Here is a 72,089-nt window from a genome sequence, read left to right as displayed (position 1 = left end):
TGAGCTTTTCAAATATTGTCAAGCATAAGTATTTTTGGGTTTTAAATAGAATAAGATGTGTGTATTAGGTTCATAGGGTCGGTTTTGGACTTAGCTAAATAATGATAATAAAATCGGATAAAATATGAGTTTTTGGGCTTTTTGTGATAGTTTATATCATAACCCAATTTAGACAATGAGATATGAAATGTTTGTGATTAACATAATTGTGCGCACCGGAAATGAGGCTGTTGGGCTTGACCTCACTTGGGCTTAGGATTTCCTACTTTGGGTCATTCTTGGCAAAGAGACTCAACGTGGTTTCTCCTCTCTCTTTCTGAATCACTCTTTTTCTCTACTCTCTATTTTTTGTGAACCTTTCAAAAACCCCTTTTTCCCTTTCCATCTTCTCATATTTATAGCTCTGGATTAGTGAAGAGACCATGATTACAACCATAGTTAGTGCAATTGGGGGTCCAATATCATCAGTTGTAAGTGGGTGGTTAGGTGGGGGTGGGATGTGGCGAATGTGGCCTTGGAACTTGGTTCCAACTCAAGTAGGAATGCTTGGTAGTGATGTTTCCTGGGAACTGCCGAGCATTCTCTGGTATGTTTGGGCGTTAGTCTTTCTTTATTATTCGGGAACGTTTTGCCAAGCAAAGGTTAGGTGATGAAACTTGGGCTTGTAGTTTGTGAGGGTTGAGTAGAAAGGGATTGGAGATGTGGGCCATGCTGCTAGGCCTGAATCCAAGGCCCAATTGGATCTGGGTACCTCGGTGCCGTACAATAGCCCCCCCTTGATTCATGCTCAGCTACTGGGAAGAATCAAGGAACCTAAAAGGCATTCTCATTTGAGGAGATTAACAGGTAGAGAATTGGGCAGTTACGGAAACCCATTAATGCACTCTCAAAAGATGTGCTATTCCGGGGTGTTAGGTTCGGTTTTCATTATTACCTGACGGTTCGTGAACTGAGGCGGCGCATATGTCGGTTGTCATTGGCATCCGTAGAGTTTTTCGTTAATCGTGCCTCTTTATTGCTGATTAAACATCTCTCTATCCTCTTTGTCCTCTGTAAATAGTTCACCACAAAATGTTCTTTCACTTTTTCACTCCCTATTTCCTGTGTTTACTCTTTGTCGAGCATTCATCTATGCGCTACTCACCAGTCTAAAGACCCTTTCTTCACTAGAGCCCAAAGTAAGTTTTCTACCCCTTCCTCTTACTTCCGCTTCTTTCTTTGAATTTCTTCCTTCAGTATTAGACTTTAAAATGGGTTTTGCCTTTCTTCTAGACACTGCGGCAACTTTAGCCACCTTTAGGTAAAAGTTTGATATCCCCGATGATGTGGAAGTGGCGTACTGCCATGAGAGCGAAATTGCTCTCCACAGAGGTCATGGTACTACTTTCTTCCTCATAATGGCAATTCTAGAGGGCAGGGTTAGATTTCCCGTGGACCCCCTCTTAGTTAGCACACTTAGGTATTATGGGTCGTGCCCCGACCAACTCCCCCCCAATTTTTACCGGATAGTTAGTTGTGTCAATAGGTTGAACCATACATTTGATTTACAATTGGACCACCATGATATAAATCACATGTACAGTCTTTGTGGGAATTAGAATACCAATTATTACTTAAAAGTTAGAGATACACGAGTACAGCTGATATCATGCCTACCTGATTCAAATAGGAATTCAGCCAGGGAGTTCATCCAGGTGCGCGGCAATTGGTTTGCTAGAGAAATCCCCCCTCCTCTCACGGTGTGAAGTGGGTTCACACTGATCCCTAACTTAACTGTTTTCTACTTGTGGTAGTTTTATCTATTTGGACACTACCATTGTATCTCATTTTCTTGTACGAATGTACATATATATATATATATATATATTCTTTTTGCAGAGGGTAAAGTGTTTGTCTCAGATATCAAGATAGTTCATGTCAGGGACCTGAATTTTGTACTCCGGTCCAAGATTTACGTTCATTGGGACGGACAACTCCAAGCATCACATCTAATTCTCGGAGTTGAACCGGTCTATTCCACCTGGCAGTCCTTCAAACAAGTGCTTTTGGTTGACAACCCCTTTTTGTCATACATTGACGTTTGGCATGCGAATTTCCTTTTACTGAAATTTATAGTCGGTGAAGCTCTAGAACTTTAGGATTTTTTTTTTGGCATAAGGTTTCTACCTGGTCGGTGATTTTGATCGAACTGAGAATGAGGTTTCTGTCCTTAGGATTTTTTTTGGCATAAGATTTCCACATGGTCGATGATATTGATCGAACCGAGAATGAGGTTTCTGTCCTTAGGATTTTTTTTTAACATAAGGTTTCCACTTACTCGGTGATATTGATCGAACCAAGAATGAGATTTCTGTCCTTGACGTTATCCATTAATACTAAATATGCAATAAATTAATACTAAATGTGCAATAATGAAATTGAATATAACTGCAACAAGGAACCTCATCATCATATTGACTAAATCGGTGTACAGAGTTTAGACTTACATTTCCGCACACGAATGGTCAGTGGTAAAACTTCTTAAGTTTGTGGACATTCCATGGCCGGGGAAGTGGCCTCTCGTCAAGGTCTTCTAAATAGTACTGTTAGGTTCTAAAGACTTAGGATTTTATGTATTTAGAACTCTAATGTGTATTGTTGACAAACCATGATCAAAGCAAGATGTTTAATAGTGTTTAGACTTGCTCAAAATTGGTTCATTTATGTAAAGTTGGAATAAGCTGATGCAGAAATCATTTATGCTTCTTGGCCTGGTTCGATCGATCGAAGCTTAGGCTCGATCAATCGAAAATCGGGTTAGATGTGTTTTCTGCAGAATTCTAACTTAGCCCTAGTTTGTTTTAAAACGTTTAGGGTTTTCTAATTTGCCCTAGGTATATAAGGCAAACCCTAGCCACGTTTTAGTATTGCTCATATTGCTGTTTGTGTAAATCTTTTATGAGATCTGTGAGGAGCTTTCCTTTACACAAGCTTAGGATTATCAAGAAGGAGATTTCTTCAAGAGCTTGATGATCATTCAATTGCTGCCATAAGAACTTAAAGAGACACAAGCAGGTGTGCTTATACTTGCTGGAGAATCCAAGAAAGAAGGAGTCCATGGTTTCGGAGCTTACACGTGGTCATGTCAGTAAGTTTCTACTGGTGGGTAGCAATAGGATGTTAATGGTTAGCAATAGGATGTTAGTGGTCTAAGTTCTATTGAACAACTTCGATTTTTTCATAGTGGATTCATGTTTATTTTGAGGATAGTTAGGTTAAATCTTCCCCAGGTTTTTACCGGTTTGGTTTCCTAGGTGTTCATATCATTATTTAACTTTCCGCTGCTTAGCATGATATGATTGTTTTGATTTTGATAACCTAGATTTGTTAATTTGGACTAAGTAACAACTTGACTAATTACCTAGGTTAATCCAATTGTATTTTTAAGGGGTGTAAAAAATATCAAGTACGCTTCTACACCTACAATGGCGGTAACTTTATATGGTCCCTCCCAAGTTTGAGCTAACTTCCCAGCACTTGCGTCTTGCATGTTCCCCATAACTTTTCTCAGCACCAAGTCTCCGGCACTGAATTCCCTAGCTTTTACATCTTGGCTGTATCGTTGGGCAAGTCTTTGCTGGTATTCTGCTAGCCGTATTGTTGTTGCTTCTCAGCACTCTTCCAATCAATCCAAGTGTTCCAACATTAAACCATCGTTCTGGACAGGGTCAAATCCTGTAACCCGTGCACTGCATAAGTTCACCTCAGTCGGTATCATGGCTTCTGCTCTATACGTTAAGGAGAACGGAGTCTCCCCTGTGGACCTTCTGGGGTTGTACGGTAAGCCCACAAAACGTTAGGTAGTTTCTCGACCCACCTTCCCTTTGCCCCATCCAACCTTCTCTTCAACCCGTTCAAAATTGTCTTGTTAGTCGCCTCAACTTGGTCGTTGCTTTGGAGATACGCCAGAGTCGAATACCTGTTCTTGATGCCAAGATCACTGCAAAAGGTTTGAAAAGCTTTGCTATCAAACTATAGCTCGTTGTCTGATATCAATGAGTTTAGCACCCCGATTCTCGTGACTATTTTCTTCCACATAAACTTCTTGACGTCTACATCCTGGATATTTGCTAGGGCCTTGGCTTCCGCCCATTTCATGAAGTAATCAACTGCCACTAACACGAACTAGCGGTTACTTGTTGCTTGGGGGGAATGAGCCGAGAATATCTAGCCCCCATTGTGCAAACGACCATGGACTATTGACGGGATTTAAATGACCTGCTAGCTAGTGGATTAGGGGAGCTTGTTTTTGGCATTGTTCATATTTCTGCACATATTCCGCTGCATCTTTCTACATCTGCAACCACCAAAATCCTTGATTCATCACTCTGTGTGCTAACGAGCGCCCCCCTACATGACTACCACACACTCCGTTAAGCAACTCGGACAGAAGCTCATTTACTTTCTCGGGGTGTAAGCATGAAAGGTACGGTCCTCCAAAAGACCTCCAGTATAACTTGCGATTTGCTGACAACCAATACTGAGAAGCCACTCGACGAATCTTTTTGGCCTCTTTTTTGTCATCCGGAACTTGATCCTCATCCAAGAAGTCAATGATCGGGTTCATCCAGCACGGCCTGGTTATTGAAATTCTGGCAATGCCGGCCCCGGCCGTGATGTAGTTATCTGTCATACAAATACTTGGCTCCCTTATAAGCTCTACTTTGATCAGCCGAGGAACCTCCTCGGTCATTAACGAGGCTAATGTGGCTAGTGAGTCAGCGTGTCTATTTTGTGCCTGGCCGACTTGGGCCACCTTCACCGTTCCGAACTTGTTAATGATTTGCTTTGCTGCACTCAAATAGGCTTTCATTCGAGAATCCTGAGCTTCAAAGCTGTCCTGGATTTGATACACAACCAGCCGAAAATTAGAATAAATCTCCACATCTCGTGCACCTAGGCATAAAACGGTCCTCAATCTGGCAAGAAAGGCCTCATACTCGGTCTCATTATTAGAGGCTTTAAATCCCATTCTGAAGAAATGCTCCAATCGTATCCCCTTTGGAGTAATTACTACAATTTCGGCTCTAGCCCCCATAGCACTCAAAGCACCGCCCACAAACACTTTCCACGAGCGATTCTCTACAATACAGATCATATTCCCATCATCCTTAAGAGAGAACTCCGCAACGAAATCAACAAAGACCTGCCCCTTTATTGAGTTTCGCGGCCTGTACCGTATGTCAAAGGAACCTAGCCGAGTCCCCCACTTAGCTATTCGGTTTGTGAAGTCTGACCTTTTTAACAATAATAGTAAAGGATATTCGGTTAGGACGTGAGAGTTCAAATAGTATAAAAACAGCCTTGAACGTTTAGACCCCCAATTTACAAATTAATCAATTCAAGCTTTATGTCAAACAACTAGCGTGCGGAAAATGAACAAAAACTATAATATAGAATTGGAAAAACTATCTAAGCCAAATTAAAATCATAATCCACAGCAGATAATAAAAGGCAAAGATAAAAAAGAAGGAAGATGCAAACACAAAGACAACACATGATGTGTTATCGAAGAGGAAACCGAAGTCCTCAGCGTAAAACCTCTTCGCTGCCCTCTAAGCGGTCAATAATCCACTAGAAAATGTAGTTGGGATACATGAATAGCAATAGACCCTCCAAGCCTAATCTACCCGATGTACCTAAGCCCTCCAAGCTTCTTACTGAGGTTGCGCCGAACCTTTTTCTTTTCTAGCTTACCAGATTCCACTATAATCCATAGCATCTGCCATCCTTGGCATCTTCCAATGCTTCCCAAAGCTCCAAAAACACTTAACACTCTAAATGGGTGTGGGTAGTGTTTGAATAGAAATTTCCTCTCAATAGGTATTACAATGAGAGAGGGAATAAGAAGAGACTACAAAGATTTCTCTCTAAGAATGAGTAGCTCTCTCTAATTGAGTGGGTGTTTTAAAGAAACCTCTCTTAAGGTTTTTCTTTCTGAATAGCCACCCATATTTTGTAGGAATGAGGGGTATTTATACTGGTGTGAGAATGGAATGCAAAGAGTCAGTTTTTCCAAAATAGGGTTGGCTAGCGACTTGACCTCGCGACTTGACTGAGTCGCGAGTTTAAGCCGCGAGCTAACTGAGTGGCCAGTCTGGATTTTTGTTCTGTAGTGCTTCAGCTGGCATGACTATTCAGCTCCCCTGCATGCTCTACGCGTGTGCAACTTTTGGCGGCTTGCAAGTCGCGAGCCTCCCGTGAGATCCAGCCGCGAGTCTCTGCTTCACTGCGCAGTGTTAAGCATTTCTTCACACTCTTTCACACACTACCCTTACATGATTCCCTCCTAAATACAGGGTTTCAAAGTACTGTATTACAAGCAAATTTGTCATGGAATAAAGCCAATAAGATGGTTGATTAAATTCAACCTTACAATCTCCCTATTTGGCTATTCTGTGACAAAACACCATAAAACAGACTCTAGACTTAAATGTGAGTTTGGGAACAATGGCAAAACCCACTCACACCTAAATCTAGAAGTTATGAAGCACTTGAATCATAAGAACATGAAACTCCTGAAACACAACAATATACCATGATCATTGTATGCAGAAAAGCATGAAATGCATATGAAACAGGCTTAAAGTGATCAAGCAAAGATGAAGAGAAGAACCAACTCATGGCTTGATCAAACAGGTAACCACTACAAAATAGTGATCACAGTGCTCATTCACACCTGGAATGAACACTTGAGCATACAGGTTAACAAGAACAGTGCAAGTTACTTGTATGCCCAACACTCAACCAATGCATAATACACTAAGTATATGCATCTAGGAACAATCGTACAAGGGCACAAGAGTGACAGTATTTAATTAGAAAATGCATGACATTTGGATAGAAGTACTGATTTAACAAAAACATAGAGGCTACATAAAGCATGGTACAAACCATAAAGCCTACAAGACAATGAAAACAAACTCTAAAAGCTTACAAAAGCAACATGGGTACAAATCACAAAATACTGAATATAAACTTAAACAATATAAACTAAAAATGCTTAAAGTTTCTCCCCTTCAAAGTGATGAGAAGCTGTGATGTATTTGGAACATATATACTTGTAACCTGAAATACTTGCACAAAACACATTAGACCCTCAAGGTAAAGCAAGTAATAAAAGGGCAAGTATAATGTAACAAGTAAATTGTGATCAAGTAAACATGATGTGAAACATGTGAGCAACTTGATCAAACACCAAAACAGTCATATTAGAAATGACTACAATGATCACATAGTAAAGCAAATGATCATCCGAACATGCATTAAATGGAGCACAATAGCATAGGGATATATGCATGTCCAAAACAAAAAAACATGATGCGATGAGAACCACAAAGCATAACTCAAAGCCCCATAAAGCCAACAAGAAAACAAACAGAACAAAGTTTTCTTCTTATCTCAATGTCTTCTCCCCTTTAGTATATGCATCCCCCCTATGGAATATCTCTCCCCCTACAAATGTGCATGAGAAATAGAATTTCTCCCCCTAAGGATGTGCATAAGAGTCATATAGAAATGACAAAACACTCCGGTATACTCTCTAGAGTATACTCTCCCCCTTTTTGTCAGGAATAGACAAAGGGTCAAGGAGAAACGAGGGCAAGAGATGAAGGAACGAACAATAATAATAATGCATGAGGGGTGTGAGATGAATGAAAAAATGAAGCTTAAAACAAAGACAAAGTAAAATGCTACAGAGCATAAGGTAGACATGACATGCTAGGATGAAGAAGCAAGGCCTAGACCAATGCATGACAAGGGTAGCGAAGGTGTGTGCAAGAGGTGGCTGTATGCAATGCATGACCAATGCATGAAAAATGCACATGTGGGGTAAGGTGTGTTAAATACACAACCAATGAACTAAACATGTTCCTAATGAGGAAATATAAGAAACCCCAAAGTTTGGTACTCATCGGAGTCCAAACAAGTGAGAAAATGTCTAAGAGGCATTTAATCAAACACCTAACATGCACACTATGAACAATAATGTGAAACAATACATTATGAAATCCACCCTTAATACATGTTCTTTCTGTCACAATGGGCCAATATCCAATGCAAATCAGCAAAAGAAACCAAACCCATGAAGAAATTTGACAAAAATTAAGTTTTTCCCCTATGATAAAAATCCCAACTAAGAGCACAAAACTCGCCAAAACATAATCTAAGGATCAAAATTAATGAAAAGAGTTTGTAATTACCTTAGAAATGTTAATGGAATGAAAAATCATTCAAATTGATTGGGTTTTGATGTAAAAATAGTGAAATAGGGACTTAAGAGAGGATGGGAGAGGTTTAAAACAGGTTTCCCACAAAGAGCCCTTTAAAAAACAATTTTTGGGCGTTTCGCGACTGGGCGAGTCCCGAGGTTCAGTCGCGAAAATTTTTGCGAGTCGCGAGTGAGTCATGAGTAAGCTGCGAGTGAGTCACCAAAAGCTTCTGGATGAACTGGCGATTGGCGAGTCGCCAGCTGAACTGCGAAAAACTCTAACACCTGTTTTTTCAATACAGAGCATGTTTAAATAATGAAAAACAAAGTAAACACTAAACATGAACACAAAGAGTGATAAAAATCACTTCCAAAAACATATAAAATGATCAAAAATCTTTTTGGATTGAACCATATATGATTGAGCACACACACATCACATTTAGACAAGTACAATCTAACAAACGAATAAGACATTTATTGAACATTAGGCATGTGTATTGTGTGTGTGTATCAAATGTGGAATAGTCCTTAGTCTAGAGTGAAACTTCAATGATTAATTCAATCAAGTCATACACAACTAGTACTAAGTCAAGTGGTCTATCTCAATTATAGAAATGAACATATATGACTTCCCACAAGAAAATGATTACATAAGATTGAAGCTTTCATTTAGCTTCTAACAATTCAATACAACTCATTTTGAGCAATACATCTCATTTTTGAGATTGATGCTTGAAATTTTTGATATTTCAATTTGATGAACAAGCCTTTGGCTTTTGGGCATCAAACATTTTCAATACAAGTCGCTTTCCCTTTTTTCTAGTCGAATACTAGTATGTGCAACGGCTTTTGCAGCTCATTATCTCTTTTCATTTTGAGATTTACATTTATTGAGCTCTAAAAGTAATAAAAATAAAAGAGTGGGAAGAGATATAAGCACAAGTCTACGCAAATATCAAAACCAACATGAATATTGACTAATCATTCATGACAAGCTTAAAGATTGATTTACAACAATCACACAAAGATGTCAAGATTTTCCCATAAAGATATAAGTGCAAAAATAACAAACTAAACTTGAAAATGCACAAAGCCATTTGTACAAAGGTACAAGGCCAAACTCACATGTGATATGTGCTCAAACAAATACGATCAAACTTTTAGAATTTTTCACTTTTTATGTGGTTTTGGATTTTTACTCACACAAAACAGAAAAATAAAAGTAAGATCAAAAACGAAACAATGCATACAAATAAATGCAAGATGCACAAAATGCATGAAGATATGACATTTAATGCATGAAGAGTCCTACAAAGATCGAAAGAATTAGATCAAGGACCAAAAGAGTAAAAGCTCAACCATAGGAACCCTTCCTCATCCAAACGGAATGATTGTTTGGAACGAGTGTCTCAAGAGAAGTGAGACGAGGGTTGGAAGAATGAGAACCGGAGTTGCACATAGTTAAGGAGTGAAGAGCATTAAACACTTTCTTTAACAACATGTTGTTTTCACTCAAAACCGGTTTACTCTTTTTAGCACAACTTCCATGAAGTTCAAGTTTCTCTTTTCTTTAAATTCTTTTAAAAGCATGAAACTTAGAGCATTGAGGTCTTAGATGACCAAAGGCACCACAATGGTGACAAACAATGCGTTTAGGTCTACTAGGCTTTTTAGGAAGAGATCTAGTAACATTGTTTTGTTCCCTTTTCAACTTGGAGCATTGAGGTCTTATATGACCGATCACACCGCAATGGTGGCAAGTTGGAACAAACTTAGACCCATTCAAAACCTTAGGTTGAGACCTAAACAGAGGCTTTGACTTAACAGCCTTTCTCTCCACCATTTGATTTCTTTTATGTGGAGGAATGTACACCGATTTGTCGAACACACACTAGGCATAAAATCGGGTACCACAACATGATTGCAACAAATATTTTCATCCTTTTTAACAATAGGTTCAGTAATCAAACACTTGGCATGCATCTTAAGAGATTCATTTTCACATTTAAGATCATCAACAAGTTTGTTGGACAAAACAAGTTTAGCATCCAAGTCAATATTCAAACATTCAAACTCTTTCAACTTTTCAAGAGAAATTTCAGCAAGTTTTTTATATCTCTCAACCAATTTGTTGAATTCATTGAGCTTAGCAATCAAATCATCCTTTTCACAAAATAACTTGCTCAAATTCTTTTGAAACTTCATAGCATTTTTCTTCAAGAGTTTGTCAACACCACCCATAGATTCAAATGACATGTCATCACACTTATGAGGATTAACACTCATAGAGGCATTTTCACAAACACGTGGCATGTTACATTCATCACCAATCAAATCATACAAAGAGGCATACAAAGTACAATCCATGACAAATAAACACAAGGGGTCAAGGATCACACTTAGGTATTTAAACCATAACAAGTGTACCCGCTCTGATACCAAATGAGAGTTCAAATAGTGTAAAAACACCCTTGAACGTTTAGACTCCCAATTTACAAATTAACCAATTCAAGTTTTATGTCAAACAACTAGTGTGCGAAAAATGAACAAAAGCTATAATATAGAATTGGAAAAACTATCTAAGCCAAATTAAAATCACAACCCACAACAGATAATAAAAGGCAAAGATAAAAGGGAAGTAAGATGCAAACACAAAGACAACACGCGATGTATTATCGAAGAGGAAACCGAAGCCCTCGGCGTAAAACCTCTCCACCGCCCTCCAAGCGGTCAATAATCCACTAGAAAATGTAGTTGGGATACATGAACAGCAATAGAGCCTCCAAGCCTAATCTACCCGATGTACCTAAGCCCTCCAAACTTCTTGCTCCAACAAGGTTGCGCCGAACCTTTTTCTTTTCTAGCTTACCGGATTCCGCTATAATCCATAACATCCACCATCCTTGGCATCTTCCAATGCTTCCCAAAGCTCCAAAACACTCAACACTCTAAAAATGGGTGTGGGTAGTGTTTGGATAGAAATCTCCTCTCAATATGTATTACAATGAGAGAGGGAATGAGAAGAGACTACAAAGATTTCTCTCTAAGAATGAGTAGCTCTCTCTAATTGGGTGAGTGTTTTAAAGAAACCTCTCTTAGGGTTTTTCTTTCTGAATAGCCACCCATATTTTGTGGGAATGAGGGATATTTATACTGGTGTGAGAATGGAATGCAAAGAGTCAGTTTTTCCAAAACAGGATTGTCTAGCGGCTTGACCTCACGACTTAACTGAGTCGCGAGTTCAAGCCGCGAGCTAACTGAGTGGCCAGTCTGGATTTTTGTCCTGTATTGCTCTAGCTGGCATGACTGTTCAGCTCCCCTGCATGCTTTGCACGTGTGCAACTTTTGGCGGCTTGCAAGTCGCGAACCTCCCACGAGATCTAGCTGCGAGTCCCTGCTTCACTGCACAGTCTTGAACAGTTCTTCACACTCTCTCACACACTACCCTTACATGATTCCCACCTAAATACAGGGTTTATAAGTACTGTATTACAAGCAAATTTGTCACGGAATAAAGCCAACAAGATGGTTGATTAAATTCAACCTTACAGGACGAACACAGTATGAGCCTGAAAATAATGCGACAACTTCCTCATGGTGTGCACCAGGGCTAACACCAACTTCTCCAAAGGTAGGTATCTTGTCTCGACATCAACTAAGGTATTGCTTATGTAATACACTGGTTGTTGTATTCCTCGGACTCTGCACTCATGGCATGATCGAATACCGAGAGGTACATGAATAAATCTTCCCTGGAATCTGGGGCCGTTAACATGGGCGCTTGCGTCAGATACTCCTTCAAATCTTGAAAGGCTTTGTGACACTCCTCATCCCATTGAAATCCCTTCCACTTCCTCAAAAGTTGATAGAACGGTTTATAGTGATCAGCAAATTTGGAAATGAACCGGTTAAGTGCGACTAACATCCCGGTCAATACTTGCACTTCTTTTGGATTGCTCGGTGGCCTAAGGCGATTTACGGCTTTGATCTGATCGGGGTTGGCCTCTATTCCCCGATTAGTGATTAGATACCCCAAGAACTTACCAGCCCCACACTGAAAGTGCACTTCTCAGCATTTAGGCACAACTTATGTTGCTGGAGCACCTCAAATGCTCCCCGAAGATCTTCTACATGCCGTGCTTCCTGTTTACTCTTCACTACCATATCGTCGATATATAATTCTACCGTGCACCCAATTTTATCTCAAAACATCCTTGTCATCATCCGTTGATATGTGGCTCCGGCGTTCTTCAATTCGAATGGCATCATGTTATAGGGATAGTTTGCATCCGAGGATGTTTTTTCTCGGTTCTCGGGTGCTAGGGCAATCTGATGAAACCCCTAAAAAGTGACCAAGAAGCTCATCCTCGAGTGTCCGTATGTGGCATCTACCAATTGGTCAATTTTCGGCATAGGGAACGGGCTTTTCGAGCATACCCAGTTTAAGTCTGTGAAGTCCACATAAACCCTCCACTTACCGTTCTTCCTCTTCACTACCACGGTATTTGCTAGCCATTCCAGGAAGAAGATCTCTCTTATCACCCTAACTTCCTTCAGCCCTCGGACTTCCAACTTTACTGCATCAACATGCTCTTTGGCTGCTCTTCTTGGCTTTTGCTTCTTCGGGAGGAATGACGGGTCTACATTGAGCTTATGGACAATGAACTCAGGGTCTACCCCAGGCACTTCGTACGGACTCCATGCAAAGACATCCACATTCTATAAAAGGAATAACAACACTTTGACCCTGTCTTGGTTCTTCATGCTTGTCCCTATTTGAAAATACCTGTCAGTGTCTAGAAAGATTTTAAACTTCATTAGTTTCTCAACACCACTTGCCCCCACTTCTTCTCGGGGCTTCTGTAATTGCTATAAAGATGCTTTCTAAGTGGTTTCCTTTTGTTCAACCTGCTTGCCCTTCCATCTGACTGTGGTAACTAGGCACTGCCTAGCCATTTGCTGGTTTCCTCGTACTACGGCAACTCTATGCTTGGTAGGAAATTTGACCTTCACATTCGAGGTGGACGGAATGGCCCTTATCGCATGAATCCATGGCCTTCTTAGAATTTCCATGTATGGGGAGAATGATTTGACCACTATGAAGGTTACCATCACTTCCTTACCCTCTATATTTACCGGAAGGGAAATTTGACCCTCGAGAATCACCACTCTTCTATCAAATGAGACCAACGACGTATCATACTTCGTCAAGTCCTAATTTTTTAATCCAAGCCCTTTGAACAGATCTGGGTATATTATGTCGACTCCGCTCCCTTGGTCTATCATCACCCTTTTCACTAAGAAACCGCTTATCCACACTGTTACTACCAACGCATCATCGTGTGGTTGAATCGTTCCCTCAAGATCTTTCTCGTCAAAAGAGATTGTCAGCCGGCCAACTTTCATCCTCTTTTTGGGTGGTTGTTTTTCCGTGCAAGTTTCCTTGGATGCCACTGTTAATACTCCTCTTCTGGTTATAGTCGCACCCTTCGGAGTAGCATGGATGACATCGATCACCCCCAATGGCGACGGGAAAGGGTTCCCTTTTTGCTGAGCGCCATGACCGGCATCCCGGTTTCTAGAATCCACTACGAACTCTTTCAAATATCCTACCTTCACTAGTTGTCCCAAATGATCTTTTAATACCCGACACTGCTTGGTGGTGTGCCCTTTATCCCGATGGTATGTGCAATACAAGTTTTGGTTCCTCCGAGACAGGTCACCCCCTATCTTGTTCGGACATTTGAAGAATGGTTCGCTCTTGATCCGGTCTAAAATCTTGTGTACTGGCTCTTTGAATGCTACATTCACCCTTCCTATTTACGCTTCTAATTCCTGTATCATGAAATCCTTTCTCGGTCTCGTGGGAAAAAAAGCCCAGTCGGGAACGATTCAGCAACGGGGCCTTACCTTTATTCTACAGTCGATTATCCTTGAGACGTTTATACTCCTCAATACACCTCATAATTTGCCTCATATTCTCAGGAGGTCTTTTCATCAATGACTCCCGTAATTCAGAGTCCTTGGGTAACCCCATCTTGAAAGTGCTCGCCGTAATCTTCTCGTTACCCCCACCGATTTCATTGTATAGCTCCTAATACTGACTGGCATAACTCTGAAGGGTTTCTCCAACCCTCATCTTTATGGATAGCAATGCATCCATCGGTTGTGGCACCCTGCTGCACGTCACAAGTCGAGTGCCAAACTCCTGGATCAGCTCAGTAAAACTGTGAATGGAACCTTTTCGTAACTCATTAAACCATCTCAAAGCCGTGGAGCCAAAACTTGAGGGAAACACCTTACACATCAACACATCGTTGTGTGTATGCAAAGACATCATATGGATATAATAACTAACGTGCTCCACCGGGTTTGTTTTCCCATCGTAGTAGTTAAACGGTGGCTGTGTAAATCGGCTCGGCATAAGGGCTCGTTCAATTTCATTTGAGAATGGCGACTGAGCAGCTTTCTGTAAGGCCTGGCTCATTGCATCCATGGCAACGTTGTAGGGCTACTGTTCCTCCAGAGAATCCGAACCATGGTCGGCATATCTGCGCGAGCACAAACAGTCCCGACGTTGACGTGACTCTCAAGAATGTGAGCGGTTCTTGCGTCAATGTGATTCTCGGGAAAAGGAACGATCCCGACGTTGATTGGAACCGAACTAGCTGGACCTTTCCTCGCCTCGATTTCCCACACTACCATCCCTCCCTTCTCTAGCGCCAACCCCTTGCCTCCAACTCCAAATCCCTCACCAGTCTGTGCAACCGCTCTAGCTCTTGGTCTCTCTCGTCACGTTGCCCGTGCCCCGAGGCACTTGACATTGTTTGGTGAGTTTGGTCTGACCCCTCCCTAAGGCCAAATTCTTCCTCTCTACGCTTGTGCTTCCTATCCTAAAGCCTTTTCTGTCTTCTCTTCCACCATGTGGAGTCCCGAGAAGATCCTACAGATCCGCTCTTGGCTTGGCCTCCCGAATGCCCTTCGAACATTTCCCGTGTGTGAGCCTCAGTCGAACCACAGCTTTGTAGGATAGCCCCACGGTAGGCACCAATTGTGCGCACTGGAAATGAGGTTGTTGGGCTTGACCTCACTTGAGCTCACAACTTCCTTATAAGGTGGGCTTAGGATTTCCTACTTTGGGTCATTCTCGGTATAGAGACTCAACGTGGTTTCTCCTCTCTCTTTCTGAATCACTCTTTTTCTCTACTCTCTATTTTTTGTGAACCTTTCAAAAACCCCTTTTTCCTTTTCCATCTTCTCATATTTATAGCTCTAGATTAGTGGAGAGACCATGATTACAACCATAGTTAGTGCAATTGGGGGTCCAATATCATCAGCTGTAAGTTGGTGGTTAGGTAGGGGTAGGATGTGGCGAATGTGGCCTTAAAACTTTGTTCCAACTCAAGTAGGAATGCTCGATAGTGATGTTTCCTAGGAACTGCCGAGCATTCTCTGGTGTGTTTGGGCATTAGTCTTTCTTTATTATTCGGGAACGTTTTTCCGAGCAAAGGTCAAGTGATGAAACTTGGGCTTGTAGTTTGTGAGGGTTGAGTAGAAAGAGATTGGAGATGTGGGCCATGCTGCTGGGCCTGAATCCAAGGCCCAATTGGATCTGGGTACCTCGGTGCCGTACAATAATAATAGAGCAAAAAATATTTGGGAAAACTCAATAACTTATTAGTGGTATAAATAGGTGGTACTCAAATAAAATTAGATGTAAAAAAAAAAAAAAAAAGTACCCTAACACATAGTCATAAAACTTAACATTTCATAAAGAACAGATATCTGATAACTTTTTAACATAAACTTGTACTTTCATCAGAAACTTTATCTTTATAGAACACTAAAAATTTTTCATCAGATTCTTTATCTTTAAAGCACAACAAAACCTTAGAAATTTTTATCTTGAAAGAACAACTTTTCTTTTCATAAGAGCTTTCAATTTTTCATAATGCATTTAAATAGAATCATTCTCTCATGATTAATAACATAATATAGCTATTCATAAGATATTAATTAGTCCATATCCGATAAGTCTGTACTTGGTGCAGTATAAGACAAAGAAGGCCTTATCACATTTGGGTGCTCTCATGTGTATGATATTGTCCTTTTTGGGAGGCCTGATGGCACATCCCCTCAAGGTTTTGTACCTCCCCACTGTTCGTACACATTGGGGAAGCCTTGTTCATATTAGAGTTATGGGCAGCCCCATTTCCTCCAACTTTCAATGGCCAAACAGATAATATTTTCCATGGAAAGCCAATAATTTAACCCCTACTAACTTAGTTCAGATCACCAGAGGACATAACCAGAAAACATTTCATGCTTATACATCATACTAAAATTCATAGTTTGCATAACATTTCACAATAATAGCATTTCCATTATTTTCTATAAACATCATGTTTGTGGAAATTAGTAATAGCATTGATATGCTTAAATCATATACATAAGGTTTCAGAAGCTCATGAACGTATCTTTGTTTGAAATATGATTATATGCCATATCTCTAATTAAAAACCTTTTAATATATAATACACTTTAAAATAACCTCATGACTTACCAAATGCTCATATAACTTATACTTTACCTGAAAGCAGAGGAACCGAGAGCCTAAAGTCGAAGGAGCTTAGACCTAGGGTTGGTAACATCTAAACCAAATATCAAAACTTATTACTATCAATTATTCTTTATCATAAATTTACACGTTCATCTTAAAGCCTATCTCTTAGAATCAAGGAAATCCTAACCCCTACTCAACGAGGTTCCCTAAACACAAAATACATTCATCATACAACATGATGTACTAAATCATAGAGAAACCAACATTCTTACATTAATCTCATATTTCTAGAAGAGCCAATTTCATTTCAAAATGTTCTTTGAGATTAGGGCAATAATGCATGCATAAACATAAAATCTTTTAAACATGGTCATATAACCATATATGCTCATATGGCAACATAAAACACGTGGAACAAGACAACAACATGAAAAAGCAGTAGAATGGTTTAGAACCTCTCCTTTGAGTACTAAACCTTGAATCAAGTTATAAAAAATTAATATATGATCTAGACATACCAAAAGATAAGCATATTAAATTAGGACAAAGTTTAGCTACAAAATTGGTTGTAGCCTTAGGCTACAAACTCACTCAATAAAATAAATATTATTGCATATTTTGAAAATCTAACCGTTGAATTACATGTTCTTTACGCTTTTAATACACATGTCAATTTTTGTGTCAATCGGATATTATTTACTATATAATCTATAATCTTATATTTCATGTATAATTTTAAATTACAAAAACTTGCAATTTAAAAATTTATTGATGACATAGTTATTGATCTTTAATTTTCTTGAAATTTTGCAAACATGGAGGATACAAGAAGAAGATGTAATCCAATGGTAGATTTGTCAAAATTCACCTTCAATAAAAAGATATTGAGTGAGTTTGTAGCCTAAGGCTACAATCAATTTTGTAGCTAAACTTTGTCCATTAAATTATAGCTCAAAAAATTTACCCTAACTTTAAAATTAAATTTTCAAAGTCAGAGTTATCATTTACAGTTTACTGCTCATTTCAGCAGTATATACCTCATTTGTAAAATACAAATGGGTTATCTAAACACATTCAATCTTCATACAATTTTACAGAGAAACTCCACTAGATGTCTAGTAGATACCATATCAATTTCAAGGCCAAATCATAAAACCATGATTTACTAAAAATCATACAAGACAACATAATTAAATCTGTCCTGACAAAATTTCATACAACTTAGAAATTAAACTATTATTTTATATTGATCAAAATGTTGTGAGACCACTTCCAATACAACCATATGTGTCTTAGAATTTGTAAGAATTACTCCTAGAATCCTAATTCACTGTATACAATTTAATACATAAACAGAATCTGTCACAGTGGCAGCTTTGAAACATTTTCTTGTAAAATTATAAAATGATTGCAAATACTCTTATTATCATATGGGGATTTTAATAAACTCATTATATATGTTAGAAAAAACTTATATACAGTCATTTAACCATTTATAACAAAATTAAATACAACAAAAATCCCAGTAGTAACATCAAAAGTACTCATCCTGACTTTTTCTTTCTTCCTTAATCATATACAATCACTAATTAGTAAATACCCTAGTCTACCTTCAACAAACCATCAACATAGTTTCAAAGCTTCTTGAAATAGCACACACACACACACACACACACACACACACACACATATATATATATATATATATATATAGAGAGAGAGAGAGAGAGAGAGAGAGAGAGAGAGAGAGAGAGAGAGAGAGAGACTTACAAGTTCATGATTTCCTAATTTCACAAACCACAAATTTCAACTTCTAACAATCAAATTAGAGAACATAAAAGTGAAACTAAAGCAAACCGTTCCACCATTAAAATACCCATAATAGAAAATAAACATATATACTTACCCACAACTAAAGCTGAAACTTTAGTAAGAGTTTGATTCCTTCTTAAAGAAAGATATATGGCTACGGTGAGAGAGGCAGGGCTATTGGTGAGAGCTTTTCTTTCTTTTGGTGTTGGACCCGTGGGTATGAAAGGGAGAGAGTTCTTGATTGTTCTAGTTGCTTTGAAAGAGTAGAAAGAAGAAATGAGATGGAGCCTTATCTTTCTTTTGATGTGTGGACCCGTGGGTTTGAGAGAGGGAGAGAGCTTCTTGAGTCTTCTAGTCTATGAAAGTCAAAGAAGAGATGAGGTGGAGCTTGTTCATTGCATGGCCAGCCAAGGGTTGGACTTGAGGTTTGTCAACATGCATGGTACTTGGCATTATATGTTGAATTTCCATTGGTTGCATGTGTGGGTGGAATTTCCACCATAACATCTCATGCATCATACCTAATTAAAACACCACCAACTATGCATCTAATAACTTAAACCACTTAATATAGTTTTGTACATACTTAGTATATATTCATAATACAATTAGCCATTCAATTATATATAATCTTCACAATTCTTATTCAATGGCATTATATAATAATATGCTTATTAAATACTGTTATATTAATTTTAGAAAGAAAGTGATTTAAAATAATAATTAACCACTCAAACACATAGTTTAATTATAAAGTTGGGTCGGAGTGTTACAAATAGCCAGTACACCAGTACAATATCGTAGTAGGAGGATTATCAAAGTTATGAACAGTTATATTATGTTATTGATCATGAGAGAATGATATGAATATGGATTATTGGATCAAAGTTATGTAAATAGAATTAGATTCTATTTAAAGTCTAGAGCTTATAGAGGCGCCTAATGGTATTAAGCCTATTGTTTTCAAATAGGTCTACAAGAAAATGAGATTGATATAATAAAAGGTGTAAACCTTCAAAGTCAAGACTAGTGGCGAACATATTTATTCAGAATGAAATAAATCAATTATGAAAAGATTTTTCACCAATAGTCATATTTGACTATATCTATATTCTCTTATCCATTATATTTCATTTAGATGAAATATGGCAATGGATATCCAGAAATCTTCTCTCCGTAGCAATGTTGAGGAATACATCTATATGATGTAACTAGACTAGTTCATAGCAAAGAACTAGTTGTATTTAGTATGCAAGTTGCTTAAAATCCATTTATGGACTAAAGCAAGCATCAAGATCATACAATATCATCTTTGATCAAGCAATCAAATTGTTTGATTTGGATCAAGTATTGAAATGCCTTATGTGTGTAAAAACTACATAGAGTAATAAATCTCTTAATGTATGCTGATGACTTTATTATCATCTAGAATGATGTATAGATATTGTCATCAATAGAGTTTTATTGTCTAGACCAGTTTGATATGAAGTACTTGGGTAAGACTAGTAACATCCTAAGAGTTAAACTTTGGTAAGATCTAGAAATTAGGATGTTCAGTCTATCTTAAACTACTTAATTAGATTAGATTCTAGCCAAGTATAGCATGTGATACTTCAAGTAAGGATTGCTTCCTTTTAAGTTTGAAGTTCTTTTGTAAAGGACTAAAGTCCTAAGACATATTAAAAGGAAGAGCATATTAAGATGGCTCCTCATACAATGTTAATAGGAAGTCTCAATTATGCTATGTTATGTACTAGGCCAAATATCTATTTTGCAGTGGACATGGTAAGCAAATGTCAATTAAATCTAGGACCACTTAATTTAATGGGAGTAAAGCATATACTTTAATATCTTAGGAGAATGAGAGATTATATATATGCTTGTCCACCAAAGTGAGGATTTGATAATTATTGGTTACACAAATACTTACTTTTAGTTTGATTGTGACTCATGAAGTTTGACTTTAGGATATGTGTTCACTTTAGGTGGTGAAGATACACATTAAGCTTAAGTATTATCTCATTAGAGAGATACTAGAGCGTAGGATGTAGTAGTAGAAAAGATAATTTACGCAATAAATTTGGTTGAAACTTCTTTCTAGACCTTACCTTAGAGTAACTATGATTTACTCTAAAGGAAAATAAGTGTCAAATATATGCAAAATTGTCTTTAAGGGCAAGTGGGAGATTTTTAGGGTTTATGCCCTAAAATCCAACTTATTGGCATGTTGTAAATAATTTAATTGTTTAATTACATGAGACTATTTGTAAATAAACTAATTGGACATTATCATAGTCCTTTAGATGCATTGTATGTGATTTCTGTGATTTAATTACAACAGATATAAATCACAAGTTTCTTATAAACTCAAAATGTAGTTCGCAGTGATGAAATTGGGCGTTTCATCTATGAAGACTATAACACATTAACTAAGATGGTTTGTCTTGATCATGGAAGTGGAAACTTCTAGCTGATGTGTTGATATGTCTTAAGCGTGTAAGAAATATTGAACTGGACTATTGTGAGATTAATTATTCAATTAACAACTGTCACCTGAATAATTAATCTCACGGCTTTTAATTTTATAGACTCTCAATCCTAAGAGAATAGTAAACTTGATCATGAAATGTAGGTTACTTTGATATATCAAGAATGAGATTTAATTTAACGATCAAAACCTCAGTATGTTGGGTAATCGCACGTAGTATTGAGGGAACACATATTCTCAACATGGAATTCATAATCTCTTTCTATAGAGACACGAAATATTCTCTTGAAATAAGTTTAATGGGAACTGGTTATTCAGGGCCGACCACTTTAGTAAAGAATTACAAAAGTTTATATTTATTGAAAGTAGATTTCATAAATATAAATAACTAAAATATTAAACTAGGTACTTAAAGAATAAAATAGTTGTTTACAAAGTGATAGTTTATTATGACTTTGTTCACTGTGGATATTTCATGGAGGGGTCAAATGATATCATATTAGAGTTCTGGGAAATAATTTATTAATAAGACCTAAAGTTCAATTATATTTCCATAGTGGTACTTGTTATATAATTAATGGTAACTTTGGGATTGTCAAGAGTTGACAGATAAGTCTGAGCCCTATTGGAGTTAGAGCCCTTTGGTCCCATCCCAAGCCACACACTTAAACCTAATTGGGCTAGCCTAAAAGGCTAACCTAATTAGATAATCAGTTATTTATTTGATATGAGTTATTAAATAAAGTAACTGCCTAAAGTAGTTAAAAATGTGTGTATGATTAAAAGAAGATAAAATAGTTTTTCTTTGAAGTTTCTTTTGAATACACCTTCCTTATGGAGAATCAGCATACTTAAGAACTGATTGAGAGACCACTCATCTTGAGCACCATGTGGAATTGGAATGAAGATTAAAGATATTCTCAAGTCTTGTTTTGAATTTTATTGCATCAAGGTACACTTTCTCTTCTTTGTTCTAGAATTCAAGGTTATATGTTACCTTTCATGAATGAAGTAGATCCTTGTGTTACTTCCACTGTGGTTTTTGTATGAGATGCAAAACCAGTTTTCCAACATATTACACACCAATGCAACAATCTACAACTCAAAGTTAAATTTTAGTTTCACTAACAGAATAAACGCTTATACATCATTGCAACAATTTCAAATAAAAGTCAACAGAGAAGCCATGTTATTGCCAATAAATGAACACATGAATGACTCATGTTAAGAGCTCTTGTTAAATTTAAAAAATTAATATTAATTACTGGGAGAGAGAATTTAATAAAAGTATGGAAATTACCTCATTGGTGAAGCATCCATGGTACAGTTAAAGTCACCGTGGTCCTGATAGAATTGAAGGTAATAAAGGAGTAGCAACAACAACATGCTCTTTTTGATCATCAACTCCAGCTCTCATGTTTGGTAAAGGTGGATTCAAGAAGAAATAATCTAAGTCAGATTCAATATTCATAGCACCCTCCAAGACTTTAACCACCATGGACATGGAAGGCCTCTTCGTGTAATCATTTTGCAAACACCATGCTACAAGCCTCATCATTTTTACAACTTCAGCTCCATGTAATTGCATACCTTCACTATACTTATCAACCAAATCCAACAATCGATCTTCCTCGATATTTTTCCTGAAAAGATCAAGTAAATGCATTGCTTCCTCTGGTTGAGAGCGATCCAAATTTCTCCTTTCACACAATATCACCAAGAGCATTACTCCAAAGATATAGACATCAACTTTTTTTGTAATTACTGAACTTAACCATTTTGGAGCCATATAGCCAGGAGTTCCTCTCATGGTTGTCACAACTTATCTTTGGTCATGGTCAACTAGTTTGGATAACCCAAAATTAGAGATTTTTACATTAAAATTCTCATCTAAGAGGATGTTATGCGGTTTTATATCCAAGTGAACTATCATTTGCCTGCATTCATCTTGTAAATAAGTTAACCCCCTTGCTACATCAATGATGATCTTCTTTCTTTGTTGCCAATTAAGCAACATCTCACAATTTTTTTAAAATACCCATCTATCTAAATATCCATTAGGCATGTATTCATAAACAAGAAGTCTATGAGATTTCTCAGCACAAAATCCAATCAATCTCACCATGTTGAAATGATGAATGCTGCCAATTGTCTCAACTTTAGCTAAAAATGATTTCTTGATTTGATTCAACCCATTAAGACGCTTCACTGTAACTTTAGTGTTGTCGATTAGAGTACCTTCAAAAACTGTGCCAAATCCTCCCCTACCAAGCTCTTTATTGAAGTTTTCTGTCATGGATTGCATATCATCATAAGAATATCTTGTGAGCATTCCTGTTACATGATCTAAACAATACTCCTCAACTTCAGGATTTTCCTTTTTCCGAAATAGAAAAATAAAGATTCCAATCCAAAGAAACAAAATAAAGAAGGATGTGAGGCTTGATCCCAATATTGTTTCAAGCTGATGTTTTCGCTTTCTAGGAGGAACATTTTGGACCTTGATGTATACTTTAAAGTAAAGTTCTGGTCTTTCATCAGTGGACATCAGGGAAAAAATTTGGGATTGTAAATAGCAACTCCCCACACGGTTGCTTGAATTAGAAATAGCTGCTTTACATGAACAGTCTTTTAAGCAAGCCTGTTTGCAACTCTCTAAACTTATACTTCGATGGTCTATATTTACATTTGGGCGGTATTTTGTAAGGGGTAAGTATGTGATGTTCTCGAACTCTAAAAGAACCTGATTTTTGGAAGCTTCAAAAGATAAGGGAGTAACCAGGGAGCATCCAAGCTCAGGCTGCTTCTCGTTGATTTTCTGAAAATAGCTTGTCCCATTTATGGGTGCAAGACAAGTACACTAGCTGTTTGTACAAACTCCATAATTGCCGCAAAATGTAGGGTAGCCACAGTCAACAATATATGGTGTGAGGACATCGGACACTTGCTTCCATTGTGCATCAAACACTCTCAAGTGTCCGTCAGGCCTAAGTCTCATGTACAGAGACGAACGAAAGAATAATTGACCAATTGCGTAAGGTACTAGATCAGCTTCAAAGAAAGCTAACTTTTGATCCAGAAACTTATAATAACTGATGTTGAAAAGGTTGTTAACTTCATAATAAAAATAGGGTTGAGGAGGATTAGAATTGTTATAAGCAAACAAACCTTGACTGGTGAGAGAGAGGGAAAACAATCCCCCTTGACTAGTGAGCTGCTTCATTGGCACCAACTTTTGCCCGCGCGCGAACCAGCGTGTCTGTTGGGTGATCAAAAGACTGCCAAATTTTTGCTTGATTGTCATCCAAGAGCATTAGGTTGCACTTGTTGGTGAAGTTTAGGCCAGCCACAGATTTGCCGCTAATGTTTGTGGACCATACTTCAGTTCCATTAGCATCTTGTAAGACCAAACCTCTTTCTGAAGTGAACTTCAAAGTCGCATTAATGCTAACCGGATTCTTTGGGTAAGCAGACCAGCGTATTTCTGGACTAATATGCTCATGAATACCATAGCTGTTCTCGTAAAAATAACTGAAAATGGCAAAGAGAAAACTGTTGCACGTTCGATTATAGATGAAGCCACAACCAGAATAAACATACTCAGCTTCCGTATAGTAGTAGAATATTGTAGTATCAATGGTGACTCCAGGAAATTTTTTCAGGGTGTTCCTCAATAAACATAAATTACACAATCTAATAAAAAGAAAATTTTATATATTGACAACAACAACAATCAAAAAATAAAAAAATACATAGAATTTACAATTGCCTTCTACAAGTTTTCATATTTTGAAATCGTTGCATAATAGTCTCGTTATCAATGCTACAAGCTACATCTTTTTCAATATACACAACTAAGCAATCATTCATCCATTGATCTCCCATTCGATTGCGCAATTCATTCTTTACATATTTCATTGCTGAAAAACTTCTTTCTACTGTTGCAGTAGCAACTAGAAGGGTCAAAGCTAGCTTCACTAGCAAATAGACTAATGGATAAGTCTCGTGTTTTCTTGTGCTCACTAACTTTTCAGCAAGTTCACTAACTCCTTGAAACTCTAAAAAGAAGTCATTGCTGCGCATATCAAAAATATAATTCTGCAGTTGAGAGTCAAGTGCCAAAATATCTGTCCCAAGAAAATCAGAGGGATAGAACTTAGCTAGACGTATCAACTTTTCCTTATCGAAAGCCGCAAATGAATTACTTGGATTCAAGCAAGCCATACAAAGTAGCAAATCGGTATTCGCCTCAGAAAAATGGCTGTTAAGCTCTTGAAGTTGCATATCTATGACTGTGTAGAATAGCTCAACACGATAATGATGTAAATTTGTATTTTGTTGGGTGTTGCGTCGCGGCCTCCCACTAACTACAAATATCTCTTCCATGTCCAAGATAGGAATATCATGTGAGGTACAAAATAAAGATACTTCAGCCAATAAAGATGCCCATCCATCATCTCCCATCACTTGCAACCGTTACTTAGACACTTTAACAAGATCCATAGTATTTACTATATCTTGATTTTTTTTTGGTAATACTATTGACAACTCATTTGTGATCCCTAAAATATTTTTCATCAAGTGTAGAGCAAAGACAAATTCAAAAGAAAGAATTGACCTCATAATAGATCGAGCTTCAACTTTTTGGTCAGAGAGGCCATCTTCTTCAATAATCTCTAGTACATCAACAACAGCAGAGAACATCAAAATCAAACTAAGAATGGTCCCATAATATGATCCCCAACGTGTATCACCAGAACGTTTAAGATTTGTTTCTTGATTCAAACCTTGCCCACTTCTACGTACACCATTCTCTAAATCTTCTTTAATTTTGGCAAATTGTGTATCTCGAAGAGCATCTCGTCTCTTACAAGAGCCTTCAACAACAGTTACTAAATTACTAATCACATAAAAAAATTCAGCAATGTTAATGTGATTTTTAGCAACAGCAACAAGTGTCAATTGAAGTTGATGAGCAAAACAATGGACATAAAATGCTGACTTGTTCTCTTTCAAAATTAAAGTTTTGAGACCATTGATATCACCTTGCATATTACTAGCCCCGTCATAACCTTGCCCACGTAGGTTCGATAAACTGAAATTATGTTCACAAAGTAAACATTCAATAGCATGCTTGAGTGACAAAGCGGTAGTACTTGCTACATGCACAATACCAAGGAATCGCTCTATAATAATTCCTTCTTTGTTCACATAACGAAGAACGAGGGCCATTTGTTCTTTCACTGAGATATCACGTGACTCATCAACTAATATTGAAAAGAACCCATTGTCAAGATCCTTGATGATGGCTTTGGATGTTTCACGTGTAATTGCATTCACAATATCTTTTTGAATGTCAGGATGGGTAAGCTTGCAATTTTTCGGAGCTTTTTGCAACACTTCATTGATAGATTCATTGTGATCCCCCAAAAATTGTACAAGCTCAAGGAAATTTCCTTTATCACTTGAACCTTGAGATTCATCGTGACCACGAAAAGCTAATCCTCGGCATAAAAGGAATCTTATGCAATCAACTATTGCATTTAATTGAATCCGATAGTTAATTTTATCTTGATTTGATTGCTTAACAAAAACATTTTGAATGTGTTACTTTTCCTTCAACAAATCATTACTCTTCTGGACAGCTTGGTAATGAGCACTATTAACTCCTCCAACATGGGAATTTAACTTATCTTTCTGATTCCAAAGTTTGAATCCCTTCGTTACAAAAGTGTCACCTCCCCCTTGCATACCAACATCTTACCCAAATAGGTAGCAATAAAAACAGAATATTGCATCTTTGTCTATACTATATTCCAACCAGTATCTATCTTTATACCATTTGGATAAAAATCGACGGGGCTTTCCAGAAAAATAAGATATAGGGTAATCATCACTGTGTAAAACAGGTTGACAAGGGCCTTTTGTTAAATAATATCTTCTTATTTCATCATGATGATTAGGATGATAAGATGATATTTATTCTCGTAGCCCAGGATCTGAAGGAAGATTCTCTAAGTTAAAGTCAACACGAATTCGCTTAGAAGATGAAGATGAATCTTGTGCAGGAGCTGAATCTTGAGTACGTGGTTTTCTTATCAAATATTTGTCTATAATTCTAGCAAAAGAATAAACAAAAAACTATAAGTTTATTTGAAATATTAATAAAATTATTAATTATTGTTATTTAGTTGTTTTATTAATTTGTTTGTCTTTTATAAATTATAATTTGTTACATTATTGTTTCATTAATTATAAAATTATTAATTATTATTTAGCCTAATATAATTTAATTTATTTGTCTTTTATAATGTATTGATTAATTATATTGTTTTAATTATTGTTATTTAGCGTAACAATAAACTATATTACTTTAATTTGTTATATTGTTTAGTTCCTTGTGCACATTACACTAAAAGAGCTAAACATTATATATCTCATGTGCAGCATAATAAAAACAGTGTAATGTGCAACACATTACACTGCTTTAATTATTATTTACTACCCGGCCCCATGTGCCCACTGCCCATCAGCCCATTTATCCCTACCCCACTCAACAGACAAGCACAAATCATCCCCCAATCACAACTTGCCAATCAGAAAATTTCACAATCACAATACATATTACTAATCAGCAACACACACTGAGTCACTGCCCAACAGGCAAAGGCAACGAATAAAGCTATAAGATAAAGCCAAAAAAACAGACAAAAAGCAATATAAAGTTAAAAGTAAAGATTGGTTCCAAAAAAAAAAGGAGAAAGAGTAAAGATTCGATAGCCCAGCCAATCAGAGTATTACAGTTCAAAAGAGAGAGAGAGAGAGAGTTACTGACTTAAAGACTAGAATAAAGAGAGAGAGAGGCATCAGACTTTTTCATTTCATGGTTTTCATTTCAGTGTGTGTGTGTGTGAGAGAGAGAGAGAGAGAGAGAGAGAGAGAGAGAGAGAGAGAGAGTCAGAGAGAAAAAGGGAGAGAAATACCTTGAGGCCGACTAGCCGAGCACCGGAGCAGCTGAGACGGTGAGACCGTTCTGATCTACGACGACGGGCAAGCGACGACAGGCCAGCGACGAGCGACGACGGCGGGCGACAAGCGACGACGACGGGCGAGCGAGGGACGACGACTAGACGAGGAGCGGCAGAGGTCACAGAGCGAGTTGCGCCTGCGAGCAGTGGCGGCGCCACCATGGGTTTGGTTTGCTCTGGGTTTTGGGTTTCTTTTTTGCTCTGTATTTTGTTTCTCTTTTGCTCTGTATTTGGTTTCTTTTTTTTTTTTTTTATAAACGCCTTTGTATTGCAGTGTTGGGTAATGGGGTTTGATTTGCTTTTGCTTTGTATAGAGTATAGACTGTCTTGATCTCTGCCAACGACATGACCATGGTTTGATTTCTGATTTGCTCTGTTATTTTTTTATTTTTATTTTTTTTGGGTGAGAATCCATGGGTTTGCAGTTTGCTACCTCCGTATTATGTTGGGCTTTCCGGGTTTGCCGTGGGCTTGGCTTGCCATGGGCAGTGGGCTTGGCTCTGTTAACAATTTTTTTTTTTTTTTTTTTTCAGATTTTAGTTCAAAATTTTTTTTGGGTTTTTTTTTTTTTTTTTGGCTTGAAAATAGGACAGATAATTTTTTTTTTTTATTATTTAATTTGAGGGTATTCCTAATTTTTTGATTGAGGGTGTTCCTAATTTTGGGATGAGGGTGTTCTTAGCATAGATTAAATATAATTTTTTTTTTTTTTAATTTTTTTCAGGTCACCTGTACGTGGCACCGCCACTGTGTAGTATATATTATTCTCACAAATGATCCATCATCCAATTTCAAAGAATCAGGAGTGGAAAGACTGTTAGTCCATGAAGTAGAAGAGTTGGCAATCTGATAACTGTGAGGCCTCGGCAGCTCGGCCGTCACTAAGATGGGAAAAGGTGTTAGAAAAAGAGCAAGGTAAAGAAGAAAACCACAGCAAACCCAGCAGCTTATACCCATTAATTAATTGTCTATAACACACAGAGCAGTGACAGAAGAAAGGCGGGGAGTGGACAAGCTAGAAAATTAAGGGGATGGAATGACAAGCATAGACAGCAAGAGATTAAGTTAACGATCAACTTGTGGTGGTGGAATACAACTTCCGTAACGACTTGAGTCTTGAACACAGTTAGTCGGCAAATCACTCCACATTACTTTTTGTTCGCGCGCACTTTTGCTGGTTGACTCACAAAATCAACTTCAGTCCACGTGTTGGAAAAATTATATCTTGTAAGACTTGTATCCGGTAGAGAAGACACACCGCGCGCGTTTGGTAGGAAATTCTTAGGTGTAGTCCCAGCCAATAGAGAGAAGACACATTACTAAAAAAAAAAAAAAAAGGTATGACATCAGTTTACTTGTTTTTTATTTTATTTTTGAAAGGGCATCAGTTTACTTGCCGCGTTATTCCAACTCACCCACAAATTTTAACATCGTTAGCTCTTTCCGTTAACCCCGTACTCTGTTCAAATTTCATAATTTCATCTGCGAATTGAATCGGCGGGTCGGCATTCGGCAAGAGATTTCACAATGTAAAAACTTTCAAGTTTCATTATTTTTGGGAATTATCTCTCTCCCTTTCTCTTTCTCTCTGAGATGTATCTCCCTGATCATCATCATCAGTCATCACTATTTAGTATTTGCTGCGGTTTCTTTCCATCGCAACGTTGGCAACACTACAGCTCTGTTTCTATTTCATCTGTCCCCGCTTCTACGGCTATCTCACTGTTTTTAGTTTTTATTTTTCCTCTCTTAGCTCAATATAAACTGGGTCAAGTTCCTGCCGCCTGACTTTTGTTTTATATTAAATGGGTCAAGCTTTAATCATATACCTTTAGTAGCACTTTGTTGGAATCTTAGGTTCTGTAAAACATGAACATTGATTCCAAAAGACTAGTGAGTTGCTGCCCTGCCACCCACTTTTGCCCAAGAACTAGCGTGTCTGTTGGATAATCAAAACACTGCCAAATTGTAGTATTATTTTCATCCAAGAGCATGAGGTTGCACGTGTCAATTAAGTGTAGGCCAGCCACAGATTTGTTGCCGATGTTTGTGGACCAAGCTATAGTTCCATCAGCATCTTGTAATACTAAATCTCTTTCTGAAGCGAGTTTCAAAGTCGCATTATATCTAACTGGATTGTTTAGATTAGCAGACCATACTACATTTGAAGCGTCTGTTAAATGTTAATATCGAATTGTTGCTGCTTAAAAAATAAATTCGGAATAGGGCAAAGAGAGAGCTGTTGCACGTTTGATTACAGAAGAAACCACAACCACAAGCAGATCCATAGTCAGTATAGGAGAAGTATCTACTGGCAACTATGATTCCAGCATAGGGTTTGTTAAAATTGCCAGTAGGCTCTCTGTCAGTCCATAAAGTAGGAGAGTTTACAAAATCACCAGTAGGCTTTATGTTGGTCCATGAAATACGATAGTTTACAGGCAGATAACCATAAGCTGGCAGGGCAGTCACTAAGGTGGGAAAAGGAGTTAGAAAAAAAAAAAAAAAAAAAAAAGCAAGGTAAAGGAAAAGACTATAGCAAGCCCAGCTTACACCCATTATCTGGAACATGTATATGGTGGTAGAAGGAAAGAAAGGCAAAATGGACACCGGACAAGGAAAGAGTGATGGAATGACTAGCATATATAGGCTATATCTAAACAACTCTTCTTTCGGGCATAAAAATAAATATGTTAATGATCCTGTTTGACTGCTTAACTTGACTGCAACTACTGCAACGACAATCAATATCATTTGTCAGACGTTATCTGTTCACTCATGTTCCACCAATCAAAATATGCTGGGTCTAATAATTCTTAATTTTATGCTATTTTATCTGACTTACCGAAAATAAATAAAACCTTATGGCCTGTTTGGATGTTAAAAAGTAGAGGGGGAGTAGAGTAGAGTGAAGGAGAGTAGTTTAATTACCTTGTTTGGAAGGTTTTTAAGGAAGAAGGGGGAGGGATTTGGAGGGGTTTCAACTACCTCCAACCCCTCATTTTTAATTCCCCAAAATTGGAGAGATTTGGAGGGAGAGTAGATCACATAAATTATTAAAAATATAAATTACCTAATTTGCCCTTGATATATTAACAAAATTACAAGACGAATTTGTTTGTTTCCCTAGAAAATTTGAGGTTAATGAAGCAATTTCTCTTCACACTGTTTTTGTTTAAGCTTCACCATTTTAGATTTGAGCTTTGTGTAAAAGGTGTTTGGATTTTGAGATTTAGGTTGGATTTGGTCGGAGAACATGGCGTCGTCGTCGGCGTCGACTTCGGCGAGAGCTGGAGGAGGCTCCGATCAACCTTCGCAGTCGCAACAGGTGACCGTTCATGGTGATGACTTCACTGCCGGCTTTCACCACTCGCCGTCGAAGTCAAGTACAAATCTCACGCCGCCGCGATCGAGTTCATCGCCGACCTAAACCACGGTCGTTGACCCGCCGGTCCAGTTGCCGATGAAGCACGACGGCGACTCCCCTTTGATTCCGGTGAACTATCCCGACGATGAAGAGGATCTCGCTTTGCTTGCTCTTCGTTCTCCAGGATTTCGTTTTTTTTTTTTTTTGGTTGTGTGCGTTTTGGGGGATTTGGCTTGTGTTTCTGTGAATTTTTTTTTTTTCCTCTACTTGTGCCTGCGTTTGGTTGCTCAGAAAATGTGGGAAAAAAATGGGAATTTGGATTTTGGTTAGAGTTTTAAAAAACCTACTAAATTTGGCGATGTTTAGTATTTTATTAAAACTGATATGAACGCTTTGTTTTCAAATATTCAGGTAACAGTTCAATTTTGACTGATTTTTACTCTTTTTTTTTTAGTTTTTAGGTGTATAAATTGTTTTTTTTTTTTTGAAACATTTTTTATCTATTTATTTTTCTTAAAAAAAAATCACTAACATATTTTATGATTTGGACAAATGATAATCAAGTTCAAAACTTTACAAAACTAATAAATTAATCATAAATCAATGTTACAAGTTCATTTTCAAATAGGGGTAAATCTGTCTATTTTAATCATTTCCTCTCATTTCTTTTCTATTTTTTAAAACATCCAAACAAGGGGAAGGGCTAATTACTCCCTTTCCCCTTACTAATTTTAAAAACATCCAAACAAGATGGAGGGGAATCATTCCCCTCTACTCTCCTCCCCACTACTCTCCTCCCCTCTACTCTCCTCCCTCTCTAAACTTCCAAACAGGCCATTAGGGCATATGAAGGTTCAAGGCAAAGTCAACAGTGTCAATGGTGGACTTGGTGGTGGGTGCGGTGTTTGACTTGGACCAAATTATTTTATTTAATAAAAAATGTACTTTTTTTTTACGAACAAAACCCGGCTCACTTGAATCTATAGTACTCATGGCACGAGGCACCCTTGGGTGGTATAGCATTTTTGCAAAGAGCATAACTCGAACCAAAAAACTCCTAAACACGCTGGTATGATCCAGTCCAGAACCTGTACCAACAAACCATGGCCAGGGCATGAAAAATGTACTCATGGCAGAGCTTTTGGCACACCATGAATTAAAATTAAAAATAAATAATAATAGTGATAATAATAATAAGTCAGTTTTTGATAATTATCATTGCAGCAAGGTCTAACCTCTAATTTTTATTCTCTATATAAAAAAGAACAGTTGAGGTGCTTGTTTGACAAAACGACTTCAGAAATGTTAAAACGACAAGAAGAAGTTTGAAGCCCAGCAAAAAGAACTTTGAAGTCTAACAGACTCTTTGAAACTCTAAAAACATCCACATTTGATTGAAATTACTTAATTGTTCCTGACTTCATTTGTGAGCTAAATACAAATGGGCCCTTTTTTGTCTTTTTGTTTTCATGTTTATAGTGTTGGTTGCCAGACATGTACAGGTATATTTACGTTTCTACTGACACATTTGGTGCAAATTACCTTATTGCTTGTAACTTCATTTGTTAGCTAGATAAAAAGTGAGGGCTTTTTAGACTTTTTATTCTCAACTCTGTGGTGCTGCCAGCCATTTCAGCTTTATAATGCAGCTAGTTGGGTTGTTTTTTTAGTTAAACTAGTCGCTAACTCGTGCGATGCACGAAAAATGTATTGAGAACAATATATAATTTAATTTTTGTTTATTTTACTACAACACCAAAATTGAATTTGTAAAATAAAATCATATAGCTAAAACATTTGTTACCAGCTATACGTTTCAGACATTTATTAAACTATATTATTATTATTATTCTTATTATCAACTTAACAGTATTTTAATATATGATACCAACATGCTTCAAGAAAATGTCCAACGCTGAAAACAATTTCGAAAACAAACTCAACTAAACAGTTTGATGAATAAATATATTACAATCTATAATATAAGTCAAGAAATAAAGAAATAAACTTTGAAACCAATATGAACAAAATCCACGTCAAACAAAACCATTTCAATCATTAAGAATATGACTCACTAAAGTCATGAAAAACACAGGATTCATTAAAAAAAAAAAAAAGTATCTTTAGTCTTTATAGATTTTGTCTAAGTACCCAGATACAATGACACATACTCACACAAAAATCATTAAAGAAAGAATCAAAGAACATACACAACATGTACATACGCTATGAAAGTAAAAATAAAAAAAACAAAAGAGACGTAAACACAGACAATTAAAGAAAAAATATAGGAAAAAAAAGTTAGGAATAGAAATATAAGATAAAGATGGGTTACCCTCAAAAAGAATAATCCATGGATATTCATTGAAATCTTCTAGATAATTTCTGATAATAGAAAAAATAAAACCCAAAAGTTATGATGTTAAAACTTTTAAAAGGCCAAAAAAAATTTTAAAAAAAAAAATCAGAAGATTCAAAGCTTCAAAAGTATTGAAATAAAACAATAAATATATATATATATATATATATATATATAATTACGCAATAGAGAAATAAAATAGAAAGAAGGGAGTCCATGATTATAGCTTTTCTACTATTGAAATTGGCCAGACAATTAAATGTATTGAAAAAAATGAACTTAAAAATTCATATGTAAACCAAACAATTAGAAGATTTTGAGCCAAGAATTTATTAAAAGAAAACAAAAATTATGTGACTACACAATGGAGAAATATAATAAGCAAAAAAAATATGTCTACATAACATAGAAATATTAGAGAAATATGAGTTACCTTTTAAATGTTAAAATTCAAAATATTAAAACTTTTAAAAGGTTAAAAAAATTTGAAGATTTAATTAAAAGATTCAGGCCCAGCAATTAAATAAACAAAACAACAATTGACAAACTTATAAGAAAAAGCAACAAATCTATAATTTTTATTGAACAAATCAAATAACCCTAACCTTGATGTATTGACCGAAGAAGGAGAGGAGTTCAATACATAAGTGGAATATGTGAATTGTGAAGCATGAGCCGCCCTCAAAAAAAATCTTGAAGAAAAATAAGTTTTAAGAAGAAAATTGTATTTTGGGGCTTAGGTTTTCTACCCAAGCAATTCTTAAATAGGAGAGAGTAGAGGCGGTGGGAGAGTGTCCTTATTCGGCTAGAAGTCTAATTTGCATTGGAAAAAGAAAACAGTGATGAGGTGGAAAATTTAATTTAATTTAAATATTGTATTTAAATATTGTGCTGATGTGGAAAATTGTGGGAGTTTCAAAAGTTTCGGTTTTTAATTTAAATATTGTATTTAAATATTACGCTGATGTGGAAAATTATGGAAGTTTCAAAAGTTTTGGTTTTATATATATATATATATATATATAGATTACCATCTTCGCTCTTAAGTACATGATAGGTAAAGAAAGTGGGGGGTTTTTTAGTCTTTTTATTCTCAACTCTATGGTCCTACCAACCGTTTCAGCTTTATAGTGCAGGCAACTGTGTTGCCCTTTTAGTTAAATTACCATCTTCACTCTTAAGTACATGAGTAGGCTAAAAGTGTATGGGTAGGCTAAAAGTCCAACCACGCATCACTACTGAAACCTAGCCAAAATCAAATCATAACCACTAATGTGGCCAAAACTCAACCAAAATTAAATCACAACAAAAACTCAGAAACCCGCCAAATCACAAATCAAATCACACACACTAAAATCAAAGCACAAACCCACAAAACAACCAAAATCACAAAATCAAAACAACCCACCATTGGTGAAAAGCGACGAACTCAACCCATAACAGAGACCCACAAATCACAAACCCATATTAGAAATCATAGACACAAAATCAGAAAGAGCATATTTGAAGAAATTTCTCACCCAAAATCAAATCACAAAACCCACCCAAACCCAGCTACACCTGTCGAAACCCAGCCACGTTTGCCGAACCATCGCAACCCAGCCACCCTGATTAACAGTAGAGACCCATGAACCAAAAATTTGACCTCATCTTCTACATCGATTTCGCTGAACCCCTATCCACACTAGTTGCCAGAGACAAATTGTAGCTTAGTGAGAAAGAGGGAGACAGAGAGAGACCGGAGTCTTAGATCCTAGCTTATCCTTGCTACAGTGCGGTCTAAAAAATGAGAGCTCAATGTAGCAAGATGTCAAATTTTTTAGCATACTTCATCTTTGATGAAGTAAATTTTTGTGATTATAAATGCAAAAAATTGCATTTTAGCAATTATAGCACCCTTGATAAGAATGCTCTAAAAAAAATATTGTAACTTAAGATTATAGACAACTTTAAAATTCTTTTGTAATAAGATATACACATCTCTTACCAATTTTATTATAACGTAATAAGAACACAATATTGTCAGAGTATAAATTTTTCTTCACGCTTTTATATAGGCACCATTTATTTAAATTTTCTTTACTGTTTCAAAAGTACAAGAACGAAAATTCAATACAATTTAAAATGAATATAGCTTCTAACTAATTGGTTTTAAGCTTAGATTCTTTTATAAATCAATTTGACCAAATAATGTACATCTTCATTTCAGTCTTTATAGAATTTGAATCAATCCTTCATTCATTTGATTTTTTTTTTTTTAATATCTATATACAGGGCAACCGAGTGCAAGCTGTACTGTTTGGTCATGACATTCAACTTCATGAGGATACGTTGATCCAAGCAAGGACGTATTTTATCACCAACGCACTTGTCAAACCAATTCCTCCAAAACTTTGTTTTGTTGACCATAACTATCAGTGGATAATCAATACAAGAACTGTTATTGAGGATATATTAGAGGATGAGATTTTATTTCATACAACAGATTATAGTTTTGTTCCTTTTGATGAATTCCACAAATTCATTGACTTTGATGACCCTATTGGTAAGATTTGTAAAGTTTAAATTCAAAACCTCTCTTTAACATAATGTTTATTCACAAAACAACAGTGTTTTTTTTTTTTTTTTGATAAGCTGCAATATCATTGAAAGAAATGAAATTAACAAAAACAAGCATCTTCCTTACAAGCACTAGCCACACTAGCTGGAAGATTTTCCGAGACCAAACTGAAAGACACTAAAGACACTAAAGCAAACCTTGCTACCTCATGGGCAGCAGAATTACAGATTCTACTAATCCAAAAAAACTGACAAGAATCAAAAGACTTAGCCAGGAAACAAATGTCCGAAACCAGGGAGGAGATAGACCAAAGGGGACAAGACGTGCAGTCCATGATTGCATCAATGCTATTCTTTGAGTCACTTTCCAGAATGATCTCACTCCAAGCCTCACTTTTAGCAAGCTGCAGAGCCCACAAAATGGCTTCGGTTTCAGCAGAGAGCGGGGATCTCTTTGGCAGAATCTTAGACCAGGCCTTCAACACACGACCATGAGCATCTCTAGCAATGACCGCTAAGGCTGAGTTGTTCTGAGAAATGGCCGCATCCACATTGAGTTTGGTATATCCCAAAGGAGGGGGAGACCAGTGCACCACTGGTTGTTCAGCTAAAGGCGCTTGAGGGATGAAGAAAACCTTAGCACATTCATTCAGTTTTTTCCCAATCCTGCTTATGGAAGCCTGGAGGTCAACAGTACCGTTTTGGTGTATAACAGCATTGCGAATGCACCAAATTTCCTCCATAGTAAGAGCCATATTTAGGGATACTAGCCACATATCTTGCATTTGACAGAGGGCCGGAGGAGGTTCCAAAATTACCTTAATGATGTCACTAGGAAGAGCTAAGTGAGCTTCATCTGATTTGAAACCCCAGCATGCAGAGAACCAAATCGCCTTGGCTGCAGGGCATTTAAGGAAAAGATGAGCAGCAGATTCCACCTCCTAGTTACAGAGTACACACCATGGCTCAGAAATATCCATGCGGCTCATTAAGTTTTCTCTCGTGGGGAGAGCATTTACTGCAATTCTCCAGAGGAACATTTTGATTCTTTCCGGACCTCTCAATTTCCAAAGCTTTGACCATTTAACTACGGTGGCAGCTTGGGAAGGGGGATTAGCCAACAGCTCCTTATAAGCAGATTTGACTGAGAAAAGACCTTTGGAGTCTGGAATCCACAATAGCTTATCTGGCCTCAGCCTGATAGGGATGGGAATGGATAGGATTGTTTGAGCTGAAATGGGGTTAAAGATATCCTGAACCATGGTAGTCTTCCAAGTGTGAAGCTCAAAATCAATAAGCTCAGCTACTTTCATGGGCAACAGACAGTTTGACTCAACTTTTGGGGCTGGGATGAAGCCTTCAATCCATGGAACCCAAGGGTCTACCCAAACATCAATTGATTCACCATCTCCAATGAGGAAGCAAGCTCCCCTTCTGACTACTTCCCTTGCTTTCTCAATTGCTTTCCAAGTGGGGGATGCATACTTAGACGCTTCCGCCCTAAGCCAATCATCTTTTACCTTATATTTTGCTCTGAGAATCCTCATACAGAGGCTATCTCTCTTGGATGCTATCATCCATGCCAACTTTGCCAGTAATGCAGAGTTTATGTTTTTGGCTTTTTTGAACCCCAAACCACCACTCTTTCTTGGACAACATAAGCTGTCCCAAGCTTTCCAAGCCAGAAATCTTCCCTCCTTTTGTTTAGGCTTCCACCAGAACCTTCTAGTTAGGGCATCCAAGTTGTTGCACACTTTGTTTGGAATATTGAATGAGGACATGGTGTATATTGGCATAGATTGTGCCACAGAGTTAATTAAAGTCCTTCTCCCTGCCCATGACAGACAATTGCTTCTCCATCCCGACAGTTTCGCTTCAAGCTTATCTTCAAGGAATGCAAAGTCCTTAGAAGGGGCCCTTGAAAGGAACAATGGTGCACCCAGGTATACTGCATCCCTTTTTAGGCTTTTCACCAAGAGGATTCCTTTTATGGATCTTCGGACTTGGCTTTGTGTATGCTTTGAAAAGAAAACCCCCGATTTGCTTCTGTTAATGGATTGGCCAGACCAGCTACAGTACTTCTCCAGCGTTCTCACTAAACTTTCTGCATCTTTTTTAGAGGCCTTTGTGAATAAAATGATGTCGTCGGCATACATAACATGGGAGATCGTAGGCCCACTGATACTGGATTTTATTCCGGCGATATTTTTCAGCCTGAGTTCATGCTCTATAAGTCTTGATAGCACTTCTTGTCCCAAGATAAATAGGTATGGGGACAGTGGATCCCCTTGCCTCAGCCCCCTACTCGACTTGAAACACTCTGATTTGCCCCCATTAACAACCACTTCAAAAGAAACCGAGGATACACAAGCAATGATCCACCTTGTGAAAGTTTCATTGAACCCAAAATGAAGAAGGACTGCTTCCAAGAACTTCCAATTTACTCTATCGTACGCCTTTTGGAGATCAAGTTTGATTGCCATAAGGCCTAGCTTTGTTTTGCGAGTCTTAAAGCTATGAAGAATTTCTTGGACAATAATTTGGTTCTCTGCTATCCACCTGTTTGGAATGAAGGCTGATTGGGTAGGCGATATCAATTTATCAAGAAGCGGTCGAAGCTTTTCCACCAAGAGCTTTGAAATGATCTTATATACCACGTTACAAAGGCTGATTGGTCTGAAATGATTAACAGTGGTGGGGTTAGATAACTTAGGGATGAGAACAATTAGAGAGCTATTTACCTCTTTTGGCATTGAACCCCTGGCAAAGAAGGAAGAGACTGCCTTAATGACATCATTTCCTACTGTAGGCCATAGTTGCTTATAGAAGAGCGCCGGGAAGCCATCTGGGCCTGGTGCCTTTAAATCCGGCATCTGAAACAGGGCAGCTTTGATCTCATCTGGAGATGGGATGTTTTGTAAGCTCTCATTTTCTTCCTCAGTGATGCAAGGCAGCACCAAATATTCAAGAGTCTCAGGAAAACATATATCACCTTCTGTGAATAGATTTATGAAATTATCTCGGAATTGATTCCTGATTTGGCTAGACTCATGGATCCATGACCCATCTTCATTTTTTATAGCATCTATATTGTTGCTTCTTCTTCGAATGATGGTAGACAAGTGAAAAAACTTTGAGTTTTTATCCCCAAGTTTGAGCCACAATTCTCTAGACTTTTGTCTCCATATCACAGTGTTTAATATGTTAGATGTCATTGCTCTTGCGATCGCTGTCCAACTGCCTCGACAGCTTCAAATGAGAACTGGACCTTCAACGATTCAAGAATTCACTCTCATTGATCAACTATATGATCTATTAATTAATATCTTCATGTTTTTGCATGTGATTATTTTCATTCTACATTTTATTTGCTTCAATCTAATTAGTTTATATAAATAGCCAAGAAAAATAACAACAATAATATTTTTAAAGCATAATTATTAAACTTATATTCATTATAATGAAATATGGTCTAAGTACTACACAAATACTGATTACTATAATTGGATTTATATGTTTCAGCCTTAAGCCTGTTGGTCTAATAATGTGGGACCAGTTCATCGCGAATGAATCAACAACTATTTTGGAAGTTATCAATCGCAAACTTGTTATTATAGCAATGAGACTGAAAGTGGTTTCGCATAATGGTAAAAGATTTCCAAAATCTTTTTTCTTTATGAACTTGAAACACCTATTGCATAAGATATTTATATTCATTGTAGGAATCTCTCTGTCAACCGAGCCATCCAGCTCCTTTATCATAAATCCAAATCATTTTAAAGCAACTGCATTGGAAGAATGGTAAATTTTCAATTTGTTATGAACTTCTTCCCTAAGATTATAAATTCCTATGATATTTCGTATCTTATTTTACCTTTTTATTTGAATTATAACAAACATCTTATTCTAATTAATTGCTTCACATCCTCCTTTTCATGATTAATGTTCATAATTAATATCATTGCTATAGTTGTATGTTATATTTTGATTACACATGTTATTTTAATCCAATGAGTCCCTTTCCTAGAATAAAATGACATATTCTTTGGTGGTTGTATGTAATTTTTTTAAAAAAACTTAATTTTTAATTGAATGGAATGATACAATCTTTTGTTGCTGCACATGGGAGTACTTACAATCATATGCGTTTTTTTGTTGTTGCATCTTCATCCAGTATCTCTATAAAGCCACCAATTGAAAATCTGACAGATATTGGTGCTCTCGCAACTTTGCCTAAAATGGTAATATAATTTTATCTCTCTATTATATAAATTCCATCTTCACAAAAACCCAGCGAGTAACAAGGCAAAAATTACATACAATGAATAAAACAGGTAAATTTTTGGGTTAGAGCATCGATCACTGCTAAAAAGTTGGACCAAAAATTTTGGTATATGGCCTGCAACAACTTTAACAAAGGTACTAGTGTTGAATATAATGAGTCATTTCGATGCCTATTTTGCAAGGAAGATGCTGTCGCTGAACCTGGGAATGTACACTATCAAAGATAGAACCTCTCTTTTGGTCAATAATTCCATAAATAACTCTTACTATTGGAATACGTTTTACATTTTAGGTGTCAAATTGAAGTTGATTTATGTGATGAAACTGGATCGTTGCTAGCTATCATATTTGGAAACAATGCATAAAATTTCTTGAATTGCACATCGAAAACTTTGATGCTAGCAACCACTAAGGTATAATACAGGCACACTTATAAAATTCTATTTATTTGTTTGTTAAACTTATAAAGATATAGCTTAATAGTTCATAAATCTCTTGTTTTGATTATGTTTGAAAATATATGAAATTCTCACATTATTGCTCTAATGGTGGGATGAAATACAAAATTTAGAATACATTGTAAGGCTTTCTTCCGACCAAGAGTTCATTATTCATCTCAAATTTGCAAGCTATGACGTTTGTGGAGAAACGCACAATAGATTTAATGTTATTTCCATCTTTGATTTGCCAAATGAAAGTGAATGAATATACGCTACTGTGACAAGTAAATTAATATGTATATGTGTTTGAGAACTTCACTAAAGGTCAGAAAAAAAAATGAAATTTTGAAGATCATGTAAGACAGATAGAGACAGAATTGTTACTCAATTATGTATTAATTTTGTCTTCCCTTTTGTGCATCAAATGTGTAGATATGGATAAATCCGTTCTTTTAGACCTCTTTTTGTGTACAATATATACTCATCTTTATAAACTACACTTTGTGATATTGAAGCTCTTTTTTGTATAAAGTCTAATATGATCTACGTTATTCTTATAGTTAATTTATATTTAAAAAAGAAAAAGAGGCCCTGTACTTAGATTTTGACATAAATGTAGCATAAAAAATTATATTAGCTACTAAATATAACAATCTTTTACAGTATAATATAAAAAATAGCATTTGGGAGAAAAGTGATGGGAATAGGGCTAAAGTATTGGTGTTTATATAGAAGATAGTCATAGATTTGATAATGTATCTAAATATTTTGAAACATTTAATGGTATAATTTCTAAGCAATCCAATCATTTATAAATAAATTATATTTCTAACCTTAATTGTAATTCAAAATTAGTCTTACTAAAAAGTACCTGTACAACTCTATCCCACTTTCATTTCCTTTCCACTTAGGCACTTACAATCTCCAATTTCCACTAACACACTATTTCAAGAATTCGATTGTAATTCAAGCATTATAACAACACAAACTTTAATACTTATCAAACAAAAAAAAAAAAAAAACACAAACTTTAATAACTACACATAAACTATCCAATCAATTTTACAATTCAAAACAAAAGAATTGGGAAAGCAAAGCTAACCTCCAATAATTCATGAGTCCTCTTCATATTCATAGTGCCTCCACTGCTCGTTAACAATCCCTGCCATCCCTACCTTCAACTTCTTCTTCGTTCAAGCTCAGCTCTGCCACTGTCGGCGCTTTCTTCTCCTTCTTCTGCATAATCACCTCGCGTCTCAGTTGGTGGTATTTGGTTATGGCGGAACCGGGTTCTCGGGAGTGGACCGGCTCGTACCAAGAGTGTGTCCGACCCGGTGTTTGGGTAATTGGTGGGGCAGGGGGATGATGATTTTTCCGGCATTTGGGCTCGGGTTTGGGTTTGGGGAATCTTCGGTGAAGCCTAAGGAGCAGAGCTTGTGGGCAATGCGTTGCATAGCGGATTTTGGGAGGGTTTGGGTTTGGGTTTGGGTGTCGGAGGCGGAGCTCCGAAAACGGAATCGGGTTTTGGTGAAGAAAATGAAGGGGAAGGGTGATTGGTCTGTGAGGGGCTTTGAGGAGAGTGAGGAGGTGGTGAAATGAAGTTTTCTTTTGCAATAAGATTTTTTATCAAAATCATATTTCATAAAATCCTGCTTAATATTGACCATATCACGTAAAGAGTAAAGCTAAACTATATTGGCAACTTTTTGTAACGAAATTGGTAATTTTGCATATAAAATATAATAAAAATAAATTCTAAATATAAAATATAAAATCTACTATAAAATTAAGTAAAAGAAAATGTGATTGACAATAACATTATCATCTTAGTCTTCAAATTGTATCCATCTAGTCCTTAAAGGGAGAAAAATATTGTATCTAAAAAAAGAAGAAAAAAGAAAAAAAAGAAAATAATAGCACCAGCTCAAATCAAGTTTACAACACAACTAATTTTTAAGTGAATTTTGTTTCATTAGAAAGTAACTTTTAGGGCTTTAAATAATCCCGTTAGAATTTGAAATTAGTAAAATATGACTATTTAAAGTTGGCACAGCTATGTTGTGTCTAAGGACTACTCAATACTTGTTATACTTCAACGCTTGCTTAACCCAAATTGCAGCAAAGCTAATACTTCTAAAAAGTTCTCCAAAAATCCACTTTGTTACAAATTTATGAGTTTTATTGTTATTTATTGAATTTAGATTTTGATGATACTTATTCTTTATTTATTGATAATTTTATAGTTAGCTATGGAGATTTTGGTGATACTTATTGTGTTTGTTCAATTCAATATATCAAATTGTTAACTTTGAAACTTTTCCATAAATAAGTTCTGCAAGAGCTTAAATTATGTCCGGATGTGGCGTAAATCACCTGGTTTACAACACCAATAGTATAATGCCACGTCAACACCCAATTAAAACCTCATTAAAACCTGAAAAAACAAAAAAACAATGGACACTGTGTTGATGTTGGCAACGGTCATGTTATCAGTGACCTCTCTTCCTCTTTCTAAATTTTATTCTACAAAACCTTAAAAACAAAAACAAACCCCACAATGGACCAAGAAACTTGGTTCCAAAACCCACATGCAAAAGCAAAAGCCTCAAAATTTAATCACCTACAAACAGTAGAGACACCAAGACCTGGTTTCCCTCATTGAAATCCACAACTTTATCCCATATGCAAATCTTGAGCAAAACCCATATTCAAACTTACACACAACCCCAATTGGATATATATCTTTATAACCCACATGCGCAAAATTAGAAAAATTAAAAGGATTGTACTTTGGATAATGAAAATTGGAAAAAAGAAAAAAAAAAAAAAAAAAGAAACATAGAGGTCAGTGGTGATGTCTTGAGTGGCTTTTGGCAGTTTCAGCTACTCAGGCAGCTTGTAGGTTCGATGGTTCTTCAGGATATGAGCAAATTCTATGGCGGAATTTTTCGTGGATTTTGGCAGCATCTCTAGAGGTTTTGGGCAACATCTCTGACGGCTTGGAGATTGGGTTGGTTCTTTAGAGCATTTGCAGCAGTGGTGGTATAAAGCTATAATGCTAAATTTTAGCTCCACAAACACTAAAATGATACTCTAGTAGTGGAGCTAAATCTATTTTTTTTAGCTCCATTGCTACAGTACACATCTATCTATAGATGTGCACTGCTCATGAGAGCTAAAAAAAAATATATTATTTTATTCAGGGCTGGTGATTAAAATAATAAAATTCCTCCCTCTCTCTCAGACTTTCAGTCACTCTCGCCTCTCTCTCTCAATCACTCTCTCTCTTGGTCACTCAGTGCTCAATGTCTCCCCCCGCCTCAATGTTACCGGCCCAAGCCGACCCAAGCCTCCGCTGACACACGATCCACCGGCCCACGCCTCCGATCCACCACTGCCGCCCATCTCTCTCTCTCTCTCTCCGTCACTGGCCCAAGCCGACCCAAGCCACCGATCACCAATGTCATCGGCCCAAACAAGATTGTGGGTTTCTAGTGGTCGTGGGTGATGCGATGGTGACGACGTGGGGATTGTGAGTCGAATGGGATGTGGGTTTTGGTGGATCTTGGTAGGCATGGGATGGACTGTGGGTTGGTGTTTAGGTGGTCGAATCGGTGTTGGTATGGTGATTGGGTGGCCGGATTAGTGGTTTTAATGTTTGGTGGGCATGGGATGGGCTGTTGATTGCTGGTTTGTTGGTGGTTTTTGCAATCGGTGGTTTCAGCAATTGGTGGTTTCTGCAATCGGTATTTGTTGGTGGTTTCTCCAATCGGTGTTGTGCTTGGTTTGGTGTTTATTGGTGATCGGTGGGTTTTTTTTTTTTTTTTTTTTTTTTCCTGTTTTGTTGGTGGTTTCTACTTTGGTGGGTTATGTGTGATGGTGGGGTGGTGGTGGTTGCTGCCTTGCTGGGGTGTGTGGTGGTGGTGGTGGTTGCCACCTTGCTGGGCATGTGTGGTTGTGATTGTGGCTGTGGCTGTGGCTGTGTTGTGGCTGAAGGTAGAGGTGGTGGGATATATTATTTTATTATAGTGGTTATATTATTTTATTGTGATATTTATATTATTTTATTGTGTTAAAAGCTAAAACAGCATGTGTATAGGTAAAATAGATAAAGTAAGTTTTGATGGTGTTAAATAACTAAAATTATAGATCCACTATTGTGGATGCTCTAGGAGGAAGATACAATTTTGTTGGTATATGAATTGTTAGAGGCAAGATTATGTGCGGTGAGATTTATTTTTTTAGTTTGCAATAAGCTGATGTGGTGCAATTTGATTGAAGGGCATAAAATAGGCATTTTACGCCCCATCCGGACAGAAGTTGCACTCTTTTTGCAATTGAACGTCTATGCATTATACATGTCAAAATTAGAAAGGAAAAAAAAAACAAAAACAAAAAAACAAAGCAAAAACAAACTTTGGACAGAATTGAAAATCTATCAGTTAATTCGTTATTCCGCCACAACTAAATCTGACTTTTCAGCAACATTGCATGAAAAAACTTTTCAAAACAACGATTTTTTCTTTTTCTTTTTTTTTTTTTTTTTTGAGAATCAACGATTTTTGCAATTGGACATCTATGCATTATACATGTCAAAAATAAAAAAACCATATCAAATGTCCTTCAGTCCTTTTGCTCAAGAAACCTCTGCTTCTAAGACCGAGTAGCATCCAAGAAATGGACGTAACTACAATACACCAAAGATTTGTTTGTCATAAATTAACTTGCCTGAAAAAAGTTTGTTAGCTGCTTCAGGATACTAGAATGTATATGAGGAATTCCATATAGTAGATTAAAAAAGAAAAAAAAAAAAATCAATAGCATCCTGATTAAGGTACAAAACGATTTCAAAAGGAACAACTGAATTAACTAAAAAGTCTATGTTCTCTTCTTGGTTACATCCAAAATTAGCCAACACATCAGCGCGGTGATTGGCTTCACAGAGGACATGCTTCAGACTGTATTGCTAAATCACATAAAGGAGAGGAGAGAGATCTATTAGAAGAAGAATTGAATCGGAGTTGACTAAAGTCCACAACAGATTTAGCATACAACTCTATTTCAAGACTCTTGAACAACTTAGAAGCTAGGATCATCCCAGCACTCAACAACGACGCTGGAAGAAGTCCCAATCTCTTGGTCTCTGCCACCTACCTACATGGTTTGTTTAATTTAGAGCACAAATTCCTGAAACCAAAAGGATTTAGCAAATCTACTGTCTCTGAGAATATAAATAATGGATTCATTACCTAAGTTGCAAACAGAACAAGTAGTGGTACAATTAATGCCTCCTCGGCAAGGACCTCAGTGACTGGGACACTATCCAGCGCACACAACTACAGTATAATCTAAGTTCTGCTACTTCAGTTCAAACTTACGTAAACAATACTACTATATATTACACATATGATTCGAAACACAACAATACAACAACTGAACAAAGTCTACAACTCTTCCTCTCTTTAAAAAAATCATACAACACAATTTTTAATTTCAGTGTCAATGACAGAATAAACTCATTTGCATCACTGAACAACGTCAAATAGAAGTTAACAAATTAAGAAGCCAGGCTGTTGCCAATAAATGACCATAGGCATGACTCATCTTGAAAGCTTCCATCAAAATTTGAACTACCAATATTTGTCAATGGACGTGAGAATTTATTATAAGTATGGAAATTACCTCATTTGTCAAGAAGAAACAAAAGATGGTATAGTGAACAGTTACCGTGGTCCTGATAAAACTAAAGGCAACAATGTAGTAGCAGAAACAACATGAACTTCCTGGTTATCAACTCCAGCTCTTGTGTTTGGTAAAGGTGGATTCAAGAAGAAATAATCTAGGCCAGATTCAACATTTACAACACCCTCCAAGACCTTAACCACCATGGACATAGATGGTCTCTTTGTGAAATCTTTTTGCAAACACCATGCTGCAGTTTTCATTGTATTCACAACTTCTACTCCATGTAATTGCATATCTTCACTGTACTTATCAACCATATCCAACAATTGATCCTCCTCAATGTTTTTCTTGAATAAATCAAGTAGATTCATTGCTTCCTCTGGTTGAGAGTGATCAAAGTTTCTCCTTCCACACAATATCTCCAAGAGTACTACTCCAAAGCTATACACATTTACTTTTTCTGTAATTATTGAACTTGACCATTCTGGAGCCATATAGCCAGGGGTCCCTCTCATGGTTGTAACAACTTGGCTTTGGTCAAGATCAACTAATTTAGACAATCCAAAATCAAAAACTTTTGCATTAAAGTTCTCATCTAAGAGGATGTTATGGGGTTTTATATCCAAGTGAACTATCTTTAACCTACAATCTTCATGTAAATAAGTTAGTCCCCTTGCTATGTCAATGATGATCTTCTTTCTTTGTTGCCAATCAAGCAACATCTCATAATTCTTGTGAAATATCCATCTATCTAAAGACCCATTAGACATGTATTCATAAACAAGAAGCCTATGAAATTTCTCAACACAAAATCCAATCAGTCTTACCAATTAAGTTGATATGATGAATGTTGCCAATTGTCTCAACTTCAGCTAAAAATGATTTTTTGATTTGACTAAAACCATCAAGGCGCTTTATTGCAACCTTAGTGCCATCAACTAGAGTCCCTTCAAAAATAGTGCCACATCCTCCCCCGCCAAGTTCCTTATTGAAATTATTTGTGACAAAAAAATCTTTGGTGTATTGTAGTTACATCCATTTCTTGGATGCTACTCTGTTTTAGAGCTTTCTTGAGCACAAGGACATTTGATATAATTATTATTATTATTTTATGTATTTTGCATACATCTCCAATTGCAAAAAGGATTTCCATTTTTAAGTGAAGTCTCTTTATCAGATGTTGCTGAAAAATCTTATTTAGACCCCTCCAACCTATGCAACGGAATAACGAATTAATTAAATGATTTTCAATGAAGTCCAAAGCTAACAATTTAATATATTGCACAAATTCAATAGGTAGCACCAAAATCCACAATAAATAACAATAAAAGGAATATAAGGATTTGGTAACAAAGTGGAATTTGAAGAACTTCTATAAAGAAAAACCAAGGATGGTAAAGTTTGGCACTCAATTGTGAACATGATACAATTTTTTTGCAGATTAGTGTTTAGTGTAAATAGATTCATATCAAAGCATGTAGACATAACACAATTAATAAATGGGTCAATTGCGGGTGGACTGGCTTAACCCACAATCAACTTGATTCATATAAATAAGTACCGTGTCATTTTTATTTAACATAAATATGAATTCTAAAAAGATTTTGGTGATTAAAAGAATTTTAAAAGTTATATTGATTAATTCTTTATTGAAACTCTATATTCCTAATCCTTCTACCCAAAACCATAGTTTTCAGAACCAGACCAGACCGGGAGGTCGGACTGTGAAAACCGGTTTTTTAAGCCTAAAGAACCGAATTTTTTGTTAATTTCGTGAATCGCTAAAACTAGGGTTGGACCGCACAAACTGGTGAGAATCGTGCGGTCCAACCCCTTAGCAATTTTTTTTTTTTTACAATTTTATTCTACTTAATTAAATTATCCATCTCTTACAAGGAATAAAAAAAATTATAATTAAAATCCTTCAAAGATATTCAAATTTACTTCAAAAATTAATCATAAATTTTAATGTTTTCATCGTTATTATTTTATTTTATTAACTTTCTTATTTAATTATTAAATATATGCTTGAAAATCATTAAATTTCCCTCACATATATAGATATATTGTCAATTTTGCAATTTTTATAAATTTAATATCTATATTTAAGTTTTAATTAATTATTAAATTAATTATGACGTCATCACGGTTCGACCCCGATTCAACCTCAGTTCGACCTCAAAAACCTTGAACCTCTCTCTTTTACGATTCAATGAACAGTCCGAGTATAAAAACCTTGTCCAAAACAATGAAAGCAACTTTACTTTTGCTTTATTTTCCTAGACCCGTTTTTACTTTAATGTCTACCCTCTTTACAAGGCGGGATAATACCGAGCAAGTAGTACGCAAAGGTGTTTCAAATGAAGAATTAATCAAGCCCAATGAGTGTTTGTCGATAATATAGTGTTAGACATGCCTGTTGTGCAAACTGATATTATATATGGGGCTTTTGGAGGGCTGGCCCTAATGGGCCTCCAATGGAGCCTTGATCAAGGATCATATCTTGAAGTGTAGAGGCTTAGGCAATTCCTTTACAGTTAGTTCCAGCTCAAAAAAAATGTCAGAGAGGCAAAACCATCCATCTAATTATTTCTTAGGGAAACCAAACAATAAGTAGGGAAAGGTAAGTACTAGGTTCACAAATGGGGAAGTTCGAGGAATTTTGTTGTGTTAGTCAGGTTATTCGAGCATCCCACTTTTCTTTTCTTTTTTTGAAAGATAAAGATAGAAATTCTATTGATAATCCGAATAAAGAATGGTATACCAGATAAAGACATGGCCCAGTGGGTAATGCCTTACGTTTTTCAGGTATCCAACTTAGAAGGAAAAAAAAAAAATGTAATCCATGTAGCAAGTGCAAATAGGATTTTTTTTTTTTTTTTTTGAAAAAATATTATAATTTTATTAATAATGATTAAAAATAGAGCTTTTATTTTATTTTTTATTTTTTGTGGAGAATAGTCTCTTCATGATTTTAAGCATTGAAATCATGTTTTGAAAATATGATTTCACCTAAAATTCTGCTGGAAATCGTGTTTCCAAAACACTTCCGTAAATGGTGCAAAATTTTCTCCATTCCCACTTATTAAATTTTACCTACCTCACCCAAATCAGTTTAAAAATCAAAATTTCAAAATTTATACTGAAACACAATTCACAAATTGCTATGAAATTGTGTTTTCAAATATGATTAAAGTGTAGAAATATAATTTCAAATTTATACTAAAATTTTGTTTTCAAAACACAGTTTCACAATTTATACATGATTTCAATGTAAAAAAGCAAATTTTACCTTGCATAGATGGCAAAATTTAAAAAATTTCACTAAAATTTTGTTTTTGAAACAGAAATTCAATGTAACCACCGCACACCCTTAGCACGATGGTCATTCCATAAGTATAAGTGCTTGTAAGATGTAATAGGCAACGGCTAAAGTTTAAGTCTCTAAAAGTAAGCTTCACACATATATATAATTAGATTAAGCTACAGTAGAATTTCTATATTGTATCAAAAAAAAAAAAAAAAATTCCATGTAGAGAGTTACCTTATTAGCTCCTACCACATCAGCAAATTTTTAAGTAAAATTGTGTTTTGAAAACATAATTTTAAGATAAAGCTATTCTCCAAAATAGTTTTCTCAAAAACTTTTTTTAATACTCACTCCATCCCAAATTATTGGCCTACTTAGAAGCCATCCATCTTATTTCTTATGGAAACCAAGCAATAAGTAAGGAAAGGGAAATACTAGGTTCACAAATGGAAGCTTGAGGAATTTGTGGAAGTAGCATGGGAGGGCTATGCCTAGGGCCTTTTGTTGTGTTGGTCACTTTAAGAATACAATCATCTACCCCACTTTAGGTGTTAGAACTAGACCATGGTGGTAAAATAGCTTTATCCTCAAACTCCAATTTAGTGCCTAGCTTCAATGATGCCTAAGGCAAATTTTTTTGCCTTCTTGCTACAGTGAACTGCCAAGACTAGTAGCTCACTTAGTTAGGTTAATTTTATCACTTACTTAGGTTTTGTGGTAGAGAGGAAGTGAGAAAAAAATTAATAGGTTTAGTTGATGGAAAAAATAAGAGAATTGATGCAGAGTGTGTTGTAAAATTGTGTATTAAAATTGATGAAGTAGCTTTTTGAGGTGTTAAATACTAAAAATTTTAACTTCACTGATGTGGATGCTCCTAGAAGCAACAAAAAATGTAATCCATGTAGCAGGTGCAAATAGGGTTTTGTTTTTTGGAAAAATAATATAATTTTATTAATAATTATTAAAAACATAGCTTATTTGTTTATTTTTTGGGAGAGTAGCATCTTCATGATTTTAAGCATTGAAATCATGTTTAAAAAATATGATTTCACCCCAAATTCTGTTGATGTAGCCAGAGCTGAGATGGGCAAATGTCTACCTAGAAATTGTGTTTCTAAGGGCCTGTTTGGGTAAGCCTTTTTCGTCACTCAATTTCCGTCACTCAATTTCCATCACTCATCACTCATAACTCATCACTCATCACTCATCACTCATAACTCATCACTCAATTTTTTACATCCGTTTGCCTTCATCACTCAGTTTCCATCACTCACTATTTTTCACACTATTTGGAGGGCCCACGCCTGTCACAGTGCAGCTTTTTTTTTTTTTTTTTCAGCAGGTTGGCTGTTCGTCTGGGTTTTTTTTTTTTTTTTTTTTTTTTTCCACTAAGTTTGGTGAGTCTAGGTACTAAAGAAAAAAAAAAGAATAGAACAGAACAGACGAACTAAAAAAAAAAAAAACAGCCAACGCCAACCCAAAAAAAAAAAAAAAGGAGGAACGAACAGCCAACGCCAACCAAAAAAAAAAAAAAAAAAAAAAAAAAAAGAACGAACAGCCAACCCAAGAAAAAAAAAAGTCAAAAGGTGGTCAAAAGTTGCGGCTGTGGGTCCCTCATGTGTGTTTATTTACGGAAATGCCATTGAGTTATGAGTTATGGAAACTGAAAACAGCCTTTTGTTGTTTTCAGTTTCCATAACTCATAACTCAAAAATCAGAGAATTGAGTGATGGAAACAGAGTTATCATTTGGCCAAACAACCTTTTTGCTATGGGTCCCACCATTTTTGAGTTATGAGTTATGGAAACTGAGAATTGAGTTGTGGAAATTGCTTACCCAAACAGGCTCTAAAACACTTCAGTTAATAGTGCAAAATTTTCTCCATGCCGACTTATTAGATTTCACCTACCCTCACCCAAATTCAGAGTAAAAATCAAATTTTCAAAATTTATATTGAAACACAATTTTACAATTTAAACATGATTTTCAATGTAAAAACACAATTTACCTTGCATGGATTATAGAATTTAAAATTTTATACTAAATCTTGTTTTGGAAACATGAGTTCCATGTAGAGAGTTACCCAACTAGCAGTAAAATTTTAAATAAAATTGTGTTTTGAAAACATGATTTTAAGGGAAGGGTATTCTCCAAAATAGTTTTTCCAAAACCTTTTTTAATAATAATTAATAAAATGATATTATTTTCCAAAAAACCCATATACAAATGTATGGGCAGCCATATTTCCATAAAAGGCAAGAGGGTTTGTTCAAGCTAAAGGCGATGATAAATTCTCCATAAACAGTCCAGACTTTAGACTACCCAGTGGCAATGGTTCAACTCCATCAAGCTAAAGGCGCCCATTACAACTAGGACAAATAATAGAGAAGGCAATAATGATCTAGTACTTGAAAAGCATTGATCAAGCTTTTGTTAATGAGGAATCGTTAACTGACTCTTAGAATATCAATATATCATGTTCTGCTGCACGTATCCGTTGAAAGGATTCCATTCATCCAAACTAAAGTGCTCCAAAATGATTTTCTGGAATGAATATAATTGTGTTTGGTAACCTCCGCTACAAAATCAAGGAAATTAGCCACTAATGAATTGGTTGATGTTCAAAACAAGGCTTTTAACCCTGAATTCAATCAACAAGCAGAAGCTCTAAAACAGAAACTCTAAGAATTATTGGACATGGGGAGGAATCTTTTGGGCTCAGAGTGCAAGGTGGAGAATAGTATGCATCTGCCCATAGCAAAGGGAAATAAAAAATTGAAGCCTAGTCCATTGGAGATTTTGCAAAAATTTGTGTAAGCTTGAAAATCTATGGTTATATATATATACATATATATATATAAATTTTGTCAGAATAATAAATAATACTTATGAACAAAGTAACTTATCAAATATTTCATAATATATAAATATATATATATATATATAAATTTTGTCAGAATAATAAATAATACTTATGAACAAAGTAACTTATCAAATATTTTATAATATATAAATCTCACAATATTTAGGTAGAATACAGAAAAAAAAAAAAAAAAAAAAGAATAATTTGATTAATATTTAAACGTCATACGGACTTTGCTACACATTATTTCACTCTTGCTATCATATTTTCTTCACATGCACTCGCTTCATTTTTATTTGCTTCCACTATCATGCAATACTGTAGAAAACTATATATTATAATATACGAAGGAGATAACTATTGTCCCTAACATGCCAACACATAACACATGCAAATGTTTTAAACAAATCACCGTCCCAAGTCCCAAAACATAATAAAATTCAAACTACTTGAGTATAGCTGTATAGGAAAGACTCCTCCATACCTTAGGCAAAAATAACTATTGCTATTTGCTAATGGCTTATACAAAGAAAATTATTTCTGAAAATGGAATCAGTATTTTTCAAGTATTATTAAGGACATATTTTGTGTAATTGGCTAATCTTTTGACAAAACGCATTTTACTTGTATTTAGGTAGATTTAGGATATGTTTAATACTTCAAGAAACATGTTGTTCAAGTCTAGTATTAAAGCTATGAAGATTGGACTAAGAAACAAGTGAAGAAAAGCTGTTCACTAAAGCGGGATAGATAGCTCGACACCTACGGACAGATATCTCGACAGATACTATCTATCGAGATATCTATCGAGAATTACGAAATTCAGATTTTCAGATCTGATTTTCAACCCATGTTAACATGTATGTGTAGGGTTTTTTTTCTCACAATCCTAGACATATATAAGGCTTATTTTAGAGGCCGTCACATAAGATAATACAAGGAGAACATATGCAAAAAGGTGACTGATGTCTTATTCTCTCTGAAAGAAGCTACTGCGTCTTTGTGTCTTAAGGTTTTGTAACCAAGTGCTTCTTGATCTTCATTGTTGATAAAGTGAAAAACTTTGCAGCCAACATCTTCTTCAAGTTGGTGTGTTAGTCACGTACTGGGAGTCGTGCATCATTGGTTAGTCACGTGCTAAGATATATGCAAAAAGGGTGGCGTTCATATATTGAAGAGTTCAGAGGTTCTAAAGCGGTAGAAGGTTTCTGCTGTAAATTTATCTACAGAGATTGTAGAGTCTAGGGACAAAGGTTTTGTACTAGATTTGAAACTTCTCTTTACTATAGTGGATTGCTTTTCGGGAAGGTTTCCCTCCAGGTTTTCTACTGTGAAACTAGTTTGTTTCATTAGTTTTCCTAGGTCATCATATCTTTTTTTTTTTTTTTTTCGCTGCATGATTTTGACATGATATTGATGTTAGTATATTTTAACAAGGTTTATTCATAATAAATTTAATTAACAACTTGGGTTTAAAACTTGTTAATTCTATCAACCGGGTCTAAATTTCCCAACAAGTGATATTTCCTGAGTGTGATCCTTGACCTTTATTGTCATGGATCATGGATAATCTCTTTTGATTCATCCTTTATTTGATGGAACTAATTATGCGTACTGGAAAATTCGTATGAAAGTTTTTTTGCAAGTTCTAGGTGAACAGGTATGACAAGCTATTGAAGTTGGCTGGATTAAGCCAAAGGAAGCACCAGTGGATTGGGATGATGCAACAATCATAGTGGTAAATTTCAACAGTAGGGCCTTGAATGCCTTGTTTTGTGGGGTGGCTAATGAGGAATTCAAGAAAATATCATCTATGGAAGTTGACAGGGAAGTATGGACCATTCTTAAGACCACCTATGAAGGTACCAAGGCAGTAAAGACTGTGAATCTTCAAAGACTCACTAGTAGTTTTGAAGAAATAAGGATGGAGGAGGATGAGACCTTTGATGAGTTTTATGCTAAACTCATGGATATTGTGAATTCTGCCTTCAACATTGGAGAATCTATAGCAGAATCCAAAATTGTGAGGAAAATCCTTAGGTCCTTATCTGAAAGATTCCATGCCAAGATCATTGTCATTGAAGAAGTAAAGGATATTGATCAACTTCCTTTAACTGAGCTTGTAGGGAATCTTCAAACCTATGAGATGGGATTAGGTTTAATGGAAAAAAGTGGAAAGAGTAGAAACTTGGCTCTTAAGGGTATAGAGAAAGAGATTGAGGACTCTGAAAATGAAGATAAAAGTGAAGATGAAGAAGAAGATGGTGATGAGGATAAGGATCTAACCTTCATAACTAATGAGATTATCAAGCTTCTTCAATTTAGGAAAAAGGATAAGAGCAAACCTCCTGGGAAATCTAAATCCACAAGGAAGGGCAAGAATGAGAAACCCCTCATCCAATTCCATGAGTGCAAAGGTTTTGGTTATATGAGGATAGAGTGCCCAAACTACCTTGTGAAGGAAAAAACCAAGGAGTCAAAAGATAAAGGGTTGGTTGCTACTTGGAGTGATACTGAGAATGACTCTTCTGATGAGTATGTGGATGAATGTAGTCATGTTATACCCTTTATTGCCTCAATCGATAAGGTGATTGTGGAGAATGCTAATGACAATGAGGATTCTTCTGATGATGAAGTACCCAAGAAGATGACCCTTCAAGTAGCCTATGATAAGCTATACACTGAATTTATAAAATCTGAAAAGACTTCTCATTTTTGTAGAAAAGTTCTTAATGAGGTAAAAACTAAAAAAGGCTAATCTATTAGTCAAACTAGATAAGACTACAAGGTTAGTTGAGACTCTTGTTTTGGAGAACACCTTATTAGAAGAAAAGGTCAAGAATCTTAAGGTAGAGCTTAGTCAATCTAGAACTCAAATAGAAAGGATGTCTAGTACAAATCTTGATGAGGTATTAAGTGCCCAGAAGCCTAGTTCTGATAAGACTGGTTTAGGATATGTTGTTTCCTCCGGCCCTTCCTCTTCCACGACTTCTGGATCAAAGACCATCTTTATGCTCCAATCTGAGAAAGGTAATAAAGGTATGAAATCTAAAACTGATTTGGCTAATTCTAAATCCTTTGTTAGACATCATGCTTGTCACCATTATGGTATTTTTGGACACATTCGTCCTAATTGCTTTAAGTTGTATCCTCATAAGCAATTGTCCAAACGGTCATAAGTTTCCTCTCAAGGACCTACACCTTTTTTTGGATAGTTATTAAAAGTTTTGAACTTTTTAACTCAATTTTAGGAGAGTTCTAATTCTTCTATGTCATTTAGTAGATTTACTAGGACACGTGCATTTTATCTTCACAGCCAAAGACTCGTGCTATGTGGGTGAGAAAGAAACCTAAGACTTATTTGTCTTTTCTGTTTGTCCTCTGCTTTAATTCTTTCTGTCTAAAGTAGGGCTTTCTTTACTTGATTTCTTGTCTGCTTTTGGAATCATGTTTTCATGCATCTGCACCATTCTATCATGCCTTCATGCATATGCATCCTTCTTTCATGCTTTCATGATGTTTGTCTGTTTTTGTTTGGTTGTTTAGTCTTCATTTTGTTTGTTTTTCAAAATAAAAAGAAAAAATAAAAAAAAAATACAAAAACGGTGTGTGTTTGTGTACATTAGTATTTGTGTACCTTGGATGGCCATTGAAACAAAGTTTTCTAAACTTTGTATAGCTTAGATGAGTATCTCTATGCACAACTAAGCAAGTGAGTTTTGTGGCTCATGTTTATGATAAATAAGATTAAGTGATTTCTTGTACTTAACACTTGTATCACTTTTTTTTATGGGAATGACTAAAAAATCCTAAGAGAAAAGAATAAATAACCATCTCACCACTATTGCCTGCCAATCATGAAATGACATTTGTATGTTTCGGCATAGCAAAAGTAGAATGTCAAATGCTTGACATAATTGGGTATTTCTTTTCTCTCTTTTATATGCCCATGCATTATTTGCTTAAAAAGAAAAAATATGCAAAGAAAAAATAAAAAGCAAAAAGATCAAAATGTTTTAAATATGATTACAAGCGTGTATTTTAGGAGATGTGGGAGTTATAAAATGTACCTCAAAGGTGATAGTCCCCATCAAACAATTATAATTGTGTATGAGTTAAAGTGATTTTCTCATATCTTAAATCGTCATAACATGTATATACTCATGCAATCTTGCAATGTTTTTCACACACAACACGCAATATTCTTTGCTACTCTTGATACATGTGTAGGTACAATGTGATTTGGTTATCACAAGGTTTACATGTATTAATGTATGCTCACTAAACTGTCTTGACTCATTTTTGAAATATAAAATTGGTTAGATTTGTTGTGTGTGTGTATGCGTGTGTGTGTGTGTGATCTATATGCTTAAAATTCTTATTGAAAGATGATTTTGAGAAATTAAAATGTTGATTGGATCCTTAGTTGAGTTGCATGCTTGATTGCATTCATATTTATATTTTTCCCTACTTGAAAATTTGTTTTTAAGCAATCTCGACACCTCCTCGACACTTGGTTATCTATCGAGCTTTTCAACTTCCTCTTGTCACAATCTTGATAGCTTCTCAACAACTAGGTGGATCGATTGAGATTTCTTTTAGATCCTTGATAGCCTCTCGACAGTTGGTGGATCAATCGAGATCCTCTTGCATGCATTGTTTTTCATATGTTTTACATCTTTCTTTTATCTTGTCATCCATAGCATCTTGTTTCATTACATTCATGCATTTATATGGATTTCTTGTGCCCCTTTGATCATCTTTATATCTCTCGAGTGAAGCTTTCTAGTTTCTTGTATCCTTTGTCAATCATAACAAAAAGGGGGAGAAAATGTGGAGAAAATGCGGTTTCTTTTTAAGATTCTACATGTTAAGGGGAGAAATACATGTCTTTATAAGGGGGATTCGTATTTCATCTTGTTAGGGGGAGTGTTTACCTCCTTTTTGTACACTGGTCTTATGATCATTATTGACATACATTGTACTTATCTTCTTTATATGCTGATGTATGTTTCTTTCACCTACCCTTACATGTGTTTTTTTTTTTTTTCTCTTTATGCACATGTTTCTTATTACTTGTATACAATCTATTATTTCTATTTCACAAAATGATACATTGATGAGTTTTGTTTAAAGTGTTTCAGAAATACAGGTTATCAAAGTCTACTTGCCATAAACTCTTTCCTTACAAAGTTTTTCAAGAGTTTATGTTAGGATAGATTTTATTGTATTCAACAAGTGAATATGAGTTGAGTGTTTTATGACTTTTCTCATATTTCATTTGTTTGTTATGGTTTTGTCATGGATTGCCAAAGGGGGAGATTGTTAAGGACATATTTTGTGTAATTGGCTAATCCTTTGACAAAACGCACTTTACTTGTATTTGGGTAGATCTAGGATGTGTTTAATACTTCAAGAAACATATTGTTTAAGTCTAATATTAAATCCATAAATATTGGACCAAGAAACAAGTAAAGAAAAGTTGTTCACTAAAGCTAGACAAATAGCTTGACAGATAGCTATCTATCAAGATTTAATGAGGCTTGACAAATACTATCTATCGAGGTATCTATCGAGAATTACGAAATTCAGATTTTCAGATCTGATTTTCGGTCCATGCTGACATGTATGTGTAGAGTTTCTTTTCTCACAACCCTAGACATATAAAAGTCTTATTTTAGAGGCCGTCACATAAGAGAATACAAGGAGAACATACGCAAAAAAGTGACCAATGCCTTATTCTCTCTGAAAGAAGCTACTGTGTCTTTGTGCCTTAGGGTTTTGTAACCAAGTGCTTCTTGATCTTCATTATTGATAAAGTGAAGAACTTTGCAGCCAACATCTTCTTCAAGTTGGTGTGTTAGTCGCATACTGGGAGCCGTCCATCATTAGTTAGTCACGTACTAAGATCCATGCAAAAAAGGTGGCATTCATATATTGAAGATGTCACAACTCAAATCCATGGAACATGAATTTAGATGCATGACTAATCTGCTAAACTTATATAACTCCATAAACATAATTAATCCAAAATAAATTAAAACTCCAAAGAAACAATACTCTTAAATAAAACCACTTACAAAAATCCAAACTCCACAAATTTAGAATAATCTCCAAAATATAGTGAAATCTAAAGCGGAATAATAAAAAAAATAACTAATAATCTTTTAAGACTTCAAATATTATTGACTTCGCCTAAAACTCCCACGCTCTACCTTGCACCTTACGAAGCAATCCAAAGATTCTGTTCCCCAACTAAACTTTAATCTGAAAATTGTAATTGATGGGGTGAGCCACACATCCAGTAAGTAATTATACAGAATACACAACGGAATAGAGTCAAGCCAGGCACGAGTATTTTGATTTTTCACAAACTCATTCAATGATATCAAAAATAATTATTCCAAAACATATAATGAATCACTTAATATAATGGTAATCACATCTTAAAATCATTAGAAAACACATACATATAATTGATCAGAACACAGTGTCACATATACACATCACATATTCTCACATACAATCCTGTGAGCAGATACCAACATCTAAACCCTGCTGGTGAGGGATCAACACATATTCTCACATACAATCCTGTGAGCGGATTTACACATATATTTGATATATTTGATCAAATCCAAAAACACTTATTTTGAGTCACATATCACAAAGCAAAATTTATACAAAATATAATAATTTACTTGATAGTAACAATTTCTTTTCAAATACAGAGGCATATCAAAGATCACAATATCGAATAGAACATAAATCAAAGGATGCTTGACCCTCTTAGGGAATGAATAAGAACTGAAGAGTTTATATAAATATATTACAATTCTTGAGTAAATCTGAAAATTCAATTTGCTAAAAGAAACGTTTCAAATATCATTTGGAGAATAGGAATATGACTTTAAAATTACTTGGTTTTAACAAATTTAAATGACAAGAACCTTTTTAGAAAGCTTACATTGAAATTAATTATTTACGGAAAAATAGTTTAGTTTAGAAATCATCTTTTAAATGAGATTTAGACATTCAAAACTTATTTAAAATTCAAAGTATCTCTTTAAAACATTATTTAATACTCGAAATTTCTCTTTCAAAGATACAAAAATACTTTTGACAAACTTTAGAAAATATAAGTTTGAAATACAAAACTTTTGAAAACTTCTAAGAACCTAATGGATAAAACTTGTGCATATTATGCATAATTACTTACAGCACTTGAATCTCTCTGAAAGTCCAGCCGAAACAACCTCCAAAAAGTCTCAAAACACTCTTAAATAGGACCTATCATCAATCATAAAATATACTTAATATCCTCTACAAAATATAAAGCATATAGAACTATACAAATGGACTCACTAGAATTATATTTTGCTGAACTAATAACACTTTCAGCACTAAATTAACGTTTTTCTAACTGATGGTATTCTAACCAATAATACCTCCTTGTATTAATCGAAACTCATTTAACCATGAGGAATGTAGTAGCAGCACTTTAGAATTTAATATAAGGATTTTTGGTATGAAATCTTAAAATTGCCACTAGCCTTTTAAAAAGAAAGCTGTAGACGTGTTGAACCTAAATGGTTCTTTGTTTGGACAATAGTCAACACCTAGGCAATAGACTATTAAAGCTATCAGTAAAAGAAAAATAGGACCTTGACAAAAATAAGAGCCAACTAGTGACAAAGGGCGGGGTCGGGTGCAAATTCTCCAGCAAAATAAAATTAATATTATGGTATGGATCAGCAGCCCAAAAGTTCTTATGGCCTTACAAAATTCTAACTCTTTAATTCTTATTTCTAACGGTGAGAAATCATACCTTGAACAATCTGATTGCCTTTTCACTTGTACGTGTTTTAAACTCCAAGGAAAGACCTCTTAGCCTCTTTGATAAAACTCTTTTTATAAAAACCTTAATTTATCTTTTCCTCCACCTTATATATTAACACATAAGAGATGTGGGCTTGGTGGGGTAGTGGGCTAGAGTTTAAAACCCACTTGAACTTATCTCTTTATTTTGCAAGGAGCCCATAAAACATCTTCCTCTCTTCTTTTTTTATTTATTTATTTTAATTGCCTCACTAAATTGTATGCACTAAAACTTTAATTTTCTCACCTATTTATAGCACCACAAAATTGTCTACTCCCATCTTATTGTGCACACACATATAGTACCTCAACTTTATATAAAAATTGACAAGGTACAATGATAATCATAAAATCAAAATTGGGGTATTACAGAAGAGTTCAGAGGTTCTGAAGTGGTAGATGGTTTCTACTGTAAGTTTATCTACAGGGATTGTAAAGTCTAAAGACAAAAGTTTTGTACTAGATCTGAAACTTCTTTTTATTATAGTGGATTGCTTTTCAAGAAGATTTCCCCCCAGGTTTTTTACTGTGAAACTAGTTTATTTCATTGGTTTTCCTAAGTCATCATATCTTGTCTTTTTCTTTTTCTTTTTCTTTTCTTTTTCTTTTTCCACTACATGATTTTGACATGATATTGATGTTAGTATGTTTTAACAAGGTTTATTCATAATAAATCTAATTAACAACTTGAATTTAAAACTTGTTAATTCTATCAACTAAGGTCTAAATTTCCCAACAAGTATCATAGTTTAAAGTTCTACCAAATGGTGCTTTCTTTGAGAATAAAAGAGGATTTTCTTAAAGTTTTCCTTTGCCTAAGCAGCCAGTGAAAGTCGGTGCCTACCCTTGTGGTTAGGCGTGGGGTTTCCTTGTTTTTCTGTCTTGCGTTAGGGATCAAGGAATGTCTGTTAATGATTAGCACGAGTATCGTGGAGTCACTGTCCGAGGAGTGGAAGAATTTTTTGCTTTCGGAGCATGAGGGCAACCAGTACCTAGATGAGGAAGGTGAAATCGAAGTGGAAAATTTCTTAGCAGCCTATTCTTTTACCAGCTGAGTGCTAAATATGGAGGCTATTGCACGTATGTTCAAACTATTGTGGGATACTCAAAAGGGGTTTGAAGTAAGAGACATGGGAAATCATAGGGTTTTATTCGAGTTTAAGGATTTTAGGGATGTAGACTGTGTACTGAAGGGAGAACCCTGGTCAGTCGACAAACATCTAGTGGCCCTAAAACAAGTCTCAAAGCAGACTAATGTGCGAAACCTAAACTTCGATAGGACTGGCTTTTGGGTACAAGTCCACAATCTGCCTATTGGTAGTTTTCTATGGCAGTGGCTAAGGAGGTTGCGTCAGTGGCTTATGTATGTAAAAGATTAGGTGCCTCTTTTAGAGCTTGTAGTTTTAATCATGTTTGACGGGAAGGAAATAGATTAGCTCATGCCTTAGCTAGACGAGTAGTTGTAGTTGTAGACACAGATGTGTGGGTGGAACCTTTACCTAGTGATTTGGAGGATGTTTTCCAATCGGACTTAGTTTAATAAAATTCACTTACTTCTTTGTCAAAAAAAAAAAAAAAAAGATGAGGATTTTCTTTATTTAGCCTTTCAAGTCACCAAATTTTATATTTATATCAAACTATTATTTGATTACCATAGCTAATGGGATAGATGCATTTATTCCATGTGTTAATTATCTATAGATTATGCATTAAGTATTTAGTCAAAAGAAATTTACATGGTTATTTTATAAAATTCGTATAAGAAATTTAATTTATTTGGATACTTATTATTAAAAAAAAAAAGACTTGGAATATGAAATTCTTTCTTTTATTTAGTTGTTTTGGCAACAATTGAAACAATGTAAAAATATCATTTTGGTCCCTCTATTTTGGGGTCACTATCAATTTGGTCCATGGTTCATATATTTTGGTAATATTCAATTTGATCATTGTTATTTTTATTTTTTTGGCTCCTTACAATTAGGCAAAAGCACCCATGTGTTTTTCTTTTTTTTAGTAGGAAAAATTCAAACTGACCCTTACTCAATAACAAAAGGCTTAACCAATTGAGCTAATGGTACTCAATTCACAACTCCTCTCATTTTCTTTTTTTCTTTTTTGATCTGAGATAGAGTTTTACTCTAACCTAATCTATGTGTATGTATATAAAACTCCCTCTCAGAAACTTGAACCCTAACCCTTACTCGCAACACCCCACAAACACTTATACTTATGAAGTGACCATCATGCCAAGGGTAGGTGGTGGTAATTCATAACTCCTTTCAATGGCATGTAATAGATTACTTTGTGCTATGTAACTAAAAAGAGTATTAATACGGTAAATGCATTTATTTTTTATTTTATATATACGGTTCTAAAAAAAGCTATTTATATAAAATGACTTTTTATAGTTACATTTTTTAAGATTTATATAAGGAAAGGTCTTTTGAAATATGGAATTCAAACTCGAATCTAGTTGTTTCAATAATTATTGAAACAAACTCCAACAAAAGACAAGCAAATTTAATAACATTCAATCAAGAATCTTAAAATAAAAAGTTGTGAGCTAAAGTAATGAAAATAATTAAAATACCATCAATTCAGTCAAGCAATATATGTATATTCTCAGTTATATTAATATTAACAATTTGCATTTCTTTTTTCATTTCTAATGAAATGTAATATGTTAGGTTCTAAGTACTTAGAAACTTATATATGAGAACTTTAATTTGTATTGTTGGCAAATCATGATCAAAACAGGTTTTTAGTCTTGTTTAGATTTGCTCAAAGTATAGGTTTTTTGTGTAAAGTTGGAATCGAGTTGTTGAAGAATTCATTGTGTAATTCGGTTTGGCTAGATCGATCGAGAATTAGACTCGATCAATCGAAAGTCAGGCAGAATGTTTTTCTGCAAAATTTTCCAACTCAGCCCTAAGGCCATATGATGTGTAGGGTTTTATGTTTTGCCCTAGGTATAAAAGGGAAACCCTAGCCACGTTTTTGAGGTTACTCTATTTGCTAGGTGTGTGAATCTCTTGTCAGATCTAGAGGTGGTTGCCTTCACACATGCTTAGGATTATCAAGAAGGAGATTTCATTGAGAGCTTGATGATCATTCAGTTGCTGCATTAAAGAGCTTAAAGAAACACAAGCGGGTGTGCTTGTATTTGCTGGAGAATCCAAGAAAGAAGGAGTCTGTGGTTTCAGAGCTTGCACGTGGTCATGTCAGTAAGTTTTTTACTGGTAGGTAGCAATAGGATGTTAGTGGTCTAAGTCGCTATTGTAAAATTTCGATTCTTTCATAGTGGATTCAGGTTTATCTTGAGGATAGCTAGGTTAAATCCTCACCAGGTTTTTACTGGTGTGGTTTCCTAGGTCATCATATCTTTGTGTTCTTTATATTTCGCACTTTACATTGATATGATTATATGATTATGTTAACCTAGATCTGAAATTTGGACTAAGTAATCACTTGGCTAATTTACTAGGTTAATTCAGTTGTGTTTTAAGGGGTCTAAAAACATGCATAATATAATTGAAATTATTTCCCAAATATTTTAACTTATAATAACTTATTAAGTATTATACTTGGATCATAAAATATTTCTTACAAAATATTTTAAAATATACCACGTCGTTGTGTGGTACACAAGAACATTCATTATGTTTCCATTGCATGCATCATTTCCCTCACATGATGGTGAACTCTCATGTGAGGGAAATGGTGCATGCAATGGAAACAGGATATACAACCTCGGGGTACATGTACATCGGCTAGCTATTGCTTCTCTATAGGGGCGGTGCTACTCTTTGTTTGGGGGGTTACTTCAAAAAAAAAAAAAAAAATTATATATTTTTAATATTTTTTTTGTTAGTTTAATACATTAATTTTTTCTTAAAAATATTTTTGCATGCCATAACTTAAATCTTATACATCCTTATTACAAGTATTTCTAACTCTAAAGTAAGAGTAAGTGTTTGCGAATTGTAAGTGTCACTCTTTATTATAAATTTTTATTATATATGTATGAGTGTGTCTAATATTGATTGTATGCATTACTTTTTTTTTTATAATGTCATTTGTGTAAATAATGACGTGTAAGTGAATGTTTGTGTGTATAATATAAATATAATATAATTTTATATAATTTAATAATTAGAAAATGGAGAGGATTTGTTACATGAGTGTGAATAGTTATTATGTTATTATAACTTTTTGTCATAAAGTTAGAAAAATTCAAGAAACACATTGCAAAGTTAGTGATTATTCAAGCATTTTATTGGTTAAGTAAACATGTAGTGAATTATTTTATGTATGAATAAGTGTGGTTGTGTGTGTCAATAATTAATAGAGAGCCAATGAGAGTTGAGTTTAGTCATTTAGTTTAAAATATTTTTATAAAAACAATGACAAATATATAATATTAACTGCATAAAAATAAAAATTTAGACAAATTTAACAAAATAAAATGGTCATAGCTACCCATATTGGCAATAAATACTCATAATGAACTGTCATATAACAATTCAAAATTTGAAAACTTGTAGAAGGAAATTATAAAAATTCAAGTTTTTTTTTTTTTTTGGTCTATAACTCGATATATTCAAGTTCTCTTTTTATTAATTTTTTTAATTTAAATATCTTAATGACCCCCTAAACAAAATTTCTGAAGCTGCCACTACTTCTAAAAAAAAAAAAAAGGCTAGTTATTTCTTAATGCAGGAAGAATAAATTTCTTGGTGTCTGAAACACTAGTTTTAAACCATTTGTAATTATTGACATTGAGGGGTTGTTTGGTTTTTTTTTTTTTTTTTTTTGGTCATCACTCATCACTTCTCGCTCAATTTTTGTCACTCATCACTCATCACTCATCACTTTTTTCTTTTTTTTGAGAAGCCAACCTGGAAGTCCAGGAAGGAACTTTATTAGACAAAAAAAAAAAAAAAAATTAAGGAACATCAAAAGCAACCAGGGGGACAATGTCTCTAGATATGTCTTCTAACCAGACCTTAAAATCTTCCCCCTCTTTTGCTTTCTTTGCCAAAGCATCGGCAACCTTATTACAAGAACGATTAACAAAACAAAAATCACACCAATTCAATTGAGAAGACGAATGGTAGATATCATCAATGATATGACCAAAAGAAGAATGTTCAGCCGTTCTAGACTTGATAGCATTGATAACCCTAGTAGCATCACCTTCGAATACCATCTCGTGAAGACTCAATTCCAAAGCAAAAATAACTGCACCGTGGCATGCAAGGATTTCGACCTCAACTACTATTTGTGGGGGGGAAATATGCATTAAAAGAGCACCAATGATAGCACCTCGCTAGTCCCGTATCACCACGCCAATACCTATAGAATTTGTGCTCTGGAAAATTGCACCATCAAAGTTAGCTTTTATACTGATTTGACTCAGAAGGGCGCCACTGAATTGAAGTCGGCAGCTAGGTAGAAATTGGATTCGAATCCTGGGCATTAAGGAAGTCTTATAAGAGGCCACTAGCTTTTTGTACAATTTGATTCAGGGGAATGAATTAGAGGCCCAACCAAGGCAATTATGCTTGTTCCACAAAAGCCAAGAAATGATTATAAAAAGTTCTGCTCTAAGATCATCAGATACCTGCAAAAAATGAGCAAACAGATTAGAAAAATCCCCTAGAGGGATTGCAACTGAGCTTCAGGCCCAGCTTAGTTGGCTCCACACATTCTCTAGTGCCTTACATCCCCACACAGCATGGAGAATATCTTCGGGTTGGGCATTACATACCGTGCATCTGTCAGTATCAGCTATAAGGCAACGGAACAAGTTGACCATGGTGGGCAGAGCCTTATTGCAAGCACGCCACGCAAAATGCTTCATCTTGGAAGGGATCTGTAGCATCCATAAGCCTCTCCAAAATGACTTCTGGGGGTTAGGATTTGAGTTACTAGTGTTGTTGGCTGAAGCATCACAAGCCAGCAATTTATAGACACTTCAGGCAGTCAACAGGCCAGAAGGAGTTTTGGACCATATCAGACGATCACTAGGGAGTCTGAAACTCAGCGGGATACTCAAAATGATTTTAGCCTCATGCGGTAAATTTTGGTGAACTAAATCAACTTTCCAAGCACATGAAGTTGAATCAATGAGGCTACTGACCTTGGTATCGGGTGGAATATTGGGGAGAGGAGAGATAACCATTCTATAGCATTGGTCAGGAAGCCATTTGTCTTCCTTTATACTGACGGAGGCACCGTTCCCTATCCGCCAAACCATGCCCCTTTTAACCACATATCTAACACTAAAAATACTCTTCCATGCATAAGACCCCCCATTCACCTCGGGTGCTTCTAGAATTGAGCAATTCGGAAAAAATCTAGCTTTGAAAACCTTATGGCATAGAGAATCCGGATTATTAATCATTCTCCATACTTGCTTGGCCAAAAGAGTTTTGTTAAACTTCTCAATCTCCTTAAACCTCATACCTCCCACCTCCTATGCTTCACAAAGCCTTTCCCATTTTACCCAATGAACTTTTCTTGCCTCACCATTGTAACCCCACCAAAATTTTCGAATCATGATCTCAATTTCTTTTATCAAACCTTAGGAAGTTTGAAACAACTCATGGAGTAAGTTGAGATCGCTTGGATTACTGATTTAATAAGCACCTCTCTAACAGCCTGAGAAAGGAGTTTTTCCTTCCACCCCTACAATTTCTTCCAAATCCTTTCTTTAATATAGACAAAGCTATGTTTTTTTTTGCTCTCCTAGCAAAAGCTGGAAAACCCAAATATTTTTCGTATTGTCTAATGAATAGGGCACCCAATAGCACTTGAATACTAGCCTGGATATCATGATGGGTGTTAGCACTGAAAAATATATTAGTTTTGTCTCTATTTATTTTTTGCCTCGACCACTTCTCTTAAATAGATAATATATCAAGAATTACCTGACATTTGGATTCTTTTGCTTGGCACTATCATCCGCAAAGAACAAGTGAGACACCCAAGGAGCATTTCTACAAATTGAGACACCCCTAAGAAACCCATATGATTCGGCTTTGTGGATCAATCCTTGAAGCCCTATAGCACATATTAGGAAGAGATAAAGGGAGAGTGGATCACCTTGCCTTAGGCCTCTACTAGGAATGATGTGACCAACTGGGACCCCATTAATAATGGCTGAAAAAGAGACAGTTTTGATGCAAGACATGATAATATTCACAAATTTCCTAGAGAAACCCAAATGCAACATTGCTTTTTCCAAAAAAAACCCCATTCCACCCAATCATAGGCCTTACTCATGTCAAGCTTTAAGGCCATGAAACCCAACTTCCCTTGGGTTTTTCTTTTAGGATAGTGCAATGTCTTAAAAGCCACCAAGATGTTATCAATTATGAGACAACCTGATAAAAAAGCACTTTGAGAATCTGAGACAATATATGGTAAGATACATTTCAACCGATTAACCAAAACTTTTGCAATAAGTTTGTAGACCACATTATAGAGGTTGATTGGTCTAAAGTCTAAAACTTTTTTGGATCTTTAATTTTTGGTATGAGAGCTATGAAAGTAGAGTTGAAATTAGCAGGAACATGACCATTATTAAGTGCATTTAGGACAACTTCAGTAACATCCCTACCAACAATGTGCCAAAAAGATTTATAGAAAATAGGTGACATACCATTAGGTCCGGGGGCAATGAGAGGGGCCATTTGGTTGAGAGCTTTAAAGACTTCCTCACCTATGAAATTCTTATCCAATTCTAAATTCATTTCTGCAGTGACAGGGGTGTCATGCCAACCAAAACTTCATCAAAACCCATGGGATTTGATGTAGAGAAAATATTTAGGAAATACTTTTCCACCATTCTGCCTACACGGTCTTCATCTTCTACCCACAGCCCAGATTCATCCTCCAAACCCAGAATTAAATTATGCTTGTTCCTTTGGTTTGCACGACAATGGAAGTACCTAGTGTTTTAGTCTCCATCCTTCAGCCAATCTGCATGCGCTCTTTGCTTCCACATGGTCTCTTCCTTGGATTTTAGCACCTCAATTTCTTTCCTTAGCTTGTAAATACAGTCATGTGCAATAACATATAACCCAGCCTCCTCCGCCCCACTAAGCTCTCTTAACTTCTTTGCAAGTGTGTTATGTACCAGCCCAAATGTTTCCCGGTTCCAAGTTCTCAAATTCTCTTAGCTCTTGTCTAACTTTGTTGTCAACACTACCTCCAGAGAAGATGCAGAAACTTCATCCCATGACTATCTCACCACATCTTCACATGAGTTATCTTTCAACCACATTGCTTCGAATTGAAACGGTTTACCTTTACGATAAAACCTTTGTTGTTCCGAATTTTAAACAAGAAGAATGGCCTTATGATCCAAATGAAACACATCCAGATGGTGAATTTGGGTAGTAGGAAAACGAATTATCCAATCCATTGTAGCTATCCCACGATCTAGACAAATCCACACATTTTGATCCCCCGGTCTCCTATTGCACCATGTGAAGGGAAAACCATTAAAACCAAGATCTTTCAAACCATAAAAGTCCAAGGCATATCTAAAGCCTTGCATCTGTCTCTTGAGAAGATCCAACCAACCTTGTTTTTCCTCCAACCAAATAATTTCATTGAAATCCCCCATGCAAACCCACGGTAGGGATAAACGTTGACTCAAATCCCTTAGTAAAGACCAGGAATGTTCTTAGTTGGCAGTTTCAGGGTCACCATAGAAACCCGTAAGACGCCAGGCGTCATCCATTCCAAAGTCTATACTAGTGTCAATGTAATGATCAGAAGAAGTGAGCACAACCAAATTAATGTTTCTCTCCAAAACAAAGCTAGACCACCACCCTGATTCACCTTAGGAACAGCAAAAAAATTCACAAACTTCAACTTCCGGCATATTCTTTCAATAGTAATTTTTTCCACTTTGGTTTCCATCAAAAACACGATTTTGGGATCTTTTTTGTTAATCAAAGCAACCAACTCTTCTTCTGTTTGTGGGTTCTCAAGCCCACGACAGTTCCAGCTTAGGCAACTCATTGGACCTAGTGGTGCTGGACCCCAGCAACCACCTGATTGTTTTCCTTATTCTCCAACCCCCCTACATTCCTATGCAACTTTTTCACCATGCTAGTATCTGCCAAGTCTAGAGGAGGACGTCATTCAACTTGTTTAGACATTTTAGTAAAGGAGTTGTCACTGTCTGCTTCACGTGCCAATTTTTTCCATTTTCTTGTCTCACTCAGAATGACTTCACTATTGGTGATATCAACTAGATTTGGCTTTATTGTAGTAAAAGAGTAAATAACCGTAGGAATAGACTCATTATACTTGTCCACAAGTGCTGAAACCTGTTGCTTAGAGATGTCACACTTCACAGCCAACCTATCATTGACCCCACCTACATCATCATTCTCCAAATTGCAAATATGCTCCATGAAATGGTCCCCCCCCCCTCCCATCAGCACCTTAGTTTGATCAATGTCATATTAGGGGCTTGGTGTTGAGGCTGGGCTAGTGTGTTTTGGCATAGCTGGACCTTTCATCCACATTGTATCTCCACGACATCTTCTTGAAACCACAACCACGGTTTTACAATTCTGCCTAATGGGTTCTGCCCAAAGCCACTCTCCATACTATTGATTCTCTTTTTTCAATTTTCCCTTTCCTTGAAGCCAAAGATCACAATCCCTTTCGTTATGATTAACTCGACCACACCAATAGCAAAAGTTTGGAAGGGGCTCAAACTTGAGAAGAGCCCATCCAATATGCTCACCCTCCAACCAAAGCTTGCAGCAACGTGGAAGGGGTTTAGTGATATCAAGGGACACACGGATCTGCAAAAACTCACACCCTTGGCCATCATCCTCAGGATCGGCCACTTGCACAATTTTACCTATCGTATTACCCACTACCTCGCCAATTTCCTGAGTCATACTCTTTTCTAGGATGTTGTGAAGTTGCACCCAAAAAGCAGAGGTGGTATACTCCAAAAGTGGGGCAAATTCTACATCCACTGCACGTTGGAACACTACCAGGCTTTTATCATAGGACCACGGTTCACACTCCCAAACCCTCTCTAAATCCAGAGCATCATCAAATTCGAAAACCATGATGTTCCCTCCAATGTCTTGAATTTTGAATTCACCACTCGGTTTCCATAGTGGTTTAAAAGTTCAAGCAACTGCTTCAATATTCGTTGTCCACTTTGTGAAAAACCTGGCTGCCAATCTGTAGATAAGTGGCGCACTGCTCCGAGGCACATCAGCACCCTGCTCTTCTTCTTTGGTTAGGGAGAAACAAGACCAAAGATCATCAAGTGATGCCATGGTGATAGAGTAGAGAAGAAAAACAAAACAAAGGATACTAGAGATCCACAACCCATCCTAGCAGAAACGTAGAGCGTATTGAAGGGAAAAAGAAACCTACACAGAGATAGGGATAGAATTCTACACGCACCTTGAAGAAACCCTAGCAAGAGATAAACCCTAGCAGAGGAACCCTAGGCGGCAAGAAACGTTAAAAAGAATTTTTAGATCTATTCTTCTGTTAGTTGTATGTTCTACAAAAACCTTTCATCATCATCACTTATCACTCATCACTTAAAATACCCCAATTTCTCCAACCCCATCCGTTTGGCACTCATCACTCAATGACTTTGTTTCAAAATAAATAAATAAATAAAAATAAAAAGTCAAGATATGCAGTTGGTTGCATTATTTCAAAAAAAAAACCAAAAAGTCAAACATTACGGCTAAAATTTCAAAAGTTGTGGGTTTAATTACAAAAATGCCATTAGAAATTGAGTTTTGGAAACTGAAAACACCTAAAATGTGTTTTTAGTTTCCATAACTCATCATTCAAAAATCAGAGAATTGAGTGATGGAAACAAAAACAGGAAACACAGCCAAACAAGCTTTCTTGGAGTGGGTCTCACTTATTTTGAATTATGGGTGATGGAAACAGAGTTACGGGTGATGGAAACATAAGAACCAAATAGCCTCTTAGATCTCAAAAATAGCAATTTCTTGGTAGTGACCCTGCTTGTCTAGATTTGTGTGGAGAGAGAGAGAGAGAGAGAGAGAGAGAGAGAGGTGTATAATTGTGTATATTATATTGAACACACCATCAAGTTCAACTATACAATGAGATGTCTATAAGTCTAATAATACTTCTACTCCACGTATAATTAGGGATGGT

General features: G+C 35.9%; 3 protein-coding genes and 1 pseudogene across 3 annotated transcripts; all 4 read right to left on the bottom strand.

Annotated features, from left to right (window-relative positions):
* Nucleotides 1-22,450: 22,450 nt before the first annotated feature.
* On the bottom strand, nt 22,451-24,115 carry LOC115971529 (annotated as a pseudogene).
* Nucleotides 24,116-36,531: 12,416 nt separating this feature from the next.
* On the bottom strand, nt 36,532-39,645 carry LOC115971522. The gene is made up of 2 exons (XM_031091496.1): nt 37,450-39,645; nt 36,532-37,371 (listed from the first exon to the last, which is right to left on the bottom strand). Exons 1-2 carry the CDS (start codon nt 39,643-39,645, stop codon nt 36,532-36,534), a joined length of 3,036 nt encoding a protein of 1,011 aa, XP_030947356.1.
* A 6,391-nt stretch (nt 39,646-46,036) lies between these two features.
* LOC115974399 (G-type lectin S-receptor-like serine/threonine-protein kinase SD2-5) lies at nt 46,037-47,609 on the bottom strand. Its single transcript, XM_031094748.1, has 2 exons — nt 46,837-47,609; nt 46,037-46,308 (listed from the first exon to the last, which is right to left on the bottom strand). The coding sequence occupies exon 1, from the start codon at nt 47,607-47,609 to the stop codon at nt 46,878-46,880; it is 732 nt and encodes a 243-aa protein (XP_030950608.1). The 3' UTR covers nt 46,037-46,308; nt 46,837-46,877.
* A 22,916-nt stretch (nt 47,610-70,525) lies between these two features.
* On the bottom strand, nt 70,526-71,002 carry LOC115971516. The gene has a single exon (XM_031091484.1). It carries the CDS (start codon nt 71,000-71,002, stop codon nt 70,526-70,528), a length of 477 nt encoding a protein of 158 aa, XP_030947344.1.
* Between the last annotated feature and the right edge of the window lie 1,087 nt (nt 71,003-72,089).

The sequence above is a fragment of the Quercus lobata genome, chromosome 2 (genome assembly GCF_001633185.2).
Source record: "Quercus lobata isolate SW786 chromosome 2, ValleyOak3.0 Primary Assembly, whole genome shotgun sequence".
Taxonomy (NCBI): domain Eukaryota; kingdom Viridiplantae; phylum Streptophyta; class Magnoliopsida; order Fagales; family Fagaceae; genus Quercus; species Quercus lobata.
This window is presented reverse-complemented; position numbering and strand designations above follow the sequence as displayed.

What these genes read in the sequence shown, in the direction of transcription:
- LOC115971522 (XM_031091496.1), bottom strand. Translation starts at nt 39,645, where the DNA reads ATGACATCTAACATATTAAACACTGTGATATGGAGACAAAAGTCTAGA. An exon ending in TGTTCCTCTGGAGAATTGCA is followed by an intron (nt 37,372 to 37,449) that starts GTAAATGCTCTC and finishes CTCTGTAACTAG; the next exon opens with GAGGTGGAATCTGCTGCTCA.
- LOC115971516 (XM_031091484.1), bottom strand. Translation starts at nt 71,002, where the DNA reads ATGGTTTTCGAATTTGATGATGCTCTGGATTTAGAGAGGGTTTGGGAG.
- LOC115974399 (XM_031094748.1), bottom strand. Translation starts at nt 47,609, where the DNA reads ATGTCTAATGGGTCTTTAGATAGATGGATATTTCACAAGAATTATGAG.